The 72,089-nt window shown below is 41.6% G+C and overlaps 4 protein-coding genes across 6 annotated transcripts in view; all 4 read left to right on the top strand.

Annotated features, from left to right (window-relative positions):
- Window positions 1-2,208, top strand: part of LOC307033666 (uncharacterized protein) — a 9,754-nt gene extending 7,546 nt beyond the window's left edge. Inside the window, exon 2 of one of the 2 annotated variants that reach the window (XM_079672205.1) lies at window positions 776-2,208. In XM_079672205.1, the coding sequence (XP_079528331.1) occupies window positions 776-1,752 (977 nt within the window). In that variant the 3' untranslated portion in view covers window positions 1,753-2,208. The remainder of the gene's footprint in view (window positions 1-775) is intronic. The other variant, XM_079672206.1, reaches the window with a different exon arrangement.
- A 12,976-nt stretch (window positions 2,209-15,184) lies between these two features.
- Window positions 15,185-25,244, top strand: LOC307033669 (uncharacterized protein). The gene is made up of 2 exons (XM_079672209.1): window positions 15,185-15,658; window positions 23,875-25,244. Exons 1-2 carry the CDS (start codon window positions 15,466-15,468, stop codon window positions 24,774-24,776), a joined length of 1,095 nt encoding a protein of 364 aa, XP_079528335.1. The 5' UTR covers window positions 15,185-15,465; the 3' UTR covers window positions 24,777-25,244.
- Window positions 25,245-37,065: 11,821 nt separating this feature from the next.
- On the top strand, window positions 37,066-47,143 carry LOC307033665 (uncharacterized protein). The gene is made up of 2 exons (XM_079672204.1): window positions 37,066-38,098; window positions 45,690-47,143. The coding sequence occupies exons 1-2, from the start codon at window positions 37,849-37,851 to the stop codon at window positions 46,673-46,675; spliced, it is 1,236 nt and encodes a 411-aa protein (XP_079528330.1). The 5' UTR covers window positions 37,066-37,848; the 3' UTR covers window positions 46,676-47,143.
- Window positions 47,144-56,287: 9,144 nt separating this feature from the next.
- On the top strand, window positions 56,288-68,239 carry LOC307033664 (uncharacterized protein). Of its 2 annotated transcripts, XM_079672203.1 has the most exons (3): window positions 56,288-56,677; window positions 56,753-56,884; window positions 66,533-68,239. In XM_079672203.1, the coding sequence occupies exons 1-3, from the start codon at window positions 56,635-56,637 to the stop codon at window positions 67,516-67,518; spliced, it is 1,161 nt and encodes a 386-aa protein (XP_079528329.1). In that variant the 5' UTR covers window positions 56,288-56,634; the 3' UTR covers window positions 67,519-68,239. The 2 variants fall into 2 exon arrangements, with proteins under 2 accessions (XP_079528329.1, XP_079528328.1); XM_079672202.1 differs by having other exon boundaries at window positions 56,289-56,884.
- The last annotated feature ends 3,850 nt before the right edge of the window (window positions 68,240-72,089 follow it).

Genomic DNA, 72,089 nt, shown 5'->3' on the forward strand with positions numbered 1-72,089 from the left:
AGTGACTTGAAACGGGTAAAGAACGTGTTTAGTTCGTTAGCAAAACAAAACTCATTGTTCGTCACAATAGATTTAGCTAAGGATGACATTCCTGTCATGGTTTTCATGGTGTCCCATACCTTTTGGGGTTTTTTGGCTTTAAAAGCATTTTCTAAAAGCTCTCTGTGTGCCAGTTTTGATTCCCTCAATTTGACTTTCAGTTCTTTCTCTGTCTGTTTAAGTGCTCCATAGTCTTTTTTTTAAAAGCTATTTTCCTGGTATTTATAACGGTTTTAATGTCCTCAGTCACATAAGATGTATTATTTGGATAGATTTGTATTTCTTTAGTGGGCACAACTACTTTTACGCAGACGTTGATATAGTCATTGGTAACAGTAGTTATTTCATCTAGTGAACCTTCCTGAAAAATGTCCCAATCTGTCCAATCAAAACAGGGAACATTTTACTGCACCATCATTACTTTTACATAAGAACGTGCCGTAAAATAAGGTTTGAATGCAGGATTTTAATTCTATACTGTAGGCGTAGTGTATCTGTGAACGATCTCAAATACAATTCATTGCTTAGATTGTGACTAGTGCTACGCCAGAACAAAAAAACCTTTTTCATTTTTAAAGGGGCTGGGCTACATGAGGTGAATTGAGCCAACACAAATACACAATAGGTGGGACTAAAAAAGATAATGTGAAAATATAAAAACAAAGGCATTAACTAGGGCTGCAAAATGTCTCCAATTGTAATGGTGATTAGATTTGTAAATGCTAACACTTAACAGTTTGTTCTGACTGTGTGTTTCCTGCAGACGTCCAGCAGCTGGTGGTGGTTAAAGAAGAGCTTCGCCCTGAACAGCAGGAATGGAGCACCAGTCTGGACCAGGAGGACCCAGAGCCCCCCCCACACATTAAGCAGGAACAGGAGGGAGAGCAGCTTCAGGAGCTGGAGGAGGCTGATATCACCAAGTCCACTTTCACTCCTGACCCTGTGAAGAGTGAAGATGATAAAGAGAAACCTCAATCCTCTCAGCCTCATCAAAGACAAACTGAACACATGGAAACAGAAGCTGATGGAGATGACTGTCGAGGACCAGAACCAGCCAGGAACTCAGATCCAGAAAGCAGTTTACAACCAAAGACTGAGGAGGACACTGGAGACTCTTCTGGACCTGACACTGAATACTCTTCTGAACCTGAACCTGGAGACTCTTCTGAATCTGACACTGAAGACAGTGCTGATTGGAAAGAGACCAGAGAACCTGCATCAGGCTCAAACTCACTGAAAAATAGACATGAATCTGTCAGTGATCCACGACGTAGTGCTGAACATAAACCATTCAGCTGCTCAGTCTGTAAAAAAGCTTTTTCACAGAGAGGACATTTAAAGGACCACATGAGAGTCCACACAGGAGAGAAACCCTTTAGCTGCTCAGTTTGTAAGAAAGCTTGTTCACGGAGTGATCATTTAAAGGACCACATGAGAGTCCACACAGGAGAGAAACCCTTTAGCTGCTCAGTTTGTAAGAAAGCTTTTTCCCAGAGTGGAAGTTTAAAGAATCACATGAGAATCCACACAGGAGAGAAACCACACTGCTGCTCAGTCTGTAAAAAAGCTTTTTCAGAGAGTGGAAGTTTAAAGAAACACATGAGAGTCCACACAGGAGAGAAACCACACAGCTGCTCAGTCTGTAAGAGAGCTTTTTCACATAGTGGACATCTAAAGTCACACATGAGAGTCCACACAGGGGAGGAAAAATAGAGCTGCAGAGTTTGTGACAAAATATTTAATTGGCGTAATCGTTTCAAAAGACACAAGTGTGTTGGTCGTCAGCTGCTTCTGTAACTGTAAGGGAATACATTTGTCTATTTTGTATCCTGATGACCTAATGCCGTTACATGTAATACGTTACTGCCTAAGCCTGATTTCACCCGCAGGCAATCGATTCACTAATAATCAGAAAAGTTCATTTCTCTGACTCCTTGACTCGTCTATTTCTTGTTTAATAATTGTTACATCTCCTCAGGACCAAGTTCCTGTGTCCTACCTTTCACCTGCTGATCACCCACTGCTCATTTAAGGTGGACTGACCTTCCCTCCTCCTGCTCTTTTCTCTTCTTCCCCTTTTTCTCACTGCTGATAATCAGCTGATCACTTCCTGCCTGTGCAGCTGGGCATTTTCTCTGGTGTAAATAAATAAACTTGTGTTCTCTTTCACCCTGACTGTTATTGATTGTTGTTTGTTACTGTCTCCATTTCCCTACACTTTATTAGGGATGTAACAAACACATTAATCTATAAAAAATGAAATAATCCAGTAATTCAATATATATGATTCTAAAATGGGACATTACGCACAGAAAGTAGTGGTTGATGCCAATACGTCTCAGTTTATGCTGCTTTATACTTCTACTTTACTACATTTTAGAAGACAGTATTGTACTTTTTAATCCACTGCATTAATTTCACAGCTTTTAGTTACTAGGTAGATATAGATTATTAGATCATTCAAAAATATAAATCAATTATTAAATACACCTTGACAGTTATTTATAGGGGATAAGATATCCAGCAGCAGGATATAAGGTTATTCAAATTAGCTCTACATTTACTAACTGTGATAAAACACACATACTTTTGGTAATTTAAGAATATTTTGATACCAATGCTTCTGTACTTTTACTTGTAACACAGTATTTTTACCCTGTAGTATTTGTACTTTTGCTTTAGTAGAATATCTGAATACTTCTTACACCACTGCTACCATGAGTGTGGAGCCGTGTGCTACAAAAGCCTGAATTTAAAACAAACACTTTACAGCTGAAGACTGTTTTCAAATGTAGAGCAGGTTGTAAGCGAGGCTCCGTTTGTAAATTCCTGTCCTTCAGATCCACGCTGAGGAGGATGGGTGTAACCAACATGTGGGTAAAGCACAAGAGCTGATAGGCCACATTCACTGCTCACACACATGCTGATCAGATCACAGCTCACATAGTTTCAGCTCTCAGGAAGTGAAACTCAGACACTCGCTGCCACTGAGAGGTGAGATGACGCAGAAAGGAGTTCAGCTGGACCGGGAGACCTTCTCTTGTTCCATCTGTCTGGATCTACTGAAGGATCCGGTGACGACTCCCTGTGGACACAGCTACTGCATGAAGTGTATTAAAGGCTTCTGGGACGGAGAGGATGAGACGAAGATCCACAGCTGCCCTCAGTGTAGGCAGAGCTTCACACCGAGGCCTGTCCCGCTGGAAAACACCATGCTATCAGCTTTAGTGGAGGAGCTGGAGAAGACTGGACTCCAAGCTGCTCCTGCTGATCACTGCTATGCTGGAGCTGAAGAGGACAGACGCTGAGCTGAAGCTGCTGTCTCACACAGAGGATCACAACCAGTTTCTGCACAGCTACCCCTCACTGTCAGCCCTCAGTGAAGCTACACACTCCTCCAGCATCAACATCCGTCCTCTGAGCTACTTTGAGGACGTGACGGCGGCCCTGTCAGCAGTCAGAGACAAACTACAGGACGTCCTGAGAGAGGAATGGACAAACGTCTCACCGACTGAAGTGGATGTTTTACCGTCAGCAGCAGAGCCCACCTCCAGAGCTGGGTTCTTCAAATGTTCACAGGAGATCACACTGGATCCAAACACAGCAAACACACGGCTGGTATTATCTGAGGGGAGCAGAAAAGCAAAATACATGAAACCACAAAAGTCTTATTCTAGTCACCCAGACAGATTCACTTTATATCCTCAGGTCCTGAGTAGAGAGAGTGACTGGACGTTGTTACTGGGAGGTGGAGTGGAGAGGGGCAGAAGTTGAAGTAGCAGTCGCATACAAGAATATCAACAGAGCAGGGGGTGGGAATCAAATGTGGATTTGAAAAAAATGAGAAATCTTGGGCGTTATATTGTGACAAAAACAGTTATTCATTTCGTTGCAACAATATCTACACTCCCATCTCAGGTCCTCAGTCCTCCAGAGTAGGAGTGTACCTGGATCACAGAGCAGGTATTCTGTCCTTCTACAGCGTCTCTGAAACCATGACTCTCCTCCACAGAGTCCAGACCACATTCACTCAGCCGCTACATGCTGGAGTTGGGCTTTATTATCCTAATGGAACCACAGCTGAGTTGTGTAAACTGAAATAGCCTGAAGTCATTTGAGGAACTCTTCTACTTCTTAAACTCATTGTGTGTCCATCATAGTTGCTGAGAGCTGGTTGTTCATGTCTTCACTGCACAGAGATCAGCTGTCAATCAAACATTATGGGATGTGCTTTGGCATCTTCTCATGAGTTGTTCTGTAGATGTTGGAGTTTCTTTAGGTGGCACTCCTTCCTGTGTCTGTTTAGCCATGGAGGCTGTCACTGCTCAGGAGGATTTCTGTTAACCTCAACTGAGATTTCTCTGCATGAAAATGTAAACTTTGCTCTAAATATTTGTTGAATAGGTCTTTTAGTTTTGACTAAGTCTCAATGTGTTGAATGCATTAATGATCCAAAAAATAAATCCCCATGTGGCCCTCATAATCTTTCTGACCCTCTTTTCCCACGCTCTCTAAAGTTGAACTGAATCAAAGAAGACATTTCTACACGTCGTAGCGCCGCAGTCAACAACTACGTCTGATTATCTCAAAGTGTGTAGGGTCCTTTAATCCAAGGTTTTAGAGAGAAGTGCATGAAAGATAGTTCAGTGTGTAATGACTTTTAAACATAAATCATTTTAAGGGTTTTCTTCTTAGATAGTGAAGTGAAAACCGTAAGACAAAAGTAAAGATGGCATGAATTGTGATGCGTTTGATTTATTTTTTAAGAGCCTCAAATGCCTCTTCCCAAAAGGCTTTGTTAAAAAAAGGAACATGTACAGTACAATAGCACTTATCATGTTTGATTGATTAGTGTCAATGTTGGGACGTAGCCAGCAGCGGACTGGCCATCTGTAGAATCTGGAGAACCACAGAATGGCCGTTTAAAAAAAAAAAGAAGATCTTTAACGTCATCATTTAAGTTGCACTGACCGCCGACAGAGGGCGACAGCGGCCGCTGATGCAGTTGTGTGGTTCTTATCTGTCAAATAATCACACACGAAGAAGAAAAAAGAGAAGGGATTAGAGATGGCAAATCCGGATCCTTTTATGGATTTGGAGTTTTATGAGTCAGTCATTAAAGAGATCCGGATCATACAAGTCATTTGAGTCATATGAGTCAGCATCACCAAGACAGTAGAAATCCTACCGGTGAAACCGAAAAGTTGTTGCATTTCACGAGCATATTAAACTGACGTTATATTAACCTCAACTACACAGTGGCTTTTGCTTTAATAAAAAAATTTGATCACAAAAAAAAGAGTTATTTTGTGATTTGGCAAATCTGAGTCTGCTGTTAACTCGTTCATGGTTACGGCTCTGAGTCCGCACGAGTCTGCCATGTTTTGCACAGTGAGTCAGGATTTGCGAATGCCTGAGTCTGCTGTTGACTCGGCTCCCGGCTCCCGCGGCTCTGAATCCCCACGAGTCTGCAGGAAGTTTCACTGATCCGCGTCCCCTCCCCTTTGCCAAACGATAACTTCTGGAAGCTATCCTACTTGCTAAAGGGTAGGCAGGTGGACTGGGGTACGTTGTAATGTTATTTTACATGTTATAAAGAGAGTAGCGAGTGACGCAATTTATAGTTTTAATTTGTACGTCACACCAGGTGTAGGACTCAAAGGACTCGGGTTAATGGAGAGGGGAGACTCGTCACGACCAGCTCTTTTCTAGGATCCGGGTTAATGATCTGGATGAATCAGGACTCGCCCATCTCTAGAAGGGATTAGACGCCGCGACAGACAGGGAGAATGAAAAAACATGGATACAAATCAAAGAAAACTAAAAGAAAAAGGTGGGGCCGAGAAGGCAAGAGAAAAAAAAGGTGTAGTCACTCGCAGGTGAAGCAGATAAATGTCGCAAATTGACAGACCTTGTTGGCAGCAGCGCTGGTAAGCACTATCATCAGCAGCTTAGAACAAGTGCAAGATGATGAAGAGGATGATGAGGGCGCGAGTTCAGATATACAGCCAGCCTCATGAGCTGGCACATAGAAGTGCAGGGCAAGAGCAAGAGGTGGGTGAGAATTATCCCTTGAACTCAGTGGCGTTTTCTCCTGGAGGCCAAGGGAAGCCAGGCTTCCCCTGTTTTTTTGGATTGTAGTTATAATAGTAATAAATAAATAAAAACACTTTGTTCGTTTAGTTTCGGTAATTTTTCTGTGCTGTGTGTTGCTGCTGGCCCGAAATTGGTTTCCCTTGGTGAAAAAAATGGAGGGATTAACCCAGAGGTGCCCAGTACGTCGACCGCGGTCGACCGGTCGACCGCGGGGGCAATGCTGGTAGATCGCGAGTCATTCATAAAAAATAAAAAATCCAGCTCCGTTAAAATAGACAAAACAGCTTTTGATTCCTCCTCCCTTGGCCTCCCTGCCACTTAATTCAGGAGTTTACTTGATTGACAGAAAAAGCGACCTATTGCTTTCCAGTCTGTTAACCCAGAATGCAAAGCGATACAAAATCAGTCAAGTGCCGGGAGAGACAAACAACAAAATGAGTGCGGGAACGAGCAAAAAGCTAAAGACATACCACTTCCACACAGAATGGGAGGGAGAATCTTTTTTTGTGATGTCACATTCAAAGGTTATTTGCCTTATTTGTAAAGCGAGCGTCTCTCTGCCAAAGAAAGGTAACGTGGAGAGGCATTATCGGAGTGTTCACAAGGCATATGACAGCGACTTCCCTCCGAGTAGCGAGTTGAGAAAGAGAAAGGTCATGTATTATTGCTACACAAACATTATCTCTTTGTCTTAGTGTCGCCAACTCGTTTCTAACATGCAAAAAGACAAACAAATGCGTCTATGGTCGGTGTATTTTCTATCTTTCCAATCCAGAAGAGATCTCTCTCTCCCCCGTCTGTTTGCAAGGGGGCGGGGCAGTTTACACACACGCAGCTGCTACATGCAGCAACACACGGAGGAGATGGTGGAGAGAAGCGCTCCAAGGTGTGGTTACATGTTACCCGTCTTGAGGTGGACAATGCTCGTCACCAAAAGTGTTTAGCATGTAAGGGCGGTAACACGAGCAATTTGTCTAAACATTTAGCAAAAATGCACCACATTCAGACGGACGAATGCACCGGGTTCGACTGTCTTTCTCGTAGCTCTGTAGCCCCATCCACGAGTAACGTTTCCACGTCAGGTGTTATGTATGCTAGCAGCAACACACGGAGTTAACTACATTATACAAACATGGGTTAATGATTAGAGGTAACTGAGTTATTTATTTTGTTAAAGTTTCAGCTATTCTGTTTACAGTTCTGTCATCACATTATTTAATACGATTTGTTAAAACATTGTTGTTTCTTTTGATGTGAAATATTATTTATTTAATTCAAATAAAAAGCAATGTTAATTTTGTTCACAATTTGTTCAGTTAATTTAATAATATATGTATTTTTGAATCAAGTATTCATCTTTATTGTCTTCATTGTTAGTTTCCACATGCCTAAAACAACCTCAAACTAAATCTAAAAGTTGATGGCTAAATAAGAGCGTTTGAGAAATTGTGCAAGGCACACAGCAGTAGTCCGAATAGTCGATTAATCGTTTCATTAATCTATAGATTAATCGATAATCAAATTAGTCGTTTGTTGCAGCCCTATTGTAGTTATCCCATGTAAAAATAAAACGTGTTATTCAGCAACCCTTGCAATTTGGGATTTTATTTTTGGTTGGTAGACCTCGGTTAGCTGGTCATTTCAAAAGTAGCTCACCAGCCAAAAAAGTGTGGGCACCCCTGGATTAACCAATCAGATGAGGCTTACGTCATGCCTCACAATCCAATCAAATCGCATCAACTTCAGTTCGTACTGTAAATCATCACCGCCCTTAGAAACTAGCAAGCAACTGAAGAAAGTGCAATTATGGAAGCTGGAGATTTGGAGTATTTCATCAAAAACTAATTTACTAAACTTACGCCACAGCAGCAACTAAAAATGAAATCTGATGACAGGCCAATGCCCAAAATAGAGTTGTGTACAGAGAGGAAAAAGTGAATCGGACGTAAAATGTACTTAAATAATAAACAGCGGATTTCTAACATTTGACATTTCATGTGGCCGGACTGGGTCAGTTTCCAGGGCTGAATTTTAGACCCAGTCCGCCCCTGGACATAGCCACCAAAAGATAGGCTCTTAATGTTTCGAAATAATAATGATCCCTCGACCAAATGCAGATTAAAATTAAAGTAACGGGTTGGTTTTGAAAATTTAAGAAGTAGAAAGTACAGGATTTAGTGGTAAACATGTAAGGAGTTTCTCCTGTCAATCTGCTCTAAGACAATGAACGAATTCCCCCCCGTTGCTAAGCAAAATCTTTTGATAACTAATGCTTAGTGGTCATGGAAGAAGCTAAAGACCAGATTTTAGACTCTAGCAAAGAGCAGGTATTATCAGAATGATATTTGACAGTGAAAGACTTACAACATTTTAATTACCATTTACAAAATACAGACTTCTAAAAATATGTACAGGTCAGACATTATGTGTATACAAATCCAATTCATTGGAAATCTCAAGAGACTCTCACCTACTAAAGATATTTTTCCTGGATCACAAAGAACTAAAACACTTTATATCCAAATTCAACTCGGAAATGTTCAATCTAAATGCAGACCAACTTGGAGGGTTGAGAACATCTTGGTGTACTCTGCTTAACTGTGTGATGCATGATGGTATCTGGGTTCAAATCTTGAAGCTACCTTCCAACATTTCAATTTGGAACAGATATAAAGAGTTATAATATTCTCCTTATATCTATAGTAAGTATGAGACGGGGACCTCACATAATTGTCCAGGCCATCCACCATGTTGAGATCCTCGACGAGGCAGCTCGCCGGGGATCTCCACCCCCCGGTATGACGAGGAAAGCACAACTGTTAACCTCTTTTATTAAACCAGCAGCCCCCAATAATAAAACTTTAAACCGGCCGTCGATTATTTTATCATACTGTTCTGGACAGATGAGGCTGTCATAGATTTATTTATATGTGTGCCTGTTATTATTTTACCGTCCTGTACAGATGAGACTTTGTAATCAGATAGCCTATGTTATATGTGTGTCCTTGATTTTATTCTGAATGTAAAGTAACTGGAAATGTGTGTGGCTGGCTGGCTGGCTGGCTGGCTGGCTGGCTGGCTGGCTCAAGGGCCTTCACCAGAGCCATCACTACAGCTGCCCCCACCTCCATCTGCAGCTGCCACCAGGTCAAGATACACCTCAGCACAAAGCAGGGCCGGACTGGGACAATAAGTCAGGCCGGGAATTATACACCCAGCCAGGCCACTACCAGTTTTCTTTTGTGCCATTTTCCTGGATTTATTTGTCAATATTTACAGCGTTGCTGCCCATAGTGATATCCCTAAACTTTAAATCTACTACTCCAGAATAAACTGGACATGGGTTACTATTTAAAAAAACAATTGCAAATCTATTTAGGAACCTATCATTGTGAACATATTTTAAGTGGAGGTGGACCTCAAATCCTCTAGGGGGGTCCGGGGGCTTGCTCCCCCGGTAAGATTATTTTTTTTAAATGTTGGACTTGAATGCATCAATCTGGTGCACTTTGAGAGGGAAATAAAGAGACTACACCCATATGAAACAGAACTGTATACATTTAAATATTCATAAAATCATAAGTACATAGCTATAACCAATAACATACCATATCCAATATGAAAAAACATTGAAACTTGTTTATTTGTTTTTGGTTAATTTATGGTTGTGAGTGTGTCTGGGCTCCTGAACCAGCCTCACCTGTCTCCCTCCTCTGCTCCCTGCTCCTCTTTGAGGCAGCAGCAAAGACTAGTTTTAGCTCTCAACAAGTTTTTAAAGTTTATCTTACCTTTTTTCACCTAGTTAAAAACATTTTTTATTATTCATGCATATGTTACTAATCACTCCCCCTTCAAATTGAAATATGTGTTTACATAATTGGTGACCAAACCGTTTGAGACCCACTGAGAACTTAGACTAAGTTAACTATCTAAACACTCAGAGAGTCCTTTACCTCACCTGAGCTGTAGTTATCACTCTCTCAGTCTGACAGGAGAGGACACTCCTCCACCTTGTTGACAGCTCATTATATCCATTAGTGCAGCTAGCTAGCATCAGATGCTAATAAAAACAATAGCCTACACGTAACCGGTGCGCGCGCTTTCTCTCTCGCTTGCTCGCGCCACACATACACACCCTCCCGAGCTTGAATGACACACATAGACTAATCGAGGGCATTAGTGTATGATCTGTATGAAAGTGGCCATGTCGGCAGGCCACATCATGTAGACAGCCAGTCACCCTCTGTGAGGCAGAGTCAGACCCACATTTGCGCAGCGTTGCGTTCACAATACATACAAAAAAAAAATCCTCAGGCCAGCAGCCCACTTAACAGGCCAGGCCATCGGGAAGCCTCCCGGTCCTCCCGATGGCCAATCCGGGCCTGGCACAAAGGCTCCACCACAGCCATCACCTTCAACCCAGCCAGCAAGGGGGTCTCGTGGAGGTCTCGTATAGCACTTGTACCCCCCACCTACACAGCAGCCAATGCACCATCACCCCCATCTTCACAGCAGCCAGACCCACTGTCATGGAAGCAGGGTCGGCTCCAGAACAAATCGAATGGGGGGGGGGGGGCAATCATTTACCACGGGGGGGCACACACATGCTGTAAAGTCTCACACACACAGCACTGCACGCTTCATTAAGCCAAGTCTCTCACACACACACACACACACACACACACACACACACACACACACACACACACACACACACACACACACACACACACACACACACACACACACACACACACACACACACACACACACACACACACACACACACACCTGAAAGTGTGTTATGTAGCACCCTCTGTTGTTGTTGTTACCTATTTCCGCCAGCGGGTCATATTGACCCCAGCCCATTTCACATAAACATGACGTGTTGCTATAGCAACGCCTTTTGTCTACTGGGGTTCCCACTACTGACTGTAGTGAATGAGTGCGCTCCCGCTCACCGGAGACTGCTCGCGTTGCGCTCCGCAGCAAACAGCTGTGGGGCGATTTGAAAGTACGTTATGCTGGCCGGGGTGTCTAAATAATGCTTCCGGGCCAGCGGACCATTTATAATGTCGAGCCCTGTTCATATGAACAGCTGAGACTCCACAGATCAGGTCAGAGGGCCTGGTGATCCATTAGCAAAACAAACATCCAGTAGGCTATTAACCTTACTGTTTTTACTAACAGTAACCAACTAATAATTTTCATAAAGTGCATATTTATTCCAAACTCACAATATATATATCCTTCCAGTAATAAAACGTAATGGACAATGCAATGGTACACAGTATCCAAAGTCTTTAGGCACTGGTTAGAGGCATTCATGTAAAGCAGATCGCCAGATGGTAAAAACGTTACAGAGATCAAATGTTTCCTTGTCTGAAAGGAGAAACCTAATTTTAAAACAACATTTTCAGTGTGTGACTTGAAAGATAAGTTCTGATCAATAATAAAACCTAGATATTTGTATGTAGTGACCCTTTCAATGTCAATGTCAGTCCCTTGAACAGTACAAATGTTGGGGAGAAAATAAGTTAACTTTTTGCCACTGGAAAATATATTGAGTTTGGATTTGTCTGCATTTAATACTAACTTGAGTTGAGATAAATTAGATGGAATAACATCATTGCTCTATAGAAGAGGATGAACAATAAATAACAGTATCATCTGCATAAAAATGGAAAGCAGCCTTTGATAAATTATTAGAGATTATTTACATATATGGTGAAATTATTGGTCGGGTTCCATCTACTTTCAGTGTGTAAAAGGAGTCTCCTATTTCCTCCACGATAGCCTCAGTCACCACATTGCTGAGTGTACTTATGAGTTCATTTTGCATTTCGTGACAAGTGTAAGTGGCGTTTCGAGGGATTGATTTCACTACGTCAGCCAATTTGGGGTCTTTTTTTATCGTATAGTCCAGCAGGGAGAGGAAAAGGCCACTGCCCCCCTCTGACATGTTATCAAAAGCCTCTATCTTCCCTCGTAAAGGCAGCTGGTTTTCCACCAGAAATCAATAAGAGAGGAGATATAATACCTGTTTTTTCGAAGTTGGTCTGCGTTAACAAGTGTATAAATCTCCTTTCCAGTGCTGGCAGGCCTCTCTCGCTCCTTCCACATTGCATAGCAAGAGAGATGTTCCTTTGAATTTGCATGTTTCTGAAATTCCTTGTCTTTCTCCACCGCATTTTTCCAGTTACGGAAGCCAACAGACATAAATGCATCCATTCTCCGGGTTTTGCTAGACTGCCGACAGCAGAAACAAAATGCAGCATCGGCCTTGACACTGTATTCAAGCCAGTCTCGGTTGTGATACCAAGCAGAGACAAACGAACGCCTCCTACCAGTGAGGATGCTGTAAGGGTATTGTTTTAAGAAGATTTGTTTGGGCTGATCAGTTCCAATATCATCTATGGGTTGTTGAATTCGAGCGCTAACGTTAGCTGCAGCAGGTGGATGGGCTTGGCTAGCAGGTTGGCTGGTCGAAGAGCACGGCTCCAGCTCTTCAGAGGTGGTGCCGCCGGTGATGCTGGAGATGGGTGCATTATTCCCTTCGTTTTCAGGAGGTGGAGGAGTTGGAGGAGGCCGTTTAGCAGCTGCACCTTGCATTCATTTACGTATATCCATTACTTTATTACTGTCCGACAGTCCGAGCATTAGCTTCGTCTCACTGACTTGCTAATTATCAGCGCATTTTTTGAATTAATAACAACAAATCAAAGGCCGGGGTCATTGGTCAAGAAACCCACCAATCACCAGTGAGCACACCTCAGGCTGTGTTTTTTATTTATATTCTTTATTTCTGATTTATTTCACACAAAAAAGATTTAGTAGAAACGTTTTCACTTATAATATGATACAAATAAATTAAAAAAAACGGCAAAGTGGCAGGGCTTGCCTGGCCTGGCAGGGGGGGCACAGTGACTCATTTGGGGGGGCATGGCCCGCGAATGCCCACCCATGACGCCGACCCTGCATGGAAGACAGACACAGACCTTTACACTGTCTTGACATTTATAATGAATAGTTGGTTGAAAGTTCTGATGTTCAATATTGTAAATAGTGACATTTTCCAGTTTCTTATATTTATATAAATAGTTGGTTGAAAAAAGCATATTTATAATAAATTGTTGGTTGAAAAAAAAAGTTTGAATGCTCAATTTCTATTTGTACACATCACATGAACCTTGGTAAGTAATATGAAGTCATTATTCAGTCCTAATGTATCTCAGTCTCTGCTGTGGTGAAAGTAGAGTGATAAACACCTATTTACTCAAAATTTGAATTTAATTTTTTTCATTTTAGACATGAATAACACATTTATATATAGTGTAATTCAAATATTTCACTGCTTTTGTGATCCTAAGACTTTGGTAACCAAATCTAAAACACCAAAAAAAATTCGATAACATGAGTACATTTGTGTTTTCACAAGAGTATTGAAGATTTTCAGAAAATCGGATGTCAAATGTTAAGCTTTTGAGCTACTTATCTCATCAAACAGTGCTCTAAGGTGAGTAATTTGCATATATAGCAATTAGGGCTGTCAAACGATTAAAATGTTTAATCAGATTAATCACACATTCAAAATTAATTAATCATGATTAATCACCATTCGAACTATGTCCAAAATATGCCATTTCTTTATGCATATTGTTGTGGGAATGGAAAAATAAATGAAAGAAGGCGGATATATCCATTTAACATACAGTATGTATGTTTATTATAACATGTTTCTGTGTGTCAAAATGAAAGACAGCCCACACACCTATCAATCATCAAACCGTGGGGTGTTATTTCATTACGTGTTGATTTCTATCAACACGTAATGTTGTATCGATGTATATAGAGCAGAGATGGACTACAGCAAAAGTATTCTCCGTCGGGTCTTCCTGCAACAACACCACGCCGTTATCTTGATTCTGATGGGCCAGAAGACTTTATCAAAGATGTTCTATTGAGAAGACGATCACTACGTGACAAAAGTTTTCAAAACCGTTTCTAGTCTTCGGTATTTCCAGACAAGTGGCTACTGAAATAAATCTTACTAACTGCTGTCTGTGCAATTTACTCCGCGCGAGTTGGCGGACTTTATTTAGCTTACTTTAACATCAGTTTTCATGGTGGGGCTAAGCCATATGGCTGTAGCCTACCCCAGGCATACCCTGGCATTGCCACTGGTGGGATGTATGGGGCGGGCCATTCTGCGCATGCGTTAAATATTTTAACGCATAATTCAAAAAAATTAATTACCACCGTTAACACGATAATTTTGACAGCATTAATAGCAATACCAGAGATTGTCCGGAACATTTTGATATGTAACAAATGGGGCGCAATGTTCGAAGAAATACATTTAAAGGGTGATTTAAGAAAACATCTAAAAATCGAGAAAATACAATTAGACTCCAGAGGGTTAACCACTGCTTACTGAGACTTCAGAGGAGGGGAATAGATGTGCAGTTATGCTGGGTGCCTGCACATGAGGGGGTTCAAGGGAATGAGCATGCTGATAAGTTAGCAAAAGAGGCGTTACAAAAGGAAATGGCAATACCAGTTTCACTTGGAAAAGGAGAAGGAAAAGCAATAAGAAGAAGGGTATGGAAATATGACAGAAAAGGTGGGAGGAAGATCAAAAAGGGAGGAGATACCACAAGTTACACAAATCAGTCATAATAAAGTCCTTACAGAAAGAAACAGACGGGAGGAGATCACAATCACTAGACTCAGACTGGATCATACAGGATTAAACGGCACAATGTTTTTAAAGGGAAAAAGAGAAGCTGAAGAATGCAGGGGGTGTGGAGTGAAAGAAAATGTGGAACACATCAAACTGCAACATGTACAAAACAGAGAGGGAAACACTAAGATACAGGGTCAGAGAGGCAGGCAGGGAGTGATTGGAAGAATTTAAAACAACGTAAATACAGTGGTATAATTCCACAAGTGGTGATAGGATGATATGGTGAAACACACTCTTGTACAGTAGGTGGCGGTATACACCTTAAAGCTGTTTGCAATCCGCCAAAATCCGAGAGAAGAAGAAGAAGAAGAACCTGGATCCACGTGGCGTCTCATCTCTACGGTTCAATCTGTGTTCCTGAGAAAGTGTGTGTGAGCTCCAGCTCTACTGGTCCATCATCTGTGTGTTTGGATAAACCTCTGAATGGACTGTGTGCTCTTTTTTCTGGAGCGTTTACCTCGGACTATCGGAGTTAGCTTAGCATGCTAGCTGGAAACACGTTAACAACACTAGTCAGATTGAGAGTTTGATGGAGAGAAACGGTGTGTTTAACGGAGTCTGCAGGAAAAGGTGATCTAGGAAACATGAGTAAAGTCCAAATGCTGCTGTCGTTGAAGAAGCAGCGACTCACCGTTGCTGCTGAAGAGATATTTGCTCTGTTTGAAAAGACCATAGCAGATCTCGAGGAGGAGCTGTCTCGTTCCAAAGAGGACAACAAGAGACTCCAGAAACTACTGGACGCTGTTTTACAGCCTCAGCTTCGGATACACAGAGCAGGTCAGTTCCCTTTACCCTTAATCCACACTTTACACTCTTCAGTAGCACTTTATTATCACATTGATAACACTTTAGACCCTTTATCAGCACTTGCTGCAGGTAGTAGATCCTGAAGTAAAAGTACAAACACCACACTGTGAAAATACTCCATTACAAGTTAAAGTACTGCATTCATATCTTATTTAAGTAAAAGTATGTAAGTATTATTAGACACATGTACTTTATTATAATAATTAAAATGTATTACGGAAGAGCAAACCTACCAAAATAAATATATTTATAAAAATACATACATTGAATAATATGCCATTTAATGTACTGATTTAAATATTACCCATATGTAGGCACTAGTTGGTTAAATCTGACATACATTGATACTTTAGTTTTAATGTGCTTCTTTATTCACCTTTTCTTTTTAAATGTGTAAAAGCAAATGAAAACAAATACTTTCGATTAATTCAAATTGCGCGAGAATAATTCATGAAGAAATCAATGAATACACAGGGCTCGACATTAAGAACTGCCCGATGGGCCGGGGCCATCTAGTATTTAGCTCGGGCCATGAAGCCTCACCTGCTGGTTGCCCGATCGGGCAATCTCTTATACCAGTATCATGCAGCTCACGGATCCAGTAATGAGTGACCCGACAGTAAAATTAAACATATCTATAACTGTTTAGGTAGTTTGAGAGGTAATTAAAATAGCTACGTGTGATATTCTAACCTGAAGTGTGTGTTTTGTTCCGCTCACCGCTGCATGTGATCATGCAGAGCTGCATGTCGACTCCTCAGCAGCAGCTGATCTCTCTCTCCCGTCAGATTAGACTTCACTCGCGTTTATGTCCATATCGATCAGATCCAGCTAGTGATAGCTAATGATATGACTACCTGCTTATTAAAAGACACCGTGACCTAAACAATAAGTGTCGCTATGCAATTGGGTGAGGCCACAAAGTATAGCGCAGCATTATGCATTTGTTTACATGCCCACCGGAACCCCGAGGTATTAGCAACAGATCAACGCACAATCAACCCATACAGCACATCTCTTTCTCCACATTAAGTGTTACACATTAGAATTGACTACTCTTGTCTGTCACATACTCTTCTTGTCTGTCACATAAGTGGCGCAACTGAAGCGGTATTGCGTTAAAAGGAAATTATTTTGACCGGACATTTTGACCAAAGAGATTTAGATTTGCTTGCTAACGGGAACTCTGACGTCGCCATTGTGTGTGCTTCGCGGATGCACTCGGCTGCTCGGGTCTGCTCGGTCAGCTTCTGGATGAGGAGGCATTCCTTCTACCAACTTACAGTAGATAACATTACAACATTTTTAACAGGGGCCATAATAGCGTAAATAATGTTTGTTTTGGCAGTTATAACTGCATGTAATGTTTTCTACTTTTTATCTTGACCAACAACTTAAAGAGCCTGTGACACGAACCCAACAACTGTTGTGCAATGAAATAGTGGGCTACTAGTAATCTCGAACCGTCAGTTTAAAAAAGAAAAAGCGATACCGTTCCGATAAAAACCAATAATTTCGAACATCGCGGGAAAATTCCTTCGACTCATTTTGAGATTTTGGGAGAAGCCGGAAGTGACGTCAATGCGGGAACGCTTCACTGTGCGGCGAGAGAGCCAAACACGGACAAAGTGTGTTGTCATGCGTAGAAATGGTGAATTACTGAGTTTAGGCACGTTAATAACGTTTTAATGAAGTTGACTACAGTATATTCATATTTGTCAGTGCTTTCATGTCAATTCGGCGAACATAAACATAAATTATCGTGGTGAAGATGATGATTAAATTAGGATTAAAAATCGGTAGTGAGAGCTGCTGAATTTCCTCCCGTCGGATGTGATATAAAAACAAATCGATTATTTTTGTAAACTCAAGTGGATGAAACTACATTTATTAGTGCTTTCATGTCAATTCGGCGAACATATGATACATTAAATGATCGTGAGGCTGATGATTTAAAAATCTTTTGTTTGAGCCGGTCTGCATTTCCTGATGAGAAAACAAACCTTAGCTTTTTGTAGTTGCAGTCAGTGGTGTAGTGGGCGTTGGACTTATTTGAAGCATGATTTCTTTTTTTAATAGTCTAAATACATCTAAAATCATTGCCAGTGTTATCAGTTGCAAGTGTGTGTTTGTTGTAATAATGACGAAAACATAATAGGCAGATTTCACAGTAATTATAATAGAAACGTAGCTCAAGCATTTATGCAACTTGATTTGAAGCGTGTGTGTGTGAGGGGCAGAACTGTGTGTGTAGGGTGACCGGGTGTCCCGCACTGTGCGGGACTGCACACACAGCATTTTTATTATTTGTCCCGCGTCCCACACATTGAGACTATGTCCCGCATTTGAGTGATAGTCGCGGAGAAAGGCCGGATCGGTTCGCTGACAGCCGGCACCGCCCTTTATTATTATATTGTCTAAACGGCATCATGTAAGTTGCGCTGACAGGCGACACAGAGGTCCCCAAGCCCCCCCCCCCCCCGTTGACAGTTCACGAGCGCGTCCATAGTGTCTCCCGTCCACCCACCACCCCGTCCACCCAGTAAAAACATCCCCACTACTCCACTGGTTGTAGTAGTACACCAACATGTATTAAACGTGTGTTTTTTTTTACCACAATGTTGGGGAAATTAATGGATAAAATGCACGGATTATTATTATTATTATTATTATTATTATTATTATTATTATTATTATTATTATTATTCCCACTCCGATCGGGACACTAGGTCCACCGTTTCCCCGCAGCGAGGCTCCCCCCGTTGACAGTTTACGTGGGCTGGGCTGGGTGCAGTGGCGGACTGGCCATCGGGACGAATCCCGATGGGCCAGTACCGAAGTGGGCCGGTCGGATAAGTCACTAGCACATCCCTCACTTCCCCCGTTGACAATTTACTAGTGGTACCAAAGTGGGCCGGTCGAGAGTCCCGGGCCAATTTTTAGTCCCAGTCCACCACTGGCTACATGACCGTATGATCGCCCATATTGACGCACCTAATTCCTAAACTTCTAACAGATACAAAATAAACCGATCCTTCAGCCTCATATGAGCTCTCAGACACGTTCAAAATTAAACTGTCATCGCTGTCTGAGCTTGCTGCTGTGTGCGCCATCGTGCGTTTACATGCAGATGCTGGGATCCTGAACGGTGCAGCTGGAGCGCTGTGCCCGCATTGACGTCACCCATAATTTGGCGGGACTTGAAGAATCCCCGAGAAGATCCAGGAAATGGTCAACATTGAAGGGCAGATTAATGGTTATCAAAGTACAAATATCCAAAATCAGTTCAGTAACGGTTTTCAAGGGGACAATATTTACTGAAATTGATGGGTTTGGATGATGGGGGAAACTCGTGTCACAGGCTCTTTAAGTATTTATTATAGCTATGCGGGGCATGCAAGCGAGCAAACACAAACAAGTGAAATGAAGAATACAATTGAAATTGTGGTAATATTGTGGTGGTTCATCTTATAATTCAGTCTAGAGAATGCACCAGACAACATCTATGACCTGCAACAATCTAAATGTTCTAGGGGGAGGCCCCCCAAACCCTTCGTGCGTCATTTCGTCCGTGCGCATTTTTCAGGGCAATCTCTATTGGGCTCAGGGCCATCTGTAAATTAGCTTAGATGGCCCACAGGGCCATCTCCCAAAATCCTTAATGTCATGTACTGAATACATATGTTCAATAATAAATTAAACACATCTAAATCGTTACTTGATAAAGAATAGGGGAACTAGTACAATGGTCATTAAGTAATTAAAACATTAATATAAATTAATGTAAAATCTCACCCATCAATTATTGCCAACATGTATTTATAATATATTCTGTATATATATTTAAGTTAAAGTTAAAGCCTTTTATTGTCATTATAAACAGAGTATAACGAGATTCAGAGTGCAACTCTGTCCCGGTGAGCAAAAAATACAAACACATACATAACACTAAAAAACACGGCAATAGGACATACAACATAAACAGTCATACGGGGGAATACATAGTTAAAAATATTGACATAAAAGTAGTATATAAAGTGCATTTAAAAATATGTGTATGTGTGAGAATGGTTACGGTTATTGCATTATGTGTGGTGGTTAAGCAGCCTGACGGCCCAGGGGTAGAAACTGTTTTTGAGTCTGTTTGTCCGTGACTTGAAGCTCCTGTATCTTCTCCCAGAAGGCAGGAGAGAGAACAGTCTGTGACCTGGGTGAGAGCTGTCCTTCATTATTTTGTTAGCTCTGTTGGGGCAGCGGGAGGTGGAGATGTGTTCCAGAGAAGAAAGGGGTCAGCCGATGGTTTTCTCTGCCATCCTGATCACTCTCTTCAGGGCTTTCTTGTCCGCAGCTGAGCATCCTGCATATCATCCCGAGATGGAGTATGACAGCACGCTCTCGATGGTCGCCCGGTATAAGGACACCAGCAGCTTCTTGTTCAGTCGGTTTCTCCGAAGCACCCTCAGGAAGTGTAGTCGCTGCTGGGCCTTCTTAACTGCTGCAGTGTGCTGTCCAGCTGAGGCTCTCCGAAATGTGAACCCCCAGAAACTTAAAGGTGGACCCTCTCCACTCTCTCTCCATTGAGGTGAAGGGGGGCGGGTTCTGGACGGTGCTTTCTGAAGTCTATGATGATTTATTTTGTTTTGCTTGTGTTCAGATGTAGGTTGTTAGCTGAACACCACGCAGACAGCTTCAGGATCTCGCCTCTGTATGCCGACTCGTCGTCTCCCTTATATATTTGGCCGACCACAGTGGTGTCATGTGCAAATTTGATAATGGAGTTGGAGGGGTGAATGGGAGAGCAGTCGTGTATGTAGAGAGTGTAGAGTAGAGGGCTCAGCATGCAGCTCTGCGGGGAGCCAATGCTGAGGGTGCGGTTGGAGGAGCAGTAGGGGCCTATTTTCACTGTCTGAGGACGGTCTGTAAGGAAATTATTAATCCAGGCGCATAAGATGGAGGGGAAACGTAGGCTTGACAGTTTTTCCACTAGTATGTCAGGTATGATGGTGTTAAAGGCTGAGCTAAAATCGATAAACAGCATCCTTATATAGTTGCCTGGGCCTTCTAGGTGGCTCACAGCTGCGTGAAGGACCGTGGCGATGGCATCATCCGTGGATCTGTTGGCTCTATCGGCAAACTGATGAGGGTCGAGGGAGGGTGGGAGGCTGGCTTTGATGTTGTCGGCTATTAGTCTTTAGATACATTTCATCACCGCAGATGTTAGGGCTATGGGCCTGAAGTCGTTGAGCTCTCTGACTGGTGTCTTTTTGGGGACAGGAATGATGGTAGCCATTTTCAGACAGGATGGAATGTAAGCTTGTGACAGGGACAGGTTGAATATCCTGGTCAGGACCCCGGAAAGCTGGTCAGCACAAGCTTTGAGTACTTTGCCGAGTACTCCATCGGGTCCTGCGGCTTTTCCAGGATTCACAGACCTCAGTGTCACCAGGAGAGGAGTGCACCAGCTGGGCGTAAGCTGGGCGTAACTCTACGTCCGACGTTGAAACGAAGTTTAAGACCAAACTAAAGTTATGACTAGTGCACCACTTAGACTTAAGCCCTGTAAGCGTTGCGCCCGGGTGTAACTTTTACGCCTAGTATGGAGCAGGCGTAAATCGGAAAGAGAGACTAGTATCCATAGTAACGTAAAACAGGCAAGAAGGAAAATAACTGGAAGTGCGTCTTGTTTACATGTTGTAACAACGAAAGGATATTAAGACGAGAGAGTCGTCCGTGATCGAACAAACCCACTGGACATCTATTCAGTGAGCTGATAGAGAGGTTTCGTTTCGGCAGACAAGCCCTTTTTGATTTAATCGAGGAGATCTCCCCTCAACAACAGAACGGATCAGACAGAAACGCTGCGCTCTCCCCAACCTTGCAGGTGCTGATTGCGCTCAGATTTGACTTTAATACTGTGGGAGACATGATTAATGTTCATCACACAACTGCATGTCGGGCTATTAGACAAGTTTCCTTGGCTCTCCAGTGCCGCCTTAGGAATTATATTTACTTACCAACACAAGAAGAAGCAGTACAATCCTCCTGGTATCCGTGAAGATATCAGTGGACGAGTTAACCACATTCACATAATAAACAACATATAGCCCTGTATATTTTGTAATATGAACACTTTTTTTTAGCAATTGCATTTCAATAAGCTCCCATTGTGACCACATATTTTCATTAGGCCGTTTTATAGCCTATTTTATTCAAAAAACACACAAGAACATTAGATAACAACATTTGGAGAACTATTAACATGAAATTGAGATAAAAACAAGTACAACAAATATGATTAGAGAATGGTGAATGACAAATTGTGTTCTTCAGTGATTGTTTGCTGATTCTTAAGAATTATAATTTTGAGTCTTAATTTCTCCTTCTCCAGCTCAATTTTGTCATGTTCCGCTCTCAGTTTTGCGGTCACCACCTCCACACGAGCGATCTCTTTCTCCACCAGTTCACGCTGTAGCTCTGTAAAATCCCTCTTTCTTTTTCGGGGTGTGGGCATCATTTTTCTCTTCTTTTGGTTTCTGTTATCCATGACTTCGTTATCCAAGTCTTAGTTTGCTCTGAATGGAGGAGTTCGAGTGTTAAATTATGTTGATGTGTGTTGCTTGGCAACAATTACTGTTTCGCGTGTATTCACGTGGAAGCGCATCTTAAGACCAGGCGCAGCTACGACCAGACTAGTCAGGCTTGCTGCACTCGGTGTAAATTCGAATCACTAAGTCGGACGTAGCTAAGCCCAATGTTAGAGTTAAGACCTACTTTTTTACGCCCAGCTGGTGCACTCCACTGCTGATGTTCTTTGAGAATGGGAGGTGGAATGGAGCTGGTAGATGGCAGGGACAGGGGCAGAGTAGAAAAGTGGGGGGGTCTGCTAGCCTCAAAGCGAGCAAAGAAGTGGTTTAGTTCCTCCGCAAGGTGGGCATCAGCTCTAGTAGTGCCAGATGTTTTGCCCTTATAGTTAGTTAGCTGTTGAAGGCCCTGCCAAAAACACTGTGTTTTTATGAGCGAGATTCTCCTCTACTTTTTCCTTGTAGTCCTCCTTTGCAGCCTTGATGCCTCTCCTCAGATTTGCCCTTGCCAAGCTGTACTGGGCTGCGTCACCCGTCCTGAAGACTGTGTCACGGGAAGTCAGGAGAAACCGCACTGCTCTTGTCATCCATGGCTTTTGGTTTGGTTAGACCCGTATGCGTTTTTCCACAGTTACAGTGTCTGTGCAGAACTTCATGTAGGATAAGACAGGCTCTGTGTGTTCCTCCAAGTCTGTCTGTTCAAATATGTCCCATGCTGTGTGTTCGAAGCAGTCTTGCAGTTGTGAGAGTGCCCCCTCTGGCCAGGTTCTGATATATTTGACCACCGGCTTGGTGTTACTTCTGAGGGGGGTGTAAGCTGGGATGAGAAGCAGTGAGAGGTGGTCATATAGACCTAAATGGGGGAGTGGTACCGCTCTGTAGGCATGCTTCAGGTTAGAATACACCCGGTCCAGTGTGTTCTTTCCTCTGGTGGTACATCGTACATATTATATAGCTGTGCCGCCGCTATTTGTATATATGGTAAACACTGAAACCAATTAAAATAAACAAAAAACATTGAATGAGAAGGTGTCCAAACATTTGACTGGTACTGTACTGTATATAGAAAACACACACATTTTAATATTTAGTAGGTTCTCTCATCTATAATCATTTATACAAGCGCAACTTTGAACATGTACAGCAGTAAAATGCAACATACAAAATAATCAAGAAACACCATCAATTAAACACTGACAGGGAACATTTTACTGCACCATCATTACTTTTACATAAGGTGCCGTAAAATGTTCCGTTAATACTTGCGTACTTTTACTTAAATAAGGTTTGAATGCAGGATTTTAATTCTATACTGTAGGCGTAGTGTATCTGTGAACGATCCCAAATACAATTCATTGTTTACATTGCGGCTAGTGCTATGCCAGAAGAAAAAACACTTTTTCATTTTTAAAGGGGCTGGGGTACATGAGGTGAATTGAGCCAAAACAAATACACAATAGGTGGGACTAAGAAAGATAATGTGAAAATATAAAAACAAAGGCATTAATTAGGGCTGCAAAATGTCTCCAATTGTAATGGTGATTAGATTTTTAAATGCTAACACTTAACAGTTTGTTCTGACTTTGTGTGTCCTGTTTCCTGCAGACGTCCAGCAGCTGGTAGTGGTTAAAGAAGAGCTTCTCCCTGACCAGCAGGAATGGAGCACCAGTCTGGACCAGGAGGACCCAGAGCCCCCCCCACACATTAAGCAGGAACAGGAGAGAGAGCAGCTTCAGGAGCTGGAGGAGGCTGATATTACCAATTCCACTTTCTCTCCTGACCCTGTGAAGACTGAAGATGATAAAGAGAAACCTCAGTCCTCTCAGCCTCATCAAAGACAAACTGAACACATGGAAACAGAAGCTGATGGAGATGACTGTCGAGGACCACAACCAGCCAGGAACTCAGATCCAGAGAGCAGTTTACAACCAAAGCCTGAGGACGACACTGGAGACTCTTCTGGACCTGACACTGAAGACAGTGCTTATTGGAAAGAGACCAGAGAACCTGCATCAGGCTCAAACTCACTGAAGAATAGACATGAATCTGTCAGTGATCCACAACATAGTGCTGAACATAAACCATTCAGCTGCTCAGTCTGTAAGAATGCTTTTTCACAGAGTGGACATTTAAAGTACCACATGAGAATCCACACAGGAGAGAAACCATTCAGCTGCTCAGTCTGTAAGAAAGCTTTTTCAAATAGTGGACATTTAAAGTACCACATGAGAATCCACACAGGAGAGAAACCATTCAGCTGCTCAGTCTGTAAGAAAGCTTTTTCACGGAGTATTCATTTAAAGGACCACATGAGAATCCACACAGGAGAGAAACCATTCAGCTGCTCAGTCTGTAAGAAAGCTTTTTCACATAGTGGACATTTAAAGTACCACATGAGAATCCACACAGGAGAGAAACCATTCAGCTGCTCAGTCTGTAAGAAAGCTTTTTCACAGAGTGGTAGTTTAAAGAGACACATGAGAGTCCACACATGGGAGGAAAAATAGAGCTGCACAGTTTGTGACAAAATATTTAAATGGTGTAATCGTTTCAAAAGACACAAGTGTGTTGGTCGTCAGCTGCTTCTGTAACTGTAAGGGAATACATTTGTCTATTTTGTATCTTGGTGACCTAATGCCGTTACTTGTAATACGTTACTCCCTAAGCCTGATTTCACCCACCTGCAACCGATTCACTAATAATCAGAAAAGTTCATTTCGTTGACCCCTTGACTCGACTATTTCTTGTTTAATAATCGTTACATCTCCTCAGGACCAAGTTCCCGTGTCCTGTCTTTCACCTGCTAATCACCCACTGCTCATTTAAGGTGGACTGACCTTCCCTCCTCCTGCTCTTTTCTCTTCTCCCCCTTTTTCTCACTGCAGGTAATCAGCTGATCACTTCCTGCCTGTGCAGCTGGGCATTTTCTTTGGTGTAAATAAATAAACTTGTGTTCTCTTTCACCCTGACTGTTATTGGTTGTTGTGTGTTACTGTCTCCATTTCCCTACATTTTATTAGGGATGTAACAAAAACATTAATCTATAAAAAATGAAATAATCCAGTAATTCAATATATATGATTCTAAAATGGGACATTACGCACAGTAAGTAGTAAGTAGTGGTTGATGCCAATACGTCTCAGTTTATGCTGCTTTATACTTCTACTTTACTACATTTTAGAAGACAGTATTGTTCTTTTTAATCCACTGCATTAATTTCACAGCTTTTAGTTACTAGGTAGATATAGATTATTAGATCATTAAAAAATATAAATCAATTATTAAATACAACTTGACAGTTATTTATAGGATAAGATATCCAGCAACAGGACATAAGGTTATTCAAATTAGCTCTAAATTTACTAACTGTGATAAAACACACATACTATTGGTACTTTAAGTATATTTTGATACCAATGCTTTTCTACTTTTACTCGTAACACAGTATTTTTACCATGTAGAATTTTTACTTTTGCTTTACTAGAATATCTGAATACTTCTTACACCACTGCTACCATGAGTGTGGAGCCGTGTGCTACAAAAGCCTGAATTTAAAACAAATACTTTACAGCTGAAGACTGTTTTCAAATGTAGAGCAGGTTGTAAGCCAGGCTCTGTTTGTATCCACTCAGATCCACGCTGAAGAGGATGGGTGTAACCAACATGTGGGTAAAGCACAAGACCTGATAGGCCACATTCACTGCTCACACACATGCTGATCAGATCACAGCTCACATAGTTTCAGCTCTCAGGAAGTGAAACTCAGACACTCGCTGCCACTGAGAGGTGAGATGACGCAGAAAGGAGTTCAGCTGGACCGGGAAACCTTCTCTTGTTCCATCTGTCTGGATCTACTGAAGGATCCGGTGACGACTCCCTGTGGACACAGCTACTGCATGAAGTGTATTAAAGGCTTCTGGGACGGAGAAGAAGAGAAGAAGATCCACAGCTGCCCTCAGTGTAGGCAGAGCTTCACACCAAGGCCTGTCCCGCTGGAAAACAACATGCTAGCAGCTTTAGTGGAGGAGCTGAAGAAGACTGGACTCCAAGCTGCTCCTGCTGATCACTGCTATGCTGGAGCTGAAGAGGAGAGACGCTGAGCTGAAGCTGCTGTCTCACACAGAGGATCACAACCAGTTTCTGCACAGCTACCCCTCACTGTCAGCCCTCAGTGAAGCTACACACTCCTCCAGCATCAACATCCGTCCTCTGAGCTACTTTGAGGACGTGACGGCGGCCCTGTCAGCAGTCAGAGACAAACTACAGGACGTCCTGAGAGAGGAATGGACAAACGTCTCACCGACTGAAGTGGATGTTTTACCGTCAGCAGCAGAGCCCACCTCCAGAGCTGGGTTCTACAAATGTTCACAGGAGATCACTCTGGATCCAGACACAGCAAACACACGGCTGGTATTATCTGAGGGGAGCAGAAAAGCAACAGTCATGAAACAACAACAGTCTTATTCTAGTCACCCAGACAGATTAACTTTATATCCTCAGGTCCTGAGTAGAGAGAGTCTGACTGGACGTTGTTACTGGGAGGTGGAGTGGAGAGGGGCAGAAGTTGAAGTAGCAGTCGCATACAAGAATATCAGCAGAGCAGGGGGTGGGAATGAATGTGGATTTGGAAACAATGACAAATCTTGGGCGTTATATTGTGAAAAAAACCCTTATTCATTTCTTTACAACCGTATCAAAACTCCCGTCTCAGGTCCTCAGTCCTCCAGAGTAGGAGTGTACCTGGATCACAGAGCAGGTATTCTGTCCTTCTACAGCGTCTCTGAAACCATGACTCTCCTCCACAGAGTCCAGACCACATTCACTCAGCCGCTACATGCTGGAGTTGGGCTTTGTTATCCTAATGGAACCAGAGCTGAGTTGTGTAAACTGAAATAGCCTGAAGTCATTTGAGGAACTCTTATACTTCTTAAACTCATTGTGTGTCCATCATAGTTACTGAGAGCTGGTTGTTCATGTCTTCACTGCACAGAGATCAGCTGTCAATCAAACATTATGGGATGTGCTTTAACATCTTCTCATGAGTTGTTCTGTAGATGTTGGAGTTTCTTTAGGCGGCGCTCCTTCCTGTTTTGCCATGGAGGCTGTCACTGCTCAGGAGGATTTCTGTTAACCTCAACTGAGATTTCTCTCCATGAAAATGTAAACTTTGCTCTAAATATTTGTTGAATAGGTCTTTTAGTTTTGACTAAGTCTCAATGTGTTGAATGCATTAATGAAAGTTTGAAAAAGGAAAGAAAACACATTAAAAGAAAAGCTAATAGGTTGAGTTTGTTATAAATTCTGTTTCTATTTTCAAGATGTGAGATGAGTGCCACATTTACATGTCTGTAAAAAATAAAATGTTGGGGTTTTTCTTGTTAAGAAAAGAGCTAAGAGGACACAAGTGAACATCTCATTCTTTGTTTGTAATCTTAAAATGAATGATCTCTCCTCTCCAGTGAAGCTGCACTAAGTTGAGTTGAATTTTAAATGCATGTAGTTCTTTTTTTACTGCTACGTCCCCAAATAAGCTCTAGGACAAAAATGGAGACAGTAACACACAACAACAAATAACATTGAGAGAGTCGGGGGGAAAGTGAACACAAGTGCATTTATTTATACCAAAAATGGAGATGAAGAAGCGTCTATGGAAGAGGGTTAGGGACATGTGGTGAAATGTGAAACTTAAAGTCAGATAAAAATCACTTTGTTCAGACCTCAACTTTTTCTTTACTAGTGAAAGTCAGAATTCTGATAAAAAAATTAAACCTTTTTTTCAGATTTTCTATTTTTTTTTTCAAGAAATTCTCAGAAATCAGATTTTTCTTTCATGACAACTTTCAGCACTTTCTTCATAGATCTGAGATTTAAGTAAGAACTCTGATTTATTACTCAAAAGAAAAAATCAGTTTTGGTCAGATCCAAAAAACAAATCCACATGTGGCCCTCATCCTCTTCCGTGTTTCAGAGTTCTGAGATTTGCATTACAATAAATTAAAAAATGTATATATTCCTAGATCTCAGAGTAAAGTCAGAATTCAGAAAAAGTTTCCTCTGAATAAAAGATAAAAAATCATTTTTGGTCCAATTTCAAATCATATGTCCACATGTGGCCCTCATCCTCTTTCTGACCCTCTTTTTCCCACGCTCTCTAAAGTTTAACTGAATCATTGAATAATTTTCTACACGTCGTACCGCCGCAGTCAACAACTACGTCTGATTATCTCAAAGTGTGTAGGGTCCTTTAATCCAAGGTTTTACGGAGAAGTGCATTAAAGATTGTTCAGTGTGTAATGACTTTTAAACATAAATCATTTTAAGGGTTTTCTTCTTAGATAGTGAAGTGAAAACTGTCAAGACAAAAGTAAAGATGGCATGAATTGTGATGCGTTTGATTTATTTTTTAAGAGCCTCAAACGCCTCTTTCCAAAAGGCTTTGTTAAAAAAAGGAACACGTACAGTACAATAGCGCTTATCATGTTTGAGTGATTAGTCTCAATGTTGGGACATAGCCACCAAAAGATAGGCTCTCAATGTTTCGAAATAATAATGATCCCTCAACCAAATGCAGATTCAAACTAAAGTAACGGGTTGGTTTTGAAAATGTAAGAAGTAGAAAGTACAGGATTTAGTGGTAAACATGTAAGGAGTTTCTCCTGTCAATCTGCTCTAAGACAATGAACGAATTCCCCCCCGTTGCTAAGCTAAATCTTTTGATAACTAATGCTTAGTGGTCATGGAAGAAGCTAAAGACCATATTTTAGACTCTAGGAAAGAGCAGGTATTATCAGAATGATATTTGACAGTGAAAGACTTACAACATTTTAATTACCATTTACAAAATACAGACTTCTAAAAATATGTACAGGTCAGACATTATGTGTATAAAAATCCAATTCATTGGAAATCTCAAGAGACTCTCACCTACTAAAGATGTTTTTCCTGGATCACAAAGAACTAAAACACTTTATATCCAAATTAAACTCGGAAATGTTAAATCTAAATGCAGACCAACTTGGAGGGTTGAGAACATCTTGGTGTACTTAACTGTGTGATGCATGATGGTATCTGGGTTCATATCTTGAAGCTACCTTCCAACATTTCAATTCGGAACAGATATAAAGAGTTATAATATTCTCCTTATATCTATAGTAAGTATGAGACGGGGACCTCACATAATTGTCCAACATGTGAGACTCATGTAGGGACTAGGCTGCATTGCAATGAAGGAATGCAGCAAAACTCAAGTATTTTGGAGGGCAACATGTGCTAACATCACTACAGCAATCGGTCAACAGGTGTCAGTAGAACCTCTATTGTGTCTGGTTGGATATGGCCCTAGTCTTCTAAAACAGTGGTTCCCAACCTTTTTCAGTCAGGCCCCCCTTGGGTGATTGGAAATATTTGCGAGCCCTCCCTAACCCGGTTCCCACTTAGATTGTTAGAATTAATTGTATTGTATTAATTGTAAGAACGTTACATTTTCTCTGCTAATAATAACGAGACGAAAAGATATATTATTTTATATATTATTATGGATTGAACATGAACAGAAGTGCTTGTATTGGCAGATGATCCTGTTCCACTGTGAAATAATGAGGCCTGATTGAAACATTTACAAATACTGCTTATCGATCCGGTTCTTTAACAGTGTTTTCATTTTTGTAATTTTTTTAAGGGAAAAATGAAACAAATTGGAAACAGAATTCACATTGATTTATTGTATGTATATAGTGTGGATTATGGGCTGCTAGCACGCTTGACATACCTGCAGTGTTGAAATACAATGTCAAACTATTGAAAAATACCAGCTCACTAAAACACAACTGCTCAACACAACTGTTTAACGCAACTACTAACTATTCCCGCGGTCAGAGAGCGGAGATGTGTCCCCTTTGTGATGTAATATGACGCATGACCTTAAAAAAAAGCAATTTTTAAGAGCAGAGCTCAAAATTGCTCCTTTCCCTCTGAATTCCTGCCCTTATACTAAAACATATCAAATCCTGCACTCACTTTTTTGATTGTAATTTTCAAGCAAGTTTAAGCATAAATGTAGAAAAAAAACCCTGCAAGTAGCTCTTTAAAAGTGCATTAAACTGTTTTAATTCGAGAGCCGCTGATGTGGACGGAAATCTGTCCATTTCGTTAACATTTGACTCACGAAATGTACAAGAAGGTAAAAACAGCAGAGTCACTGCTAGGGTCTCAGACTCACAGACACACATGCAGAGATCCACGGTGAAGCACATGGCTTTTCTACCCAGCAAAAAGTGTCTGAAACCTGGGGGAAAGCAAAAACCGTCCCAAAACCGGAGCATTCCCTCACCATAACCACTTCCCAGCCTCTTACCCAATCCTAACCTTTTTTCCTTCCCAAAAACTAACCTCAAACTCTCCCACCCCTTAGGATTAATTTCAACGCCTTTTCTATTATAAAAATAACAGGATTGGTTTTATCCTATTAATTAAACCAGAAAATAAACATGTGCCCGTGCCCATCCCTTGTCACCACTAGATGGTGACAGGTGACCTCTATTTTCTTACCTAACCCTTGCCAGAGCCTTGTTTTATTATTTGTGATTTTTAACCATTATGCTACCCTCAAACATATCCCTCCCTGTATATTATCTACTGTTCCTTTTTCCTCCCTCATCCCTTCCCCTCTCCTTAATACATATATGTATTTGACTATATTATCTTATTTTTAAACAATATACATATATATACTGGAGCCCATGTCCCTTTAAAGGAGACCTTCCCCCTACTTTTTTAGAATCAGCCATTGGCCAAACCAGAAAGAGGTGCTAAAGTGATGCCCTATCACAGCACTACACCACTTCCCCTATATATAGGTCCTTCACTTCCTGTTTGGATGAAGCTGAAATAGGTGAAACGTTGTGAACTCTCCCCCCTGATTTTTATATGGCTACTTTGCCCCTTTTTTAACCTTATCTTATTGTATTCCTTTGTTCTTTTAATCTTTTTGAAACTCAAATGTTTTTTGATACCTTGTTTTTAAAGAAAATCTGTTCATGCTGGCTAATGGTTAAACAAACATTTCGGGTCCAAACTGACTAGCCCGCATGCTTAGCCTCCGGTTAGCCTGGCTTCCTCCTTTTACCGAGGTTACTGGATTACAGGACGTTTTGAGAAACATCAGTTCCCCCTAAAGCTGACAAGCTCCACCCTTCGGATTTCCGGCCCAGTTGGATAGCCTGCTTCTGGCTCCTGTATTACGGACGTCGCGGCCCTGCCGGACTTCCTCCGCATCCATCCGGACCATAGCAAACCAAAGGACCTTGGCTACTGCTGAACCTCCTTTAACCATCAAGCTAGCCCTCCTGCCAAAGGGAATTGGATGGCCTCTTTTCTGTCTTTTGCTTCATTGTGAGTACCTACCAGCAAAAGTGTTTGCACACAGGACTTTACGGACTCACCTTTAACGCTTGCCATTATAACAAGGTCTTTTAAATTGTTTGTTTTCTCACCAATTCATTGTGCCCGTTTCCTTTAAACTGCTCCTTTTTAATTAAAAAATAAATATATTACTGTAAACCCTTACAGTTGCACCTTAACTTATTTTCTCCTGTTTGACCTTATATATTTTACCTTAGATTATTATAGCATTACCCTTTTCCCTGTTATTCTTTTTCCCTCCCCTCTCCCAACCGACCTTCCTTGTGGCTGCTTCGTCTTATTATAACCAGTTTAATGTTTTAGCTCCCCCCCTCCCCCTCCCCCTCGCCTTTTGCCGCTTCTCCTGCCTAGGGCCCCCCATGAGACACTTAGAATCCCTGAGGGCATGATTTTAAGGAAAACGTATTTTAAACTCCTCCAGGCCATCCACCATGTTGAGATCCTCGACGAGGCAGCTCGCCGGAGATCTCCACCCCCCGGTATGACGAGGAAAGCACAACTGTTAACCTCTTTTATTAAACCAGCAGCCCCAAATAATAAAACTTTAAACCGGCCATCGATTATTTTATCATACTGTTCTGTACAGATGAGGCCGTCATAGATGTATTTATATGTGTGCCTGTTATTATTTTACCGTCCTGTACAGATGAGACTTTGTAATCAGATGTAGGCTATGTTATATGTGTGTCTTTGATTTTATTCTGAATGCAAAGTAACTGGAAGTGTGTGGCTGGCTGGCTGGCTGGCTGGCTGGCTCAAGGGCCTTCACCAGAGCCATCACTACAGCTGCCTCCACCTCCATCTGCGGCTGCCACCAGGTCAAGATACACCTCAGCACAAAGCAGGGCCGGACTGGGACAATAAGTCAGGCCGGGAATTATACACCCAGCCAGGCCACTACCAGTTTTCTTTTGTGCCATTTTCCTGGATTTATTTGTCAATATTTACAGCGTTGCTGCCCATAGTGATATCCCTAAACTTTAAATCTACTACTCCAGAATAAACTGGACATGGGTTACTATTTAAAAAAAAATTGCAAATCTATTTAGGAACCTTTCATTGTGAACATATTTTAAGTGGAGGTGGACCTCAAATCCTCTAGGGGGGTCCGGGGGCTTGCTCCCCCGGTAAGATGATTTTTTTTAAATGTTGGACTTGAATGCATCAATCTGGAGCACTTTGAGGGGGAAATAAAGAGACTACACCCATATGAAACAGAACTGTATACATTTAAATAATCATAAAATCATAAGTACATGGCTATAACCAATAACATACCATATCCAATATGAAAAAACATTGAAACTTGTTTATTTGTTTTTGGTTCATTTATGGTTGTGAGTGTGTCTGGGTTCCTGAACCAGCCTCACCTGTCTCCCTCCTCTGCCCCCTGCTCCTCTTTGAGGCAGCAGCAAAGACTAGTTTTAGCTCTCAACAAGTTTTTAAAGTTTATCTTACCCTTTTTCAGCTAGTTAAAAACAATTTTTATTATTCATGCATATGTTACTAATCACTCCCCCTTCAAATGGAAATATGTGTTTACATAAATGGTGACCAAACCGTTTGAGACCCACTGAGAACCGGGCCCGGCGCCACGAGGGGGCATTGCCCCCTCAGTTGTATTCTTTGCCCCCTCACTTTGAGCATCATTCATCCATCAAAAAGTACAATAAATGTCACAATTATAAAATAACTTTAAATAATGATTTCCCCCAAAACACGTTACTATGTTTAGATCAGATATGTGGGCAGGCAGTCAAGCAATGTGTAAAAAAGCCTCAACCCCAAGTGAGCTTGTAGTCTTAATGTTAGCCTGTGTGCTACTGACACAGTCGGATGGGTGACCAAAACATCCCTGTTTTCCGGGCAAAGTCCGCGTTTTCCGGGCAAAGTCCCCGTTTTCGGTGGCCGGTACCCAGTTGAAACTCCCGAAAATGTTCCCGTTTTTGAATGTGCGTTAAAAAACATAGAGCCAGGTGAAATAAAATGTTACATGTCAGTAAAAACAGAGTAACAGTGTTGTGCCTTTTTGTAGCGTTAGCGTATTTCTTCTTCTACCTGCTTTTTCTTCTTCTTCTTTTTCTTCTTCTACTTCTAATTCAATATAACTGCCCCTTCGAAATATTGGACAAAATAAACTCGGCTAGTAGTGACAACTAAATCCAGAGTATTACAACAAAAGTGCTTTAAACGAGGTAAGTTACGAATTGATGTTCTCAATGGCCAAGTGTGGGATTGAATATTAAATTAGTTTAGATTAGATGTATTGTCCCAAGGGGACAAATAAGACAACTACAGATAGCACCACACATGATCGTTACCTGTTATTATATAGGGCTGCCTGTATGGATCAGGCTTTTGCCAAAGCGAGCCCTTTTACTATAATAATAATAATAGCTATTTATTATATAAACCGTATCGGTACAATTAGCGACATCTAGTGGCGGATTGTGGAACATTGATCTGATTTTTCTCATGGCAGTTAGACTCTAGAGACAAACCAGGGGACTTTATTTGTAATCTGTGTCTGTTCATTTGGTTTAGTATTTTATCTTATATTACAGTTTGTTTATATATTATTCACTTTCTTATGAAATGCCAGGTTTTAGGCCTTGGTTTGAACATTCAATCCTGAAAATAAAAAAATCAACCAGATTAATTGTTCTTTAATCCTGATATACAGTAGATAGTAAGTAAGTAAATCTGATAGGAAGATGAATTAAGGGATAGAGGAGAAAAGGTTATGGTATAATCACAGAGCCTGTCAATTTATACATTGAGGAAATCAATATATACATTCAAATCAATGTTAGTCTGTTAACCAAAGTGTAGCAATCTGATAATGTACTATGTATTATTAAAGATCAGAGGAACAGAATAAAGAGGGGTACATCCAGAATAAAAATAAGGAAGCAAAGAGACTGTAGAGCAGTGAGAAGGAAAAAAGCTTGGTGTGTCAATTTATTACATTGCCAGTATTTTTCATTGTTGTGAAAAAAAAGTCGCCCCCTCTGATTTTTTAACAGCCCCCTCAGTCATTTCATCCTGGAGCCGGGCCTGCTGAGAACTTAGAATAAGTTAACTATCTAAACACTCAGAGAGTCCTTTACCTCACCTGAGCTGTAGTTATCAGTCTCTCAGTCTGACAGGAGAGGACTCGCCTCCACCTTGTTGACAGCTCATTATATCCATTAGTGCAGCTAGCTAGCACCAGATGCTAATAAAAACAATTTATCTCTCATCAAAGATGGCAGAGACATGCACTCTGCATGGGAGTTTGACAGGGTATTACTCAAAAAGTACACGATAAAAGTACTTGATTGTACTTGTGGTGGTAGTCCTAGTAGCATTCTATCCAGCAGCACCACTTTCACTGAGAAATTATGGCAAAAAATGATTTTATCTCTCATCAAAGATGGCAGAAAACATGCATTATTGTACTCTGCAGGGGAGTTTGACAGGGGATTACTCAAAAAGTACACGATAAAAGTATTTGATTGTAATTGTGGTAGTAGTCGTAGTAGCACTCTGTCCAACAGTACATCTCTCACTGAGAACTTATGGCAAAAAATGATTTTATCTCTCATCAAAGATGGCAGAAAACATGCATTATTGTACTCTGCATGGGAGTTTGACAGGGGATTACTCAAAAGGTACACAGTAAAAGTACTTGATTGTATTTGTGGTAGTAGTCTAAAAAGTACTGAGTCCAAAAGTACCAATTTTATTGTTGGTAGCAGAAAAAAACATGCATTCTCTTGCGTTAGTGCCACTTCTCGGCAATTACCGTAAAGGCGCAATAAATCGCGCACTCAAAGATGAAGAACTGCTCATTTGACCAAGGAAACGCGAGAGACGGCTGAGTTGACCGCAGTCGCAGTCTGCACCCATGAACGGCCGCCCGTAGCGGGAGAGTCCCTCCTCAAGCTCCCGGTCCGGCACCGCAACCCGCTTGGAGTATATACTGATTGGCGCTCACACGTTGTGAAGTGTAACTTTATACTTTGTTGTATAGGCTAATATATAAAACTGAAAACAGCCACAAGTCACGGCATTAGGCTAACACACTGACATTAATAATGAAGTTACTCACGTGCTAGTCTTTGTTCAATGCCTTCTAAACAGAACCTCAACTCATACAAAAAGTACTTAAAAACGTTTATGCAGATAAATCCAGTCAGCCCTCGTACATGCTTAGACACATGCATGCAAGCGGCTCTGTACGCAGATGATGGGGCTATTTGGATGAGGGGAAGAAATGCCCCATACGTAATGGAGAATATAACTAGAGCGATTACAAAAGTGGAGAGGTGGTCAAAATGTCAGAAACCAAGTCATGCTACATGGTATTTACAAACAAAAGCAAGATTGATGGCCAACAGCTAACACTATATGAGCGTCCAATGACAAAGGTGAATGAGTTCAAATACCTAGGACTGTGGTTTGATAGCAAATATACATGGAAAATGCATATTAATCAAGTGGAAACAAAATGCAAAAAAGTATCAAATTTATTGCGAGCTGTAGCTGGATGCAACTGGGTCGCAGATAAACAAGCATTAATAGACATTTACAGATCAATTATGAGGTCCACAATAGACTATGGTTGTATAGTGTATGGAGCAGCAGCAAAAACATCGCTTTTAAAAATTGATAGAGTACAATATAAAGCATTGCGGCTGTGTATTGAAGCGATAAAGTCATCCCCTATCAATGCAGTTCTGATAGAAGCAGGAGAGACACCGCTGGAGATCAGAAGAGAGAAACTTGCTCTGTCATACTGGGTCAGACTACAAGGAAGTGGAGAAGAAAATATTTCAAACAGAATATTACAGGATTGCTGGGAATATGCAAAATTCCAGGGACGTGGAGGTCAGAGGTCAGACCAGATAGGGTGGTTATATGTAGAGATTCATTGTCTATATTACAAAGCATACAATCAACAACAACTACTAGGGAAGACATTCTCACTGAATCATAGCCTGTTAAGACTGCACAGATGCGGCATAGATCTGCAGTTCTGCTGGGTGCCTGCACATGAGGGGGTGAAAGGGAACGAGTGTGCTGATAAATTAGCAAAAAGTGCACTACAAAAGCAAATAACATGACCAGTTCAACTTGGTAAAGGATAAGGAAAAGCAGCCATTAAGAAGAAAGGGATGGAGATCTGGCAGAAAGGTGGGAGAAAGACCAGAAAGGCAAGGACTATCACAAAGTACAAAATACAATTACAATTAATATTCATAAAGAAAGAAACAGAAGGGAGGAAATCATGATGGCGAGACTCCGAATAAATGACACAGCTTTGAATAGTACGCTGTATATCATGGAGAAAAGTGACAGTAACATGTGTGGGAACTGTGCAGTAAAAGAAGATGTAGAACATATATTGTTACATTGTGACATCTATAAAGCGGAAAGAGAACAATTAAAGGCTAAAGTCTTAGAGACAGAGAGGGAGTGGAGTGTGGTTGGTGTTTTGGGAACAAAAGGAGAGGGAGTAAAAGCTACCAGAAAGGCACTGTTTAAATTCTTGAGTGAAACTGGGGTAGGAAAAAGAATTTAACATTAGGTCAGGAAAGAACATAGATTTGTTTTTGTTTTTTAGTTTTGTTTTATTTATTTAATGGTTTTATTGATTTATTGATTTATTTTAATTTTATTTTTATTAGAACATAGGTTAATGAGTTGGAATGATGTGATGATGCATACTCATGTACAGTAGGTGGCGGTATGCACCTTTTAAGTTGTTTGCAATCCGCCAAAAGCAAGAGAAGAAGAAGAAGAATGTACATTAGGTGGCGGTATGCACCTTTCAAGTTGTTTGCAATCCGCCAAAAGCAAGAGAAGAAGAAGAAGAAAAATCGAGAGAAGAAGAAGAAGAAGAAGAAGAAGAAGAAGAAGAAGAAGAAGAAGAAGAAGAACCTGAACCTGAACCTGAACCTGAATCCATGTGGCGTCTCGTCGCTACGGTTCTCTCTCTCTGTGTTCCTGAGAAAGTGTGTGAGAGCTCCAGCACTACTGATCCATCACCTGTGTGTTTGGATAAACCTCTGAATGGACTGTGTGCTCTTTTTTCTGGAGCGTTTACCTCGGACTATAGGAGCTAGCTTAGCATGCTAGCTGGAAACACGTTAACAACACTAGATTGAGAGTTTGATGGAGAGAGAAACGGTGTGTTTAACGGAGTCTGCAGGAAAAGGTGATCTAGGAAACATGAGTAAAGTCCAAACGCTGCTGTCGGTGAAGAAGCAGCGACTCACTGTTGCTGCTGAAGAGATATTTGCTCTGTTTGAAAAGACCATAGCAGATCTCGAGGAGGAGCTGTCTCTTTCCAAAGAGGAGAACAAGAGACTCCAGAAACTACTTGACGCTTTTTTACAGCCTCAGCTTCGGATACACAGAGCAGGTCAGTTCCCTTTATCCTTAATCAACACTTTACACTCTTCAGTAGCACTTTGTTGTCACATTAATAACACTTTAGACCCTTTATCAGCACTAGCTGGAGGTAGTAGATCCTGAAGTAAAAGTTCAAACACCACATTGTGAAAATACTCGATTACAAGTTAAAGTACTGCATTCATATCTTATTTAAGATGGACCTTTCATGCTATATTTGAATAATATAGTGTAGGACCATACCTATATAAGGCATATTTATACTTTTTATTTGTGAAAATACCAAACAGATCATGCATTTTAGCCATTCCTCATTTCGCTCAATTTAACTGTCTTTTCATGGGCTGATTCTGTGAGAACAGCACCATCTACAGGCCTGGCATATGTACTACAGCGTCTCCAGAGCTTTCGAACGGCAATGTCCGTGGCTGTCTCCTCCTGATTGGTGGAGTTGGCCCAATAGCCGTAGCGCCACTTCTGTGACGTCACAGAAGTGTTCAAATCTGGATCAGATCCGTATCAGATCCGTTGCAGCCCCTTTTTAAGAGATTTGGGTATGGAGGAAAAGATGGAGGGTTGTGTTTTCTGACACTTGGTGAGTTCCCTGGAACACCGGGGACACATATTCATGTATAAAAGACGCACAAAAGTGCATTTTGCATGACAGATCACCTTTAAGTAAAAGTATGTAAGTATTAGTAGTAGGGCCGGGACTCGATTAAAAAAATTAATCTAATTAATTAGAGGCTTTGTAATTAATTAATCGAAATTAATCGCATTTTTAATCACATAAATATTTGACCTGAGAACAGTGAGAAGCAATTTTTGTTCACATGGATTTTAGTATACCATTGAATAATGACTGAATACATAAGCTTAAGCAACAAAACATTGTTTATTTTTTTAAAGGTGGTACTTAACCAAGACCAACAGAGAAGTGCAATTTTTGCCATAAAGTGTAGCAATAGCATATTTAGGAATATAGTACATTTCAGAGATTCAGGTAGCCTATAGGTAGGTAGACCTTCTGTAAACTATAACACTTTTTTTTAAAAGTAAAACACAATACTTTCAAGTACATTCAGAACATTGGAAACCCTGACTATTAGAAAACATCTCTCTGTTGCTTCAGAGGCCATAACAGACTTTGTTGATTTACCAACAGTTGATTTAAAAAATCTAATCAATTTCAGTCCAACTCTCTCAATAACCTTGGCCAAAACAATAAACAGTTCAACATAAAGTGCCAGTTGCACCAACAACTTAATAAATAGTTCAACATAAAGTGTACCATTTAAAATAAAATAAAAAAAGTGCTAGTGATTGACCTCAATCCCTCCTATTCTTCCAATATCCTGATGAAAAATAAAATCTCTCTGTTGCATAGGCCACTGTTTGATCAACACAAATTGGGTGTGGGTCCTTGTACTCCGAGTCGGGCTAACGTCCACGCTAGCTTCCACGCTAGCTTCCACGCTAGCTGCCTCTTGCATTGAGGTGATACTTGAGGCTTGATGTGCTGCGGTGATATGCAAATTCCTTTTTGCATAATTCGCAAACAACCGTGCTCTTATCGATGCTTCCATCCGTCCGTTTTTTAAAACAAAATGTCCAATCCACGGGGCCAACCAAAGCGGTCTCATCAGCTTCTTCGTTCATGTTTGACTATTGTTCACTGTCGTTTGTTGTTGTCTGAAGTCATAAACGTTAGTTGGTGCTCCAGTATAATCGGTACCCCTGAAACTCATCCAGTGAGAAACGTTCCGCGGTGCAAAAATAAGTGCGATTTAAAATGCGTAATTTTTTTTAACGCGTTAATTTTTGTGTAATTAATTAATCTTAATTAACGCGTTAAAGTCCCGGCCCTAATTATTAGACACATGTACTTTTATTATAATAATTAAAATGTAATACGGAAGAGCAAACCTACCAAAACAAATATATTTATAAAAATACATACATTGAATAATATGCCATTTAATGTAGGCCTACTGATTTAAATATTACCCATACATGTAGGCACTAGTTGGTTAAATGTGACATACATTGATACTTTAGTTTGTGCTTTTTTATTCATCTTTTCTTTTTAAGTGTTTAAAAGCAAATAAAAACAAATAGTTTGGATTAATTCAAATTGCGCGAGAATAATTCATGAAGAAATATGTTCAATAATAAATTAAACACATCTAAAATGTTACTTGATAAAGAATAGGGGAACTAGTACAAAGGTCATTAAGTAATTAAAACATTAATATAAACTAATGTAAAATCTCATCAATCAATTATTGCCAACATGTATTTATAATATATTCTGTATATATATTTAAGTTAAAGTTAAAGCCTTTTTATTATCATTATACACAGAGTATAAGGAGATTCAGAGTGCAACTCTGTCCCGGTGAGCAAAAAATACAGACACATACATAACACTAAAAAACAAGGCAATAGGACCGACAACATAAACAATCATACGGGGGAATAAATAGTTAAAAATATTGATATAAAAGTAGTATATAAAGTGCATTTAAAAAGATGTGTATGGAGAATGGTTGCGGTTATTGCATTATGTGTGGTGGTTAAGCAGCCTGACGGCCCAGGGGTCGAAACTGTTTGTCCGTGACTTGAAGCTCCTATATCTTCTCACTGAAGGCAGGAGAGAGAACGGTCTGTGACGTGGGTGAGAGCTGTCCTTTATTATTTTGTTAGCTCTGTTGGGGCAGCGGGAGGTGGAGATTTATTCCAGAGAAGGCAGGGGGCAGCCAATGGTTTTCTCTGCCACCCTGATCACTCTCTCCAGGGCTTTCTTGTCCGCAGCTGAGCATCCTGCATACCACCCCGAGATGGAGTATGACAGCACGCTCTCGATGGTCGCCCGGTAGAAGGACATCAGCAGCTTCTTGTTCAGTCGGTTTCTCCGAAGCACCCTCAGGAAGTGTAGTCGCTGCCGGGCCTTCTTAACTGCTGCAGTGGTGTGTGCTGTCCAGCTGAGGCTCTCCGAAATGTGAACCCCCAGGAACTTAAAGGTGGAGACCCTCTCCACTTTCTCTCCATTGAGGTGAAGGGGGGTGGGTTCTGGACGGTGCTTTCTGAAGTCTATGATGATTTATTTTGTTTTGCTTGTGTTCAGATGTAGGTTGTTAGCTGAACACCACACAGACAGCTTCAGGATCTCGCCTCTGTATGCCGACTCGTCGTCTCCCTTATATATTTGGCTGACCACAGTGGTGTCATCTGCACATTTAATAATGGAGTTGGAGGGGTGAATGGGAGAGCAGTCGTGTGTGTAGAGCAGAGGTGCCCAGTACGTTGACCGTGGTCGACCGGTCGACCACGGGGGCAATGCTGGTAGATCACGAGTCATTCATAAAAAAAAAAATCCAGCTCCGTTAAAATAGACAAAACAGGTTTTGATCCCTCCTCCCTTGGCCTCCCTGCCACTTAATTCAGGAGTTTACTTGATTGACAGAAAAAGCAACCTATCGCTTTCCAGTCTGTTAACCCAGAATGCAAAGCGATACAAAATCAGTCAAGTGCCGGGAAAACTCAAATTAAGTTAAGGAGACAAACAACAAATTGAGTGCGGGACAGAGCAAAAAGCTAAAGACAAACCACTTCCACCCAGAATGGGAGGAAGAATATTTTGTTGTGATGTCACATTCAAAGGTTATTTGCCTTATTTGTAAAGCAAGCTTCGCTCTGCCAAAGAAAGTTAACGTGGAGAGGCATTATCGGAGTGTTCACAAGGCATATGACAGCGACTTCCCTCCGAGTAGCGAGTTGAGAAAGAGAAAGGTCATGTATTATTGCTACAAAAACATTATCTCGCAGTCTTAGTGTAGCCAACTCGTTTCTAACATGCAAAAAGACAAACAAATGCGTCTATGGTCGGTGTATTTTTTATCTTTCCGATCGAGACGAGATCTCTCTCTCCCCTGTCTGTGTGCGAGGGGGCGGGGCAGTTTACACACACGCAGCTGCTTCATGCAGCAACACACGGAGGAGATGGGGGAGAGAAGCGCTCCAAGGTGTGGTTAAATGTTACCCGTCTTGAGGTGGACAATGCTCCTTGCCAATAGTGTTTAGCATGTAAGGGCGGTAACACAAGCAATTTGTCTAAACATTTAGCAAAAGTGCACCACATTCAGACGGAGGAATGCACCGGGTTCGACTGTCTTTCTAGTATCTCTGTAGCCCCCCCCACCCACGAGTAACTTTTCCACGTCAGGTATTATGTATGCTAGCAGCAACACAGGGATTTAACTCAATTATACAAACATGGGTTAATGATTAGAGGTAACAGAGTTACTCTTTATTTTGTTAAAGTTTCAGCTATTCTGTTTACAGTTCTGTCATCAGATTATTTAATACGATTTGTTAAAATACTGTTTCTTTTGATGTGAAATATTATTGATTTAATTAATAAAAAGCAATGTTAATTTTGTTCACAATTTGTCTCAGTTAATTTAATAATATATGTATTTTTTAATCAAGTATTCATCTTTATTGTCTTCATTGTTAGTTTCCACATGCCTAAAACAACCTCAATCTAAATCTAAAAGTTGATGGCTAAATAAGAGCGTTTGAGAAATTGTGCAAGGCATACAGTAATAGTCCGAATAGTCGATTAATCGTTTTATTAATCGATAGATTAATCGATTATCAAATTAGTCGTTTGTTGCAGTCCTATTGTAGTTATCCCATGTATAAATAAAACGTGTTATTCAGCAACCCTTTCAATTTGGGATTTTATTTTTGGTTGGTAGACCTCGGTGAGCTGGTCATTTCAAAAGTAGCTCACCAGCCAAAAAAGTGTGGGCACCCCTGGTGTAGAGAGTGTAGAGTAGAGGGCTCAGCACGCAGCCCTGCGGGGAGCCAGTGCTGAGGGTGCGGGTGGAGGAGCAGTAGGGGCCTATTTTCACTGTCTGAGGAGGGTCTGTAAGTAAATTATTAATCCAGGCGCATAAAATGGAGGGCAAACCTAGGCTTGACAGTTTTTCCACTAGTATGTCAGGTATGATGGTGTTAAAAGCTGAGCTAAAATCGACAAACAGCATCCTTATATAGTTGCCTCGGCCTTCTAGGTGGCTCACAGCTGTGTGAAGGACCGTGGCGATGGCATGATCCGTGTATCTGTTGGCTCTATAGGCAAACTGATGAGGATCGAGGGAGGGTGGAAGGCTGGCTTTGATGTAGTCGTCTATCAGTCTTTCGAAACATTTCATCACCGCCGATGTTAGGGCTATGGGCCTGTAGTCGTTGAGCTCTCTGACTGGTGTCTTTTTGGGGACAGGAATGATAGCCGTTTTCAGACACGATGGAATGCAAGCTTGTGACAGGGACAGGTTGAATATCCTGGTCAGGACCCCTGAAAGCTGGTCAGCACAAGCTTTGAGTACTTTGCTGAGTACTCCATCGGGTCCTGCGGCTTTTCCAGGATTCACAGACCTCAGCGTCACCTGACGTTCTTTGAGAGTGGGAGGTGGTATGGAGCTGGTAGTTTGCAGGGACAGGGGCAGAGTAGAAAAGTGGGGGGGTCTGCTAGCCTCAAAGCGAGCAAAGAAGTGGTTTAGTTCCTCTGCAAGGTGGGCGTCAGCTCTAGTAGTGCCAGATGTTTTGCCCTTATAGTTGGTTAGCTGTTGAAGGCCCTGCCAAACGCACCGTGTGTTTTTATGAGCGAGCTTCTCCTCCACTTTTTCCTTGTAGTCCTCCTTTGCAGCCTTGATGCTTCTCCTCAGATTCTCCCTTGCCAAGCCGTCCTGAAGGCTGTGTCACGGGAAGTCATGAGAGACCGCACCGCTCTTGTCATCCATGGTTTTTGGTTTGGTTAGACCCGTATGCGTTTTTCCACAGTTACAGTGTCTGTGCAGAACTTGATGTAGGATAAGATAGGCTCTGTGTGTTCCTCCAAGTCTGTTTGTTCAAATATGTCCCATGCTGTGTGTTCGAAGCAGTTGTGAGAGTGCCCCCTCGGGCCAGGTTCTGATATATTTGACCACCGGCTTGGTGTCACTTCTGAGGGGGGTGTAAGCTGGGATGAGATGCAGTGAGAGGTGGTCAGATAGACCTAAATGGGGGAGTGGTGCCACTCTGTAGGCATGGTTCAGGTTAGAATACACCCGGTCCAGTGTATTCTTTCCTCTGGTGGTACATCGTACATATTATATAGCTGCGCCATTGCTATTTGTATATCGGGTAAACACTGAAACCAATTAAAATAAACAAAAAAACATGGAATGAGAAGGTGTCCAAACGTTTGACTGGTACTGTCCTGTATATAGAAAACACACACATTTTAATATTAGCAGGTTCCCTCATCTCTAATCATTTATACAAGCGCAACTTTGAACATGTACAGCAGTAAAATGCAACATACAAAATAATCAAGAAACAACATAAATTAAACACTGACAGGGAACATTTTACTGCACCATCATTACTTTTACATAAGATGGTGCCGTAAAATGTTCTGTTAATACTTGCATACTTTTACTTAAATAATGTTTGAATGCAGGATTTTAATTTGTAACAGAGTATTTTAATTCTATACTGTAGGCGTAGTGTATCTGTGAACGATCCCAAATACAATTCATTGTTTACATTGCGGCTATGCCAGAAGAAAAAAACCTTTTTCATTTTCAAAGGGGGTGGGCTACATGAGGTGAATTGAGCCAACACATTACAGTACATTGCATTTAGCTGACGCTTTTATCCAAAGCGACTTACAATAAGTGCGTTCGACCAACAAAATACAAACTTGAAGAAAACAGAATCATATAAGTACATCAGGTTTCATAGAGCTAAAACATTTCAAGTGCTACTCAACTGGCTTTAGATAAGCCAGCCCTTTATTAGTATATAGGTGCTTTGTTAATAATTCTATCGTTCGAAGGCATTAATTAGGGCTGCAAAATGTCTCCAATTGTAACGGCCCGTCCACACAGCAGCCATAAAAAATCTTCCAACACTTCTGCCCATTCACTTTGAATGGGGTGACGTCACGTTGCCTCGCTTTTCGCCAAACTGCATTGTGGGGAAGCAAAGCGAAGATTTCCAGGATTTTCAGGATTCAAAAGTTGAGCAATGTTCAACTTTTGAAGCTGAGGTGGAAGCGTCAGCCAATCAAATCCCGTTTATGCAAATCTGACAGTACAAGTGCTAGCCAATCAAACCGCGTGTAAGCTGGGAGAGACATACCGCAGTTCATTTCCTCATATTCAAAACGAGAAATTACGGTAGCAAATCACCCGGTTCTTTACGACCAGTAACTATTTACCGGGATACAAACCGGAGGAACCAGGCATGGAGGGAGGTGGCAGAGACAGTGGGTGAAACTGGTAGGTTTTCGTCTATTTGGGGAGTTTATATCCAGTGTACTTCGTTTTAACATTGCTATTGCTTTGTATGTCGGGGGCGTGAGATTCATGTGATTGGTTGTTCGTCGCGTTGCTCGCAAAAAATCCCCAAGCTTTCAGACACGCCCACCTCCAAGATTTTCAAGATTTTTTTAACGCTGCTGTGTGGACGGGCCGTAATGGTGATTCGATTTTTAAACGCTAACACTTAACAGTTTGTTCTGACTGTGTGTTTCCTGTTTCCTGCAGACGTCCAGCAGCTGGTGGTGGTTAAAGAAGAGCTTCTCCCTGAACAGCCGGAATGGAGCACCAGTCTGGACCAGGAGGACCCAGAGCCCCCCTCACACATTAAGCAGGAACAGGAGGAAGAGCAGCTTCAAGAGCTGGAGGAGGCTGATATCACCAAGTCCACTTTCACTCCTGACCCTGTGAAGAGTGAAGATGATAAAGAGAAACCTCAGTCCTCTCAGCCTCATCAAAGACAAACTGAACTCATGGAAACAGAAGCTGATAGAGATGACTGTCGAGGACCACAACCAGCCAGGAACTCAGATCCAGAGAGCAGTTTACAACCAAAGACTGAGGACGACACTGAAAACTCTTCTGAACCTGACACTGAAGACAGTGCTGATTGGAAAGAGACCAGAGAACCAGCATCAGGCTCAAACTCACTGAAAAATAGACATGAATCTGTCAGTGATCTACGACGTAGTGCTGAACATAAACCATTCAGCTGCTCAGTCTGTAAAAAAGGTTTTTCACAGAGTGGAAGTTTAAAGAAACACATGAGAATCCACAAAGGAGAGAAATCACACTGCTGCTCAGTCTGTAAAAAAGGTTTTTCACAGAGTAGAAGTTTAAAGGACCACATGAGAGTCCACACAGGGGAGAAACCATTCAGCTGCTCAGTCTGTAAGAAAGCTTTTTCACAGAGTGGACATTTAAAGAGACACATGAGAGTCCACACAGGAGAGAAACCAATCAGCTGCTCAGTCTGTAAGACAGCTTTTTCACATGGTGGACATTTAAAGAGACACATGAGAGTCCACACAGGAGAGAAACCATTCAGCTGCTCAGTCTGTAAGAAAGCTTTTTCAAATAGTGGACAATTAAAGACACACATGAGAGTCCACACAGGAGAGAAACCACACAGCTGCTCAGTCTGTAAGAAAACTTTTACACAAAGTGGACATTTAAAGTCACACATGAGAGTCCACACAGGAGAGGAAAAATAGAGCTGCCCAGTTTGTGACAAAAGATTTAAATGGCGTAATCGTTTCTAAAGACACAAGTGTGTTGGTCGTCAGCTGCTTCTGTAACTGTAAGGGAATACATTTGCCTATTTTGTATCTTGATGACCTTATGCCGTTACATGTAATACGTTACTCCCTAAGCCTGATTTCACCCGCCTGCAACCGATTCACTAATAATCAGAAAAGTTCATTTCTTTGACCCCTTGACTCGACTATTTCTTGTTTAATAATCGTTACATCTCCTCAGGACCAAGTTCCCGTGTCCTGCCTTTCACCTGCTGATCACCCACTGCTCATTTAAGGTGGACTGACCTTCCCTCCTCCTGCTCTTTTCTCTTCACCCCCTTTTCCTCACTGCAGGTAATCAGCTGATCACTTCCTGCCTGTGCAGCTGGGCATTTTCTTTGGTCTAAATAAATAAACTTGGGTTCTCTTTCACCCTGACTGTTATTGGTTGTTGTGTGTTACTGTCTCCATTTCCCTACACTTTATTAGGGATGTAACAAAGACATTAATCTATAAAAAATGAAATAATCCAGTTATTAAATATATATGATTCTAAAATGGGACATTACGCACAGTTAGTAGTAAGTAGTGGTTGATGCCAATACGTCTCAGTTTATGCTGCTTTATACTTCTACTTTACTACATTTTAGAAGACAGTATTGTACTTTTTAATCCACTGCATTAATTTCACAGCTTTTAGTTACTAGGTAGATATAGATTATTAGATCATTCAAAAATATAAATCAATTTTTAAATACACCTTGACAGTTATTTATAGGGGATAAGATATCCAGCAGCAGGACATAAGGTTATTCAAATTAGCTCTACATTTACTAACTGTGATAAAACACACATGCTTTTGGTAATTTAAGTATATTTTGATACCAATGCATCTGTACTTTTACTTGTAACACAGTATTTTTCCCCTGTAGTATTTGTACTTTTGCTTTAGTAGAATATCTGAATACTTCTTACACCACTGCTACCATGTGTGCGGAGCCGTGTGCTACAAAAGCCTGAATTTAAAACAAACACTTTACAGCTGAAGACTGTTTTCAAATGTAGAGCAGGTTGTAAGCGAGGCTCCGTTAGTAAATTCCTGTCCTTCAGATCCACGCTGAGGAGGATGGGTGTAACCAACATGTGGGTAAAGCACAAGAGCTGATAGGCCACATTCACTGCTCACACACATGCTGATCAGATCACAGCTCACATAGTTTCAGCTCTCAGGAAGTGAAACTCAGACACTCGCTGCCACTGAGAGGTGAGATGACGCAGAAAGGAGTTCAGCTGGACCGGGAGACCTTCTCTTGTTCCATCTGTCTGGATCTACTGAAGGATCCGGTGACGACTCCCTGTGGACACAGCTACTGCATGAAGTGTATTAAAGGCTTCTGGGACGGAGAGGATGAGAAGAAGATCCACAGCTGCCCTCAGTGTAGGCAGAGCTTCACACCGAGGCCTGTCCCGCTGGAAAACACCATGCTAGCAGCTTTAGTGGAGGAGCTGAAGAAGATTGGACTCCAAGCTGCTCCTGCTGATCACTGCTATGCTGGAGCTGAAGAGGAGAGAAGCTGAGCTGAAGCTGCTGTCTCACACAGGATCACAACCAGTTTCTGCACAGCTACCCCTCACTGCCAGCTCTCAGTGAACCTACACACTCCTCCAGCATCAACACCCGTCTTCTGAGCTACTTTGAGGACGTGACGGCGGCCCTGTCAGCAGTCAGAGACAGACTACAGGACGTCCTGAGAGAGGAATGGACAAACGTCTCACTGACTGAAGTGGATGTTTTACCATCAGCAGCAGAGCCCACCTCCAGAGCTGGGTTCTTCAAATGTTCACAGGAGATCACTCTGGATCCAAACACAGCAAACACACGGCTGGTATTATCTGAGGGGAGCAGAAAAGCAACATACATGAAACCACAAAAGTCTTATTCTAGTCACCCAGACAGATTAACTTTAGATCCTCAGGTCCTGAGTAGAGAGAGTCCGACTGGACGTTGTTACTGGGAGGTGGAGTGGAGAGGGGCAGAAGTTGAAGTAGCAGTCACATACAAGAATATCAACAGAGCAGGGGGTGGGAATCAATGTGGATTTGGAAACAATGACAAATCTTGGGCGTTATATTGTGACAAAAACAGTTATTCATTTCGTTGCAACAATATCTACACTCCCATCTCAGGTCCTCAGTCCTCCAGAGTAAGAGTGTACCTGGATCACAGAGCAGGTATTCTGTCCTTCTACAGCGTCTCTGAAACCATGACTCTCCTCCACAGAGTCCAGACCACATTCACTCAGCCGCTACATGCTGGAGTTGGGCTTTATTATCCTAATGGAACCACAGCTGAGTTGTGTAAACTGAAATAGCCTGAAGTCATTTGAGGAACTCTTCTACTTCTTAAACTCATTGTGTGTCCATCATAGTTACTGAGAGCTGGTTGTTCATGTCTTCACTGCACAGAGATCAGCTGTCAATCAAACATTATGGGATGTGCTTTGGCATCTTCTCATGAGTTGTTCTGTAGATGTTGGAGTTTCTTTAGGCGGCGCTCCTTCCTGTGTCTGTTTAGCCATGGAGGCTGTCACTGCTCAGGAGGATTTCTGTTAACCTCAACTGAGATTTCTCTGCATGAAAATGTAAACTTTGCTCTAAATATTTGATGAATTGGTCTTTTAGTTTTGACTAAGTCTCAATGTGTTGAATGCATTAATGATCCAAAAAATAAATCCCCATGTGGCCCTCATCCTCTTTCTGACCCTCTTTTTCCCACGCTCTCTAAAGTTTAACTGAATCAAAGAACAATTTTATACACGTCATAGCGCCGCAGTCAACAACTACGTCTGATTATCTCAAAGTGTGTAGGGTCCTTTAATCCAAGGTTTTAGAGAGAAGTGCATTAAAGATAGTTCATTGTGTAATGACTTTTAAACATAAATCATTTTAAGGGTTTTCTTCTTAGATAGTGAAGTGAAAACCGTAAGACAAAAGTAAAGATGGCATGAATTGTGATGCGTTTGATTTATTTTTTAAGAGCCTCAAACGCCTCTTCCCAAAAGGCTTTGTTAAAAAAAGGAACATGTAAAGTACAATAGCACTTATCATGTTTGATTGATTAGTGTCAATGTTGGGACTTAGCCAGGGGCGGACTGGCCATCTGTAGAATCTGGAGAACTACAGAACGGCCGTTTAAAAAAAAAAAAGAAGATCTTTAACGTCATCATTTAAGTTGCACTGACCGCCGACAGAGGGCGACAGCGGCCGCTGATAGAGTTGTGTGGTTCTTATCTGTCAAATAATCACACACAAAGAAGAAAAAAGAGAAGGGATTAGAGATGGCAAATCCGGATCCTTTTATGGATTTGGAGTTTTATGAGTCAGTCATTAAAGAGATCCGAATCATACAAGTCATTTGAGTCATATGAGTCAGCATCACCAAGACAGTAGAAATCCTACCGGTGAAACCGAAAAGTTGTTGCATTTCACGAGCATATTAAACTGACGTTATATTAACCTCAACTACACAGTGCCTTTTGCTTTAATAAAAAATGTTGATCACAAAAAAAAGAGTTATTTTGTGATTTGGCGAATCTGAGTCTGCTGTTGACTCGTTCATGACGACGAATCTGCTGGATCTCTGGATCTGCTGCTATACGGTTACGGCTCTGAGTCCGCACGAGTCTGCCATGTTTTGCACAGTGAGTCAGGATTTGCGAATCTCTGAGTCTGCTGTTGACTCGGCTCCCGGCTCCCGCGGCTCTGAATCCCCACGAGTCTGCAGGAAGTTTCACTGATCCGTGTCCCCTCCCCTTTGCCAAACGATAATTTCTGGAAGCTATCCTACTTGCTAAAGGGTAGGCAGATGGACTGGGGTACGTTGTAATCTTATTTTACATGTTATCAAGAGAGTAGCGAGTGACGCAATTTATAGTTCTAATTTGTACGTCACACCAGGTGTAGGACTCAAAGGACTCGGGTTAATGGAGAGGGGAGACTCGTCACGACCAGCTCATTTCTAGGATCCGGGTTAATGATCCGGATGAATCAGGACTCGCCCATCTCTAGAAGGGATTAGACGCCGCGACAGACAGGGAGAATGAAAAAACATGGATACAAATCAAAGAAAACTAAAAGAAAAAGGTGAGGCCGAGAAGGCAAGAGAAAAAAAGGTGTAGTCACTCGCAGGTGAAGCATATAAATGTCGTAAATCGACAGACCTTGTTGGCAGCAGCGCTGCTACAAGCACTATCATCAGTAGTTTAGAACAAGTGCAAGATGATGAAAAGGATGATGAGGGCGCGAGTTCAGATATACAGCCAGCCTCATGAGCTGGCACATAGAAGTGCAGGGCAAGAGCAAGAGGTGGGCGAGAATTATCCCTTGAACTCGGTGGCGTTTTCTCCTGGAGGCCAAGGGAAGCCAGGATTCCCCTGTTTTTTTGGATTGTAGTTATAAATAAATAGTAATAAATAAATAAAAACACTTTGTTCGTTTAGTTTCGGTAATTTTTCTGTGCTGTGTGTTGCTGCTGGCCCATCTCTCCCCCATTCTCATTGAGTATTTTACAAAGAGTGAAACAGCGCCCCTCTAGATGTTATGGTGAAACGGTAGATTGCACTCTCTGTTGCGAGAGGAGGCTAGCCGAAATTGGTTTCCCTTGGTGAAAAAAATGGAGGGATTAACCAATCAGATGAGGCTCACGTCATGCCTCACAATCCAATCAAATCGCATCAACTTCAGTTCGTACTGTAAATCATCACAGCCCTTAGAAACTAGCAAGCAACTGAAGAAAGTGCAATTATGGAGGGTGGAAATTTGGAGTATTTAATCAAAAACTATTTTACTAAACTTACGCCACAGCAGCAAGACAGGCCAATGCCCAAAGTAGAGTTGTGTACAGTGAGGAAAAAACGAGCGAATCGGACGTAAAATGTACTTAAATAATAAACAGCGGATTTCTAACATTTGACATTTCATGTGGCCGGACTGGGTCAGTTTCCAGGGCTGAATTTTAGACCCAGTCCGCCCCTGGACGTAGCCACCAAAAGATAGGCTCTCAATGTTTCGAAATAATAATGATCCCTCGACCAAATGCAGATTAAAACTAAAGTAACGGGTTGGTTTTGAAAATGTAAGAAGTAGAAACTACAGGATTTAGTGGTAAACATGTAAGGAGTTTCTCCTGTCAATCTGCTCTAAGACAATGAACGAATTCCCCCCCGTTGCTAAGCAAAATCTTTTGATAACTAATGCTTAGTGGTCATGGAAGAAGCTAAAGACCATATTTTAGACTCTAGGAAAGAGCAGGTATTATCAGAATGATATTTGACAGTGAAAGACTTACAACATTTTAATTACCATTTACAAAATATAGACTTCTAAAAATATGTACAGGTCAGACATTATGTGTATAAAAATCCAATTCATTGGAAATCTCAAGAGACTCTCACCTACTAAAGATGTTTTTCCTGGATCACAAAGAACTAAAACACTTTATATCCAAATTAAACTCGGAAATGTTAAATCTAAATGCAGACCAACTTGGAGGCTTGAGAACATCTTGGTGTACTCCGCTTAACTGTGTGATGCATGATGGTATCTTGGTTCAAATCTTGAAGCTACCTTCCAACATTTCAATTTGGAACAGATATAAAGAGTTATAATATTCTCCTTATATCTATAGTAAGTATGAGACGGGGACCTCACATAATTGTTCAGGTCATCCACCATGTTGAGATCCTCGACGAGGCAGCTCGCCGGGGATCTCCACCCCCCGGTATGACGAGGAAAGCACAACTGTTAACCTCTTTTATTAAACCAGCAGCCCCAAATAATAAAACTTTAAACCGGCCATCGATTATTTTATCATACTGTTCTGTACAGATGAGGCCGTCATAGATGTATTTATATGTGTGCCTGTTATTATTTTACCGTCCTGTACAGATGAGACTTTGTAATCAGATGTAGGCTATGTTATATGTGTGTCTTTGATTTTATTCTGAATGCAAAGTAACTGGAAGTGTGTGGCTGGCTGGCTGGCTGGCTGGCTGGCTGGCTGGCTGGCTGGCTGGCTGGCTCAAGGGCCTTCACCAGAGCCATCACTACAGCTGCCTCCACCTCCATCTGCGGCTGCCACCAGGTCAAGATACACCTCAGCACAAAGCAGGGCCGGACTGGGACAATAAGTCAGGCCGGGAATTATACACCCAGCCAGGCCACTACCAGTTTTCTTTTGTGCTATTTTCCTGGATTTATTTGTCAATATTTACAGCGTTGCTGCCCATAGTGATATCCCTAAACTTTAAATCTACTACCCCAGAATAAACTGGACATGGGTTACTATCTAAAAAAAAATTGAAAATCTATTTAGGAACCTATCATTGTGAACATATTTTAAGTGGAGGTGGACCTCAAATCCTCTAGGGGGGTCCGGGGGCCTGCTCCCCCGGTAAGATTATTTTTTTTAATGTTGGACTTGAATGCATCAATCTGGTGCACTTTGAGGGGGAAATAAAGAGACTACACCCATATGAAACAGAACTGTATACATTTAAATAATCATAAAATCATAAGTACATGGCTATAACCAATAACATACCATATCCAATATGAAAAAACATTGAAACTTGTTTATTTGTTTTTGGTTCATTTATGGTAGTGAGTGTATCTGCGCTCCTGAACCAGCCTCACCTGTCTCCCTCCTCTAATCCCTGTTCCTCTTTGAGGCAGCAGCAAAGACTAGTTTTAGCTCTCAACAAGTTTTTAAAGTTTATCTTACCTTTTTTCACCTAGTTAAAAACAATTTTTATTATTCATGCACATGTTACTAATCACTCCCCCTTCAAATTGAAATATGTGTTTACATAAATGGTGACCAAACCGTTTGAGACCCACTGAGAACTTAGACTAAGTTAACTATCTAAACACTCAGAGTCCTTGACCTCACCTGAGCTGTAGTTATCAGTCTCTCAGTCTGACAGGAGAGGACTCTCCTCCACCTTGTTGACAGCTCATTATATCCATTAGTGCAGCTAGCTAGCACCAGATGCTAATAAAAACAATAGCCTACACGTAACCGGTGCGCGCTTTCTCTCTCGCTTGCTCGCGCCACACATACACACCCTCCCGAGCTTGAATGACACACATAGACCAATCGAGGGCATTAGTGTATGATCTGTATGAAAGTGGCCATGTCGGCAGGCCACATCATGTAGACAGCCAGTCACCCTCTGTGAGGCAGAGTCAGACCCACATTTGCGCAGCGTTGCGTTCACAATACATACAAAAAAAAAAGTCCTCAGGCCAGCAGCCCACTTAACAGGCCAGGCCATCGGGAAGCCTCCCGGTCCTCCCAATGGCCAATCCGGGCCTGGCACAAACGCTCCACCAAAGCCATCACCTTCAACCCAGCCAGCAAGGAGGTCTCGTGGAGGTCTCGTATAGCACTTGTACCCCCCACCTACACAGCAGCCAATGCACCATCACCCCCATCTTCACAGCAGCCAGACCCACTGTCATGGAAGACAGACACAGACCTTTACACTGTCTTGACATTTATAATGAATAGTTGGTTGAAAGTTCTGATGTTCAATATTGTAAATAGTGACATTTTCCAGTTTCTTATATTTATATAAATAGTTGGTTGAAAAAAGCATATTTATAATAAATTGTTGGTTGGAAAAAAAAGTTTGAATGCTCAATTTATATTTGTACACATCACATGAACCTTGGTAAGTAATATGAAGTCATTATTCAGTCCTAATGTATCTCAGTCCCTGCTGTGGTGAAAGTAGAGTGATAAACACCTATTTTACTCAAAATTTGAATTTAATTTGTTTCATTTTAGACATGAATAATACATTTATATACAGTGTAATTCAAAAATTTCACTGCTTTTGTGATCCTAAGACTTTGGTAACCAAATTTAAAACACCAAAAAAATTCGATCACATGATTACATTTGTGTTTTCACAAGAGTTTTGAAGATTTTCCGAAAATCGGATGTCAAATGTTAAGCTTTTGAGCTACTTATCTCATCAAACAGTGCTCTAAGGTGAGTCATTTGCATATATAGCAATTAGGGCTGTCAAACGATTAAAATGTTTAATCAGATTAATCACACATTCAAAATTAATTAATCATGATTAATCACCATTCAAACTATGTCCAAAATATGCCATTTCTTTATGCATATTGTTGTGGGAATGGAAAAATAAATGAAAGAAGGCGGATATATCCATTTAACATACAGTATGTATGTTTATTATAACATGTTTCTGTGGGTCAAAATGAAAGACAGCCCACACACCTATCAATCATCAAACCGTGGCGTCTTATTTCATTACGTGTTGATTTCTATCAACACGTAATGTTGTATCGATGTATATAGAGCAGAGATGGACTACAGCAAAAGTATTCTCCGTCGGGTCTTCCTGCGACAACACCACGCCGTTATCTTGATTCTGATTGGCCAGAAGACATTATCAAAGATGTTCTTTTGAGAAGACGATCACTACGTGACAAAAGTTTTCAAAGCCGTTTCAAGTCTTCGGTATTTCCAGACAAGTGGCTACTGAAATCAATCTTACTAACTGCTGTCTGTGCAATTTACTCCGCGCGAGTTGGCGGACTTTATTTAGCTTACTTTAACATCAGTTTTCATGGTGGGGCTAAGCCATATGGCTGTACCCTACCCCAGGCATACCCTGGCATTGCCACTGGTGGGATGTATGGGGCGGGCCATTCTGCGCATGCGTTAAATGCGTTAAATATTTTAACGCATAATTCAAAAAATTAATTACCGCCGTTAACACGATAATTTTGACAGCATTAATAGCAATACCAGAGATTATCCGGAACATTTTGATATGTAACAAATGGGGCGCGATGTTCGAAGAAATACATTTAAAAGGTGATTTAAGAAAACATCTAAAAATCGAGAAAATACAATTAGACTCCAGAGGGTTAACCACTGCTTACTGAGACTTTAGAGGAGGGGAATAGATGTGCAGTTATGCTGGGTGCCTGCACATGAGGGGGTTCAAGGGAATGAGCATGTTGATAAGTTAGCAAAAGAGGCGTTACAAAAGGAAATGGCAATACCAGTTTCACTTGGAAAAGGAGAAGGAAAAGCAATAAGAAGAAGGGTATGGAAATATAACAGAAAAGATGGGAGGAAGATCAAAAAGGGAGGAGATACCACAAGTTACACAAATCAGTCATAATAAAGTCCTTACAGAAAGAAACAGACGGGAGGAGATCACAATCACTAGACTCAGACTGGATCATACAGGATTAAACGGCACAATGTTTTTAAAGGGAAAAAGTGAAGTTGAAGAATGCAGGGGGTGTGGAGTGAAAGAAAATGTGGAACACATCACACTGCAACATGTACAAAACAGAGAGGGAATCACTAAGAGACAGGGTCAGAGAGGCAGGAAGGGAGTGGAGCCTGATGGGGACACTGGGAACAGAAGGTGAGGGGGTAAGAGCTACCAGGAAGGCCATTTTTAAGTATTTGAGTGAAACAGGATTGATTGGAAGAATGTAAAACAACGTAAATACAGTGGTATAATTCCACAAGTGGTGATAGGATGATATGGTGAAACACACTCTTGTACAGTAGGTGGCGGTATACACCTTAAAGCTGTTTGCAATCCGCCAAAATCCGAGAGAAGAAGAAGAAGAAGAAGAAGAAGAAGAAGAAGAAGAACAACCTGGATCCACGTGGCGTCTCGTCTCTACGGTTCAATCTGTGTTCCTGAGAAAGTGTGTGTGAGCTCCAGCTCTACTGGTCCATCATCTGTGTGTTTGGATAAACCTCTGAATGGACGGTGTGCTCTTTTTTCTGGAGCGTTTACCTCGGACTATCGTAGGTAGCTTGGCATGCTAGCTGGAAACACGTTAGCAACACTAGTCAGATTGAGAGTTTGATGGAGAGAGAAACGGTGTGTTTAACGGAGTCTGCAGGAAAAGGTGATCTAGGAAACATGAGTAAAGTCCAAATGCTGCTGTCGTTGAAGAAGCAGCGACTCACTGTTGCTGCTGAAGAGATATTTGCTCTGTTTGAACAGACGATAGCAGATCTCGAGGAGGAGCTGTCTCTTTCCAAAGAGGACAACAAGAGACTCCAGAAACTACTGGACGCTGTTTTACAGCCTCAGCTTCGGATACACAGAGCAGGTCAGTTCCCTTTACCCTTAATCAACACTTTACACTCTTCAGTAGCACTTTATTATCACATTAATAACACTTTAGACCCTTTATCAGCATTTGCTGCAGGTAGTAGATCCTGAAGTAAAAGTACAAACACCACACTGTGAAAATACTCCATTACAAGTTAAAGTACTGCATTCATATCTTATTTAAGTAAAAGTATGTAAGTATTATTAGACACATCTACTTTATTATAATAATTAAAATTTATTACGGAAGAGCAAACCTACCAAAATAAATATATTTATAAAAATACATACATTGAATAATATGCCATTTAATGTACTGATTTAAATATTACCCATGTAGGCACTCGTTGGTTAAATGTGACATACATTGATACTTTAGTTTTAATGTGCTTCTTTATTCACCTTTTCTTTTTAAATGTGTAAAAGCAAATAAAAACAAATACTTTGGATTAATTCAAATTGCGCGAGAATAATTCATGAAGAAATCAATGAATACATATGTTCAATAATAAATTAAACACATCTAAAATGTTACTTGATAAAGAATAGGGGAACTAGTACAAAGGTCATTAAGAAATTAAAACATTAATATAAACTAATGTAAAATCTCATCCATCAATTATTGCCAACATGTATTTATAATATATTCTGTATATATATTTAAGTTAAAGCCTTTTATTGTCATTATACACAGAGTATAAGGAGATTCAGAGTGCAACTCTGTCCCGGTGAGCAAAAAATACAAACACATACATAACACTAAAAAACACGGCAATAGGACATATAACATAAACAATCATACGGGGGAATACATAGTTAAAAATATTGATATAAAAATAGTATATAAAGTGCATTTAAAAATATGTGTATGTGTGAGAATGGTTACGGTTATTGCATTATGTGTGGTGGTTAAAGACCAAGTGAAGTGCATGTTTTTGCACCAAAATGAAATGGCAGTTTCATTCCTTACATATCATTGTGCCTGTTCATGGCTAAAATAATTTTTAATAATTCATAATTAATGAATTAATGAATTATTAATTTTGCCGTCTGAGCCCAACGGAAGTTGCAGACGATAGTGGCTGTGACGTCACAAGATGTACCCAGTTGCGATTGTAAACATGGCGGAGACTTTGGAAAGTGATACTAGTGTGAGAGAAATGATTGATTTGGACAGCTTTTCGGACAGGATAGATGAGGAAAGTGATCAATTTGGTGCACTTTGAGGGCAACATTAAGAGATTTATGGATACAGCTCTCAACACTCATATGAAACATATATTTCAATAATCAAAAAACATTGGAAGGATTTCTTAACCTATTTTATACAACTAATATTACATAGATGGAAATATTTGTTTACATAGATGACCAAACCCACTGAGATAACTTAGGCTACAGTTTACCTCCCTGAGCTGACGTTATCTCTCTCAGTCCCACAGGAGAGCACTCTCCCTCTCCTTATTGTTGAAACAGCTAATCTCCGTTAGCTCCGAGCTAGCACCAGATGCTAACGACAACCCTGTAACTCTCTCAGTCTCTCTTTCTCTCCCTCTCGAATCGACCAGTGGCCTTTATTTATCATTATCAATCAAAGAATCTACGAAACAATGACACCAGCCAGGCTCACCTTCATCTTTTGGGAACAGAAACATCGCCACTTCGGCAGATTTGACATTACTACAGCCAGCGGCAATGCATCGTTTCCCCTGTGTTTTTCATCCCTCTTTCTTCACTGTCGCCTCCATTGTCAGGTTTTCTCGATTGGCAATCACTTCCAGTCGACTCCGACACACTTTCCAGGAAAATACTAGCTCAAAAACGTTGAGAAATTCGACTTTGAAAAAGAGAAAAAATGAACGGTGGTGAATGTAAACAGTGCGGCGGCGTCCATCTCGTGAAGTCACGCAGTTGATCGCAAGCCACGCCCACGAAGGCGAAGGTCGACTGCAGATTTCCCCGGCAAATTCAAAACTCGTCAAATTCGTTGCTATTCCAACATCTTTTGATATGGGTTCCAATGGACAATTTTGGTCATTACTATACGTATTAGCATAACAGATCATGCACAGGTGCACACTTCACAGGGTCTTTAAGCAGCCTGACGGCCCAGGGGTAGAAACTGATTTTGAGTCTGTTTGTCCGTGACTTGAAGCTCCTGTATCTTCTCCCAGAAGGCAGGAGAGAGAACAGTCTGTGACCTGGGTGAGAGCTGTCCTTTATTATTTTGTTAGCTCTGTTGGGGCAGCGGGAGGTGGAGTTGTGTTCCAGAGAAGGCAGGGGGCAGCCGATGGTTTTCTCTGCCATCCTGATCACTCTCTTCAGGGCTTTCTTGTCCGCAGCTGAGCATCCTGCATACCACCCCGAGATGGAGTATGACAGCACGCTCTCGATGGTCGCCCGGTAGAAGGACACCAGCAGCTTCTTGTTCAGTCGGTTTCTCCGAAGCACCCTCAGGAAGTGTAGTCGCTGCTGGGTCTTCTTAACTGCTTTAGTGTGCTGTCCAGCTGAGGCTCTCCGAAATGTGAACCCCCAGGAACTTAAAGATGGAGACCCTCTCCACTCTCTCTCCATTGAGGTGAAGGGGGGCGGGTTCTGGACGGTTTTTTCTGAAGTCTATGATGATTTCTTTTGTTTTGCTTGTGTTCAGATGTAGGTTGTTAGCTGAACACCACGCAGACAGCTTCAGGATCTCGCCTCTGTATGCCGACTCGTCGTCTCCCTTATATATTTGGCCGACCACAGTGGTGTCATCTGCACATTTAATAATGGAGTTGGAGGGGTGAATGGGAGAGCAGTTGTGTATGTAGAGAGTGTAGAGTAGAGGGCTAAGCACGCAGCTCTGCGGGGAGCCAGTGCTGAGGGTGCGGGTGGAGCAGCAGTAGGGGCCTATTTTCAATGTCTGGGGACGGTCTGTAAGGAAATTATTAATCCATACGCATAAGATGGAGGGGAAACCTAGGCTTGACAGTTTTTCCACTAGTATGTCAGGTATGATGGTGTTAAAAGCTGAGCTAAAATCGACAAACAGCATCCTTATATAGCTGCCTGGGCCTTCTAGGTGGCTCACAGCTGTGTGAAGGACCGTGGCGATGGCATCACCCGTGGATCTGTTGGCTCTATAGGCAAACTGATGAGGGTCGAGGGAGGGTGGGAGGCTGGCTTTGATGTTGTCGGCTATTAGTCTTTAGATACATTTCATCACCGCAGATGTTAGGGCTATGGGCCTGTAGTCGTTGAGCTCTCTGACTGGTGTCTTTTTGGGGACAGGAATGATCGTAGCCGTTTTCAGACGGGATGGAATGCAAGCTTGTGACAGGGACAGGTTGAATATCCTGGTCAGGACCCCGGAAAGCTGGTCAGCACAAGCTTTGAGTACTTTACCGAGTACTCCATCGGGTCCTGCAGCTTTTCCAGTATTCACAGACCTCAGCGTCACCAGGAGTGGAGTGCCCCAGCTGGGCGTAAGCTGGGCGTAACTCTACATCCAACGTAGATACGAAGGTTAAGACCAAACTAAAGTTATGACTACTGCACCACTTAGACTCAAGCCCTGTATGCGTTGCGCCCGGGTGTAACTTTTACGCCTAGTATGGAGCAGGCGTAAATTGGAAAGAGAGACTAGTATCCATAGTAACGTAAAACAGGCAAGAAGGAAAATAACTGGCAGTGCGTCTTGTTTACATGTTGTAACAACGAAAGGACATTAAGACGAGAGAGTCGTCCGTGATCGAACAAACCCACTGGACATCTATTCAGTGAGCTGATAGAGAGGTTTCGTTTTGGCAGACAAGCCCTTTTTGATTTAATCGAGGAGATCTCCCCTCAACAACAGAACGGATCAGACAGAAACGCTGCGCTCTCCCCAACCTTGCAGGTGCTGATTGCGCTCAGATTTTACTTTAATACTGTGGGAGACATGATTAATGTTCATCGCACAACTGCATGTCGGGCTATTAGACAAATTTCCTTGGCTCTCCAGTGCCGCCTTAGGAATTATATTTACTTACCAACACAAGAAGAAGCAGCACAATCCTCCTGGCATCCGTGAACATATCAGTGGACGAGTTAACCACATTCACATAATAAACAACATATAGCCCTGTACATTTTGTCATATGAACACTGTTTTTTAGCAATTGCATTTCAATAAGCTCCCATTGTGACCACATATTTTCATTAGGCCGTTTTATAGCCTATTTTATTCAAAAAACACACACAATAACATTAGATAACAACATTTGGAGAACTATTAACATGAAATTGAGATTAAAAACAAGTACAACAAATATGATTAGAGAATGGTGAATGACAAATTGTCTTCTTCAGTGATTCTTTGCTGATTCTTAAGAATTATAATTTTGAGTCTTCATTTCTCCTTCTCCAGCTCAATTTTGTCATGTTCCGCTCTCAGTTTTGCGGTCTCCACCTCCACACGAACGATCTCTTTCTCCACCAGTTCACGCTGTAGCTCTGTAAAATCCCTCTTTCTTTTTCGGGGTGTGGGCATCATTTTTCTCTTCTTTTGGTTTCTGTTATCCATGACTTCGTTATCCAAGTCTTAGTTTGCTCTGAATGGAGGAGTTCGAGTGTTAAATTATGTTGATGTGTGTTGCTTGGCAACAATTACTGTTTCGCGTGTATTCACGTGGACGCGCATCTTCAGACCAGGCGCAGCTACGACCAGACTAGTCAGGCTTGGTGCCAGAGTCCTGCATCGGGTCGGGTACCCGCGGGTACCCGACGGGTGACCCGCGAAAACAGTGAATCGCGGGTGGTATTCTTTCAACAAAAAATATTCGGGTCCGGGTAAAACAAAGAAGATGCGGGTCGGATCGCGGGTGTTGCATAAGAAACATTTAAAAATGATAATTTAATGTAATGTTTAAACCCTATGACCTTTCCCCCGCGGGCCCGCGCATCATCATAACATATGCGCCGCCAATCTGCTGCTGAGCGCGCCACATTCAAAATGACTGAGCCGGTGAAGGCGAAGCTCTTCAGCGGAGAATACAGTATTGCCGAAAACTCTTCATCAAGAGCAAAATCCATTGTCTGGGAGGCTTTTGGACTCATCCTAGATGGAGAACACAACCAGGTCGCTGGGTTCGCTGCTTGCAAGAAGTGCAAAAAAGTGTTGGCCTATGATAGCCGCAAGCTAGGTACTTCATCATTGAAAAAACATATGGAGTCGAGCTGCGCTGCCAATGCCACAGGTACAAGACCAATCAATCAATACTTCACCAATAACCGTGATCTTAAAGCACCCAAAAGGGAAGACAAGGAGACGGTGTCCAAATTAGCAGTACAATTTGTCTGCAGTGATGTTAGATCATTCGAAACGGTGTGTGGCGATGGTTTCACTGGATTAGCACAGGGATTGATTGACATTGGTGCGCGGGCTGGCCGTGTCGATGCAATGCAGCTGTTACCAGATCCGACAACAATATCTCGCAGAGTGACAAAATATGCAGAAGACATACGCCAAAGCATAATTCCTGAGCTGAGAGAACAGATGAGTGAGTACAATGGAGCAGTCACTTTAGACATGTGGACCGATGATTATCGGAAAATAAGCTACCTTTGTCACACAATACATTACATCAATAGCAAGTGGGAGCTAGTCGAAAGGGTGCTTTCTACGTCGGAATGGGATAGCACCTTGCGTAAAACGTCTGATAATATCAAACCAGCAATAATCCAAGCCCTGCGGAGATACAGCATTGAGGATTTCTTCACCAAACTGGTGTATGTGACAGATAGGGGTTCAAACATAGTGGCAGCCCTTCGCTCCGTCACAAGACTCAGCTGTGCTGCACACATCCTTAACACCGTGCTTTACACTACGATCGGGAAACCAAGCCAAGAAGATGCGTTCGGAGAGGAAGTGACTACGCTTGTCACGGGGGCAAAGTCACTCGTAACTTACTTTAAGCAAACGAATCTCCAGAATCGCCTTAAAAAGACGTTAAAAGCATCAGTGGAAACACGCTGGAACTCAGTCCACACAATGCTCGAGTCGATCAGCTGTCAATATGAGGACGTTCGTGCATTGCTGTTGGAAAGGGGGGAAGAGGGTCGTCTGAACGACTTGAGCGAAGACACTTTGAATGCAATGGTGATGTTTCTTCAGAGATTCAAGGAGGCTACTAAGGCACTGGAGGCATCCAAAACTCCAACCCTTCACCTCACCGCTGTGTGGCTTGATCGCCTCAAACGCCACCTGCAACCATCCTCCACTGACAACCTGACATTCTCCTCTCTAAAGGCAAAATGTCTCACAATTCTGGTTGAAAAGTACGAGATACACCTCCTGCACAAACTGGCCATGTTTTTGCACCCAAAGCTGAAAAGTCTGAAGCTGCTTGTGGAGGAACATTCGATGGAAACAGTGCACAACGAAGTGCGGCGCCTTGTGAACGGTAAGGCCGATGGAAAAAATAAAAAAGTGATTTCATAGTTTATTTCATACTGTATTAAAATTAAATTGAGGTAGGATTGGAAAAAAGTTACTATCCTAACGTTACAGTATAGCCCACTGTTACTGTATTGTATATGCTTATTCGCCTGCTTGTCTGTTTTCATCATTTAAAATATGAAATGTAAAATATTAGGAAATCTATTTGTAAAGTTTATAAAATTGCATATGCTTAATCTTGCGCCCTCTATTCGCACCTCTCTAGACATAAAAGAGAGGCGTGCATCGCCCACACAACGTGTTGCCACTGTCAGTTCAGCACCGCCCGAGAAGAGAGCTAGACAATCGGAGGGATTATCCGACGTCGAGGATTCCTCTTCCAGCGATGAGTGCACTCAGGATGAGATGAGCGCATACATCGACTTCAAGTCACCGAAGGAGGAGAATTTCGATGTTCTCAGCTGGTGGAAGGAGCATGCAACCAGGTTTCCAAATGTGGCACACATTGCTCGTTCGATTCTTTCCATTCCAGCTTCAAGTGCCGCGAGTGAGCGAGATTTTTCCACGGCTGGATTTGTGGTCTCAGAAAGGAGAAGCCAATTGAAACCAGGGACAGTTGATGACATTCTTTTTCTGCATAGTAATCTAAAGAAACACTGAGTTGTGAGATGAACATGGCGTTAGCCAGCCTGTCTGTAAAAGTCTGTTAAAAAAAAAAGTGTGTTATATGGAATATGTTGTTTTATATGTACGTTTTATATGTTTTATATGTACGTATATATTTCGTATATTATATAATAATACAGACTCTGTAAAAGGTTATACGTCTGTTAAAAAAAAGTGTGTTAGGTCTACTATATGTCTGTTGTTTTGGCATTAGCCAGCTTGACTGTTCTAAACAATTTAAAAGTGTCCTTGTTGCAATTGCACTGGTTTCAGTTGGCTTCAATTTGTTTTTAAATCGTCAGCCATAATGATTGTAACATTAAACCAAATAAATGCACGTGATTGTTGCATAACAATATGATAACGTTCCGTTTTTAATAAGTCACGTTTTCTGGGAGGGGCGGAGGACCATCTAATTAATGTGTCTACATGAATATAATTAAATGGAATGAACGGCATTGTATTTCCTGGATTAGGCTGCCTTTGTTTTAAAGTATACTATCCAAATTTCACATATGAAATGGCCAACAATTATCACTTTAAACGTCGTAGGTTAGGCTACTTGATTATTATTATTATTATTATTATTATTATTATTATGTAGCCTAATTATTAACATCCCACGCTTTTTGAGCCAAATACGCAACTGCGTGTATTCATAATTGCATGATTCTCTGCATCATAAGCAGCTCGAATACATCGTCCAGCTGAACATTTATGGGAAACGCAACAAATGAATAGTTTATTTTCATTAAGTGTTACTGGACACAGTGGACAGCTCCTCAAAGTCCTACAGCTTGTATTTAAGGCAGCGCAGCGCTCTCTCGGGAGCTCCATTTCCCTTTAATCGTGCTCATGGGAATTCTGTAAATTCTTTCACTGCTCATATATACAGTATATAGGCATATATATATATATATGCGGGTTCGGGTCGGGTTGCGGATCTTGTGCCGACGGGTCGGGTCGGGTTGCGGAACTAATTGGCAATATGTGCGGGTAGCGGGGCGGGTTCGGTATTGCACGTCGCGGGTGCGGGGCAGGAGCGGGTCTTGAAAATCAGACCCGTGCAGGACTCTGCTTGGTGCACTCGGTGTAAATTTGAATCACTAAGTCGGACGTAGCTAAGCCCAACGTTAGAGTTAAGACCTACTTTTTTACGCCCAGCTGGTGCACTCCACTGCTGATGTTCTTTGAGAATGGGAGGTGGAATGGAGCTGGTAGTTTGCAGGGGCAGAGTAGAAAAGTGGGCGGGTCTGCTAGCCTCAAAGCGAGCAAAGAAGTGGTTTAGTTCCTCTGCAAGGTGGGCGTCAGCTCTAGTAGTGCCAGATGTTTTGCCCTTATAGTTGGTTAGCTGTTGAAGGCCCTGCCAAAAGCACTGTGTGTTTTTATGAGCGAGATTCTCCTCCACTTTTTCCTTGTAGTCCTCCTTTGCAGCCTTGATGCCTCTCCTCAGATTCGCCCTTGCCAAGCTGTACTGGGCTGCGTCCCCCGTCCTGAAGGCTGTGTCACGGGAACTCAGGAGAGACCGCACCGCTCTTGTCATCCATGGCTTTTGGTTTGGTTAGACCCGTATGCGTTTTTCCACAGTTACAGTGTCTGTGCAGAACTTGATGTAGGATAAGACAGGCTCTGTGTGTTCCTCCAAGTCTGTCTGTTCAAATATGTCCCATGCTCTGTGTTCGAAGCAGTCTTGCAGATGTGAGAGTGCCCCCTCGGGCCAGGTTCTGATATATTTGACCACCGGCTTCGTGTCACTTCTGAGTGGGGTGTAAGCTGGGATGAGAAGCAGTGAGAGGTGGTCAGATGGACCTAAATGGGGGAGTGGTACCACTCTGTAGGCATGCTTCAGGTTAGAATACACCCAGTCCAGTGTATTCTTTCCTCTGGTGGTACATCGTACATATTATATAGCTGCGCCGCCACTATTTGTATATATGGTAAACACTGAAACCAATTAAAATAAAATAAAAACATTGAATGAGAAGGTATCCAAATGTTTGACTGGTACTGTACTGTATATAGAAAACACACACATTTTAATATTTAGTAGGTTCTCTCATCTATAATCATTTATACAAGCGCAACTTTGAACATGTACAGCAGTAAAATGCAACATACAAAATAATCAAGAAACACCATAAATTAAACACTGACAGGGAACATTTTACTGCACCATCATTACTTTTACATAATTAGGTGCCGTAAAATGTTCTTTTAATACTTGCATACTTTTACTTAAATAAGGTTTGAATGTAGGATTTTAATTCTATACTGTAGGCGTAGTGTATCTGTGAACAATCTCAAATACAATTCCTTTTTAACATTGCGGCTAGTGCTATGCCAGAAGAAAAAAACCTTTTTCATTTTTAAAGGGGCTGGGCTACAAGAGGTGAATTGAGCCAACACAAATACACAATAGGTGGGACTAAGAAAGATAATGTGAAAATATAAAAACAAAGGCATTAATTAGGGCTGCAAAATGTCTCCAACTGTAATGGTGATTAGATTTTTAAGTGCTAACACTTAACAGTTTGTTCTGACTGTGTTTCCTGTTTCCTGCAGATGTCCAGCAGCTGGTGGCGGTTAAAGAAGAGCTTCTCCCTGACCAGCAGGAATGTAGCACCAGTCTTGACCAGGAGGACCCAGAGCCCCCCCCACACATTAAGCAGGAACAGGAGGGAGAGCAGCTTCAGGAGCTGGAGGAGGCTGATATCACCAAGTCCACTTTCACTCCTGACCCTGTGAAGAGTGAAGATGATAAAGAGAAACCTCAGTCCTCTCAGCCTCATCAAAGACAAACTGAACACATGGAAACAGAAGCTGATGGAGATGACTGTCGAAGACCAGAACCAGCCAGGAACTCAGATCCAGAGAGCAGTTTACAACCAAAGCCTGAGGAGGACACTGGAGACTCTTCTGGACCTGACACTGAAGACAGTGCTGATTGGAAAGAGACCAGAGATCCTGCATCAGGCTCAAACTCACTGAAAAATAGACATGAATCTGTCAGTGATCCACGACATAGTGCTGAACATAAACCATTCAGCTGCTCAGTCTGTAGTAAAGCTTTTTCACAGAGTGGAAGTTTAAAGTACCACATGAGAGTCCACACAGGAGAGAAACCCTTTAGCTGCTCAGTTTGTAAGAATGCTTTTTCACAGAGTGGACATTTAAAGGACCACATGAGAGTCCACACAGGAGAGAAACCCTTTAGCTGCTCAGTTTGTAAGAATGCTTTTTCACAGAGTGGACATTTAAAGTACCACATGAGAGTCCACACAGGAGAGAAACCATTCAGCTGCTCAGTTTGTACCAAATCTTTTGCAGTGAGTGTAAATTTAAAAGGACACATGAGAATCCACACAGGAGAGAAACCATTCAGCTGCTCAGTCTGTAAGAAAGCTTTTTCACATAGTGGACATTTAAAGTACCACATGAGAATCCACACAGGAGAGAAACCATTCAGCTGCTCAGTCTGTAAGAAAGCTTTTTCACAGAGTGGACATTTAAAGTCACACATGAGAGTCCACACAGGAGAGGAAAAATAGAGCTGCTCAGTCTGTAAGAAAGCTTTTTCATATAGGCGACATTTAAAGTACCACATGAGAGTCCACACTGGAGAGAAACCATTCAGCTGCTCAGTCTGCAAGAAAGCTTTTTCACATAGTGGACATTTTAAAGTACCACATGAGAATCCACACAGGAGAGAAACCATTCAGCTGCTCAGTCTGTAAGAAAGCTTTTTCACAGAGTGGTAGTTTAAAGCGACACATGAGAGTCCACACAGGGGAGGAAAAATAGAGCTGCACAGTTTGTGACAAAAGATTTAAATGGCGTAATCGTTTCAGAAGACACAAGTGTATTGGTCGTCAGCTGCTTCTGTAACTGTAAGGGAATACATTTGTCTATTTTGTATCTTGATGACCTAATGCCGTTACATGTAATACGTTACTCCCTAAGCCTGATTTCACCAACCTGCAACCGATTCACTAATAATCAGAAAAGTTCATTTCGTTGACCACTTGACTCGACTATTTCTTGTTTAATAATCGTTACATCTCCTCAGGACCAAGTTCCCGTGTCCTGCCTTTCACCTGCTGATCACCCACTGCTCATTTAAGGTGGACTGACCTTCCCTCCTCCTGCTCTTTTCTCTTCTCCCCCTTTTTCTCACTGCAGGTAATCGGCTGATCACTTCCTGCCTGTGCAGCTGGGCATTTTCTTTGGTGTAAATAAATAAACTTGGGTTCTCTTTCACCCTGACTGTTATTGGTTGTTGTGTGTTACTGTCTCCATTTCCCAGACTTTATTAGCGATGTAACAAACACATTCATCTATAAAAAATGAAATAATCCAGTAATTCAATATATATGATTCTAAAATGGGACATTACGCACAGTAAGTAGTAAGTAGTGGTTGATGCCAATACGTCTCAGTTTATGCTGCTTTATACTTCTACTTTACTACATTTTAGAAGACAGTATTATGTTGTAATCACACGTTACTACAGCTTAAGCACTCACAACTCTCCTTCTCTTAGCGACTGTAACTCCACAGTTGCCTACACTCTTTTCGGGTTTGCTAACAGTAGCTACTTTAGCTTGATAGCTAGCCATGGCTCTTTCCCCACCCTCGGGTGCTATTTCCTGCTCTAACTGTCTCATGTTTGGTTACTTCCCTACCTCCTTTACTGGTACCGATACATGTGTTAAATGTAGTATAGTTGTTAGGTTGTAGGTGGGAATCATAGCCATAGAAGCCCGGCTCTGCATCTTAGAAAATAACTCAGCTACAGTAAAGCCCATGTTAGCCGGTGCGGACCGGCAAAATGTAGCTCCTCTTAGCCGTCCCCCGGCAACTCCCGAGCAGCAGGGAGATTGGGTGACTGTTCAGAAGGGGCATAACGCGAAACCCGCAGGTCCCCACCACCCCGTTCACGTATCTAACAGATATTCCCCACTCAGCGAGACACCCGCTGAGAAGCCAACTCTGGTTATTGGTAGCTCTATTATGAGACACGTGAATTTAGAGACCGAAGCCTCCACAGTCACATGCATTCCCGGGGCCAGAGCGGGCGACGTTGAGGCGCATCTTAAACTGCTGGCTAAAAATAAATGTAAATACAGTAGGATTGTTATTCACGCCGGTGGTAATGATGTTCGTTTACGCCAATCAGAATGCACCAAACTTAATGTGGCGTCGGTGTGTAGTTATGCTAAAACAATGTCGGACACCGTAATCTTCTCTGGTCCCCTCCCCAATCTGATCAATGATGACATGTATAGCCGCATGTCATCATTTCAGCGCTGGTTGTCTTGGTGGTGCTCAGCAAACAATGTGGGCTTCGTAAATAATTGGACAGCCTTCTGGGGAAAACCTGGTCTAATTAAGAGAGACAGCTTTCATCCTACTTTGGAAGGTGCAAATCTCATTTCGGCAAACATTTCAGGGCTTTGTGGACTTAATCCATGACGAACTGGAGTTGAGACCAGGAGGCAGAGTCGCAGTCTTACACGCTTCTCTGCGCTCTCTCCTAGGCAGTCATCCATAGGAATCCCGAACCCGATAAAATACCCAATATTAACGGTGTGTGTGTCTGCCCAAGGACAATTTAAGGTAAAACCTAATAGAGGTGTCATACATAATAACCTAATAAAAGTCAAAGTAACAACTACTACAGTGCAACAAAACAGGAAGATTAAATGTGGTCTCTTAAACATAAGATCTCTAGCATCTAAAGCAATATTGGTAAATGATTTAATATCAGATTATAATATTGATATATGCTGTCTCACTGAAACTTGGTTGAGACATGAAGAATATGTGGGCATAAAGGAGGCCACTCCACCCAGCCATATCAATACTCACATTGCCCGAGGCACGGGCCGAGGAGGTGGAGTTGCAGCAATCTTTGACTCAAGCTTACTTATCAATACTAAAAAAAAAAAAAAATTATACCTCCTTTGAAAGCCTCGTTTTTAGTCTTACGCATCCGACCTGGAAAACTTTGCAGCCAATCTTATTTGTTACAGTGTACCGTGCACCAGGTCCTTATTCAGAATTCTTATCAGAATTCTCTGAGTTTTTATCAACTTTGGTACTTAAAACAGATAAAGTAATTATCGTAGGTGACTTTAATATTCATGTTGACGATGATAAAAATATCCTTACTGTTGCATTTAACTCTATATTAGATTATGTTGGTTTCTGTCAGAGTGTAAATAAACCAACCCACTGCTATAATCACACTCTCGACCTTGTTCTGACTTATGGTATTGAAATTGAGCAACTATTAGTCGAACCGCATAATCCTGCTTTATCCGACCATTTCTTAGTAACTTTTGAAGTACTCTTACTAGACTACAAAGCATTAGTCAAAGGCTCCTGCAGCAGAAACCTATCTGTTAGTGCTATAGCCAAATTTAATGAAGAGATTCCACCAATACTTAACTCGATAGCATGTCTGCATGTAAGGGAGGAAACTTATACAAAATTTACACCACCCCAAATTGATCATGTTGTTGATAGTGCTAAAGATGCGCTGCGAATAAAATGAGACTCTGTTACTCCTTTGAAAAAGAAGAAAATAAAACAACATAGATTAGCTCCATGGCATAATGCCGAAACCCGCAAAATAAAGCAAAAGTCGAGACAACTTGAAAGGAAATAGCGTTCCACTAAACTTGAAGAATCTCGTTTAATTTGGCATATTACTCTCAATGAATATAAGAAAGCACTGCGTAAAGCGAGAGCAGTCTAATACTCTTCATTAATAGATGAGAATAAGAATAATGCAAGATTTCTTTTCAGCACTGTAGCCAGGCTGACAGAGAGCCACAGCTCGACTGAGCCTTCTATTCCCATAGCACTCAGTAGTAATGATTTTATGTGCTTTTTTAACGATAAAATTGTTACTCTTAGAAACAAAATCAATGACCTCTTGCCTTTGACCAGTATAGTATTATCAACAGCTCCCGGAAACGTAAGTTCTAATATTACACTAGATAGTAAACTAGAATGCTTTTCAGCCATAAACCTTGAACAATTAAATTCAATGATTCTCTCTTCTAAACCATCAACGTGTATCTTAGACCCGATTCCAACTAAGCTGTTAAAATAAGTTTTTCCATTAATTAGCACTTCTTTATTAAATATTATGAATATGTCTTTATTATCAGGCTATGTTCCACAATCATTCAAAGTAGCAGTGATAAAACCGCTTCTTAAAAAGCAGAACCTCGATCCAGAGGTTTTAGCCAACTATAGACCTATTTCTAATCTTCCGTTCCTCTCAAAGATTCTTGAGAAAGCAGCCCTAACAATGCAGGGTTGGATATGGCCCTAGTCCTCTAAAACAGTGGTTCCCAACCTTTTTCCGTCAGGCCCCCCTTGGGTGATTGGAAATATTTGCGAGCCCTCCCTAACCCGGTTCCCACTTAGATTGTTAGAATTAATTTTAATGTATTAATTGTACGAACGTTACATTTTCTCTGCAAATAATAACGAGACAAAAATATATATTTTATATATTATTATTAGGGCCGGGACTTTAACGCGTTAATTAAGATTAATTAATTACACAAAAATTAACGCATTTTAATCGCACTTATTTTTGCACTGCGGAACGTTTCTCACTGGATGAGTGTCAGGGGTACCGATTATACTGGAGCACCAACTAACGTTCATGACTTCAAACAACAACGAACCACAGTGAACAATAGTCAAATGTGAACAAAGAAGCTGATGAGACCGCTTTGGTTGGCCCCGTGGATGGGACATTTTGTTTTAAAAAACGGACGGATGGAAGCATCGATAAGAGCACGGTTGTTTGCAAATTATGCAAAAAGGAATTTGCATATCACCGCAGCACATCAAGCCTCAAGTATCACCTCAATGCAAGAGGCAGCTAGCGTGGAAGCTAGCGTGGACGTTAGCCCGACTCGGAGTAAAAGGACCCACACCCAATTCGCGTTGATCAAACAGTGGCCTATGCAACAGAGAGATTTTATTTTTCATCAGGATATTGGAAGAATAGGAGGGATTGAGGTCAATCACTGGCACTTTTTTATTTGATTTTAAATGGTACACTTTATGTTGAACTATTTATTACGTTGTTGGT

This window comes from Notothenia rossii (genome assembly GCF_949606895.1).
Source record: "Notothenia rossii genome assembly, chromosome: 3".
Classification (NCBI taxonomy): domain Eukaryota; kingdom Metazoa; phylum Chordata; class Actinopteri; order Perciformes; family Nototheniidae; genus Notothenia; species Notothenia rossii.

Bases quoted from the DNA above. Each gene is read 5' to 3' on its own strand.
- LOC307033669 (XM_079672209.1), top strand. From the start codon at position 15,466: ATGAGTAAAGTCCAAATGCTGCTGTCGTTGAAGAAGCAGCGACTCACC. The intron at 15,659-23,874 runs GTCAGTTCCCTT...TGTTTCCTGCAG, and splicing joins GCTTCGGATACACAGAGCAG to ACGTCCAGCAGCTGGTAGTG.
- LOC307033665 (XM_079672204.1), top strand. From the start codon at position 37,849: ATGGAGAGAGAAACGGTGTGTTTAACGGAGTCTGCAGGAAAAGGTGAT. The intron at 38,099-45,689 runs GTCAGTTCCCTT...TGTTTCCTGCAG, and splicing joins GCTTCGGATACACAGAGCAG to ACGTCCAGCAGCTGGTGGTG.
- LOC307033664 (XM_079672202.1), top strand. From the start codon at position 56,635: ATGGAGAGAGAAACGGTGTGTTTAACGGAGTCTGCAGGAAAAGGTGAT. The intron at 56,885-66,532 runs GTCAGTTCCCTT...TGTTTCCTGCAG, and splicing joins GCTTCGGATACACAGAGCAG to ATGTCCAGCAGCTGGTGGCG.